Raw genomic sequence first — 63,518 nt, 5'->3', positions numbered from 1 at the left:
CATCAGTCCTTGACTACCTAATGGACAAAAAAATCTGATTATAGGGATTTTGATTCTTTATGGACAGAAAAGCCTGATTACGTGACATTTTGAACAACAGAATCGGAGACCAATGCCTGATCTGCTACGTAATGAAAAATATGGGAAAACAAATCATCAATTCACGTCCTTTGCCCACACTACGCAAAACACAATCTTAAAGCTACCATAGCCTTCCGAAAAGCCTGCACCACAGGGCGTCCAGGACGAGCACTGTAAAATGCGGGTTTGCTGCGTGACTCCTGAGGAGCTAGTTAGTCCAGTCCCCGCAAACCCTGCTGCTCCCTCCCCTAAGGTCACGTTCCTCCAGTGACGTGCTACACTGTTTGCAAGCCAGCACAGGTTCACCAAAAGACAGCTTTTATACTGGTCATGGGGTAGAAACTACACTCCCCAAAACATGAGACGAATATTTCTGCAGCGCTGAGAGCTCAAAATACAGGCAGTCACCCTCCAACATCATTAAGCGTGGAACTCTGACTTCAAACACACAGGGAAAAGAACCAAAGGGCAAATTAAAGGGGAAACCCTTACCATATGAAAATCCCTTTCTCTTCGTATTTTAAATGCTTAAACCAAAGTAATGAGGTTGAAGAAGCGAGGTCCCAAAGTTGAGCTGGCGCTTTTGCTCGAGGCGGTGCAGTCGCAGACCTTCCAGCTACGCCCAGGACAGGATCTCCATCGCTTCCAGACTTTGTCTGCCGCCAGTTTTTGCCCTTCCAGTTGTACCGCGGCAGCACGGGATACGCAGCAGGGAGCAACGCCGGGTCAAGGACTCCTTTCAGGGAAAAACTTTCATTTTCTTCCAAGCTCACCGCTTGCTGGCACGACACCACAGAGTCTGAGATTATACTGACAGATAACACTGATTAACTTCAAAACAAACATAAGAATACCTGCCCTGAGCACGCTCTATAGCGATTTTAAATCCACTTCTCACACTCTACGACAAACTCTCACATGCATTAAAGTCTAATAATGACAATAACCAATGGATAGTCCAATTCAAGGATTAAAAAAAAACCCATATTTATAATGTTAGATGTATAGAAAAATAGATCTTTTTTTTTAAAAGTTACCAGCAGAAATAATTTGGAAAAATATTACTGTTCCTGGCTTCTCATTTTCTTCAAACAGCTTACTACCAACAGAAACCAGAGGAACTTTTGTAAGGTCCTGGGCTACAACGATCTAATATAACACTTTAAAAATTATTTTAAATAACCTTTAGCAACGACTTGCTCTCACTTCAGATTGCCCAAGCAATCCTCATTCTCCATCCTAGGCAACTTTTCACGACGCACAAATTAATTAAGAGGTTAACAGCGTTAAGAGATTAACAACCCAAAAGGTCGAATTCACTGAGAGGAAATCTACTGCACCCTGCTGAAACCATGTCAAAACGTGAAGCCATTTACCTGTTTTGTATTGAAAAAAAAAAAGCAACATGCGGTGACAGGAAGGTGTTTTGCGTTTGTAGCTGAGGTTTTTCCCCCGCACGCAGCTTCCAGGGCTCACTCTTCCCCCCCCAGCCGCACCCGTTCCCCGGCCAGCCGTACCCCCCTTCCCCCGGCCAGCCGTACCCCCCTTCCCCCGGCCAGCCTACCCCCTTCCCCCGGCCAGCCTACCCCCCTTCCCCCGGCCAGCCTACCCCCCTTCCCCCGGCCAGCCGTACCCCCCTTCCCCCGGCCAGCCGCACCCCCCTTCCCCCGGCCAGCCGTACCCCCCTTCCCCCGGCCAGCCTACCCCCTTCCCCCGGCCAGCCTACCCCCTTCCCCGGCCAGCCTACCCCCCTTCCCCCGGCCAGCCTACCCCCCTTCCCCGGCCAGCCGTACCCCCCTTCCCCCGGCCAGCCTACCCCCTTCCCCCGGCCAGCCTACCCCCCTTCCCCCGGCCAGCCTACCCCCTTCCCCCGGCCAGCCTACCCCCTTCCCCCGGCCAGCCTACCCCCTTCCCCGGCCAGCCTACCCCCTTCCCCGGCCAGCCGCACCCCCCTTCCCCCGGCCAGCCTACCCCCCTTCCCCCGGCCAGCCTACCCCCCTTCCCCCGGCCAGCCGTACCCCCCTTCCCCCGGCCAGCCGCACCCCCCTTCCCCCGGCCAGCCGTACCCCCCTTCCCCCGGCCAGCCTACCCCCTTCCCCCGGCCAGCCTACCCCCTTCCCCGGCCAGCCGTACCCCCCTTCCCCCGGCCAGCCGTACCCCCCTTCCCCCGGCCAGCCGCACCCCCCTTCCCCCGGCCGCTCCCGACACGGCCGCCGCCCGCCAGCCCGTGTGAAGCCCGCGGGCAGCCGCCACCCGCCCGGCCCAGCCTTAAAATGGCGGCGGCGGCACCGCCCCGGAGCCCGCCCGGCCGCCCCCTCAGGCCCCGGGGGAGCCGGGCTCTCCTCCCCGCCGCCCCCGGCACTCACCATGCGGCCGGGCGGAGCCGGGCATCGCACCTCCCTCCTTCGGCGCGTACCGGCCGCGTCTCCTCGGAGCAGCGGCCGCGGGGCTCGCTCGGAAAGGCCGGCGGCGCTCCGGGGAAGCGGGGGGCGTCGGGCCCCGCGGAATGGCCGCCGCCTCGCAGGGGCCGCGGAGCCGGGGGCGGCAGGGCCGGGGAGCCGCGGAGCCGGGGGCGGGAGGGTCGGGGAGCCGAGGGCCGCGGAGCCGGGGGCGGGAGCGGGAGGGCCCGCGGGGCGGGGGGAATGGCGGGCCCGGCCCGGAGCGCGGCCTGGCGGCGGGTTTGCCCCTGGCAGCCCTCGTTAGGGCTCCAGCCGGTTCCTCCTTTTAAAAACCACAGCGTAGTTAGGTGCGAGATTAAAGATTCCGGATTCCCGGGTTTTCAAACCTTGCTTCACCCACCAGACTTGGCTGCGGTGAGGGTTCACCCCCAAGCCTCCCTAAATGGCTGCATTAATTGCATTTTGTAACCTTGCGAAAGCATGCAGCTGCTGCGGCGTATCCTGCTCGGCCGACTTGGGAACCCACGTAGTTTATGTAAAACTACCTCATTTACGAAAGGTTTATTGTGCAAAGTTTGAGTTCAGATTAACTGATGGTAAATCAGCTGTCCCAGTTCTATTACTCCGGGTGTTTTAAACTGAACGTATAGGCAAACCCTACACAAGCAAGACAGCCTCACCCCGGCAAAGCAAATACACCTTTGGACAAACCAAAGGCAGATTTCTCCTTGTTTGCAACGCTCGCATTTCGGTGCAAATGTAGATGGGGACCCTGCAAGCGGAACTGTATCTTGTGCAGGTGACCACGGCTCTGTTTTGCTCTCATGCTGGTGTGTAAGCTCCAAAGTAACACAGGAAATCTTTAGTGGAAGCTCTGCCTCATAAAACCTTGCTCTGAACCAAACTCATGTTCAACTCGGGTACAGTTAAAGACAGCAAAAGCACGGAGTCTTCGGAAGCTAGCTGTTGTGTCCTGGAAATCCATGTAATTAGCTTGTAAAAAGACAGACATTGCTTAATCGCTTCTTTAAAGTGATAGTCTGGTGTAATAAAGTAACAGTTGAGACCATAAATAGCGAACGCAGTTGGAGCAAACATAGAGCAGAGAACTGTGAGAAATCTGTAAATGCCAGCGCTGCCCAGGGACACGGAGCATCCAGCCATGCTGTCACTGCTCCCACAGACGGGAGGTTTTGCCCTTCATCAGTATAACCCCATTTCAAGGACATGGCATGCTATTTTGCAGGGAATTATGATTCATTTGATTGTGTTAACAATGCGTTTTGCATAGTCTCCTGTCTCCCCATCTTTCGACGCGTTCATATACATTATTTACAAAGAAATGCAAACGCTTTCTTCCCTGGTTCAATACATCGTGACCTGCTCCTGAAAAAAATCCTCCACGTAATCTATACAGGTTATTAAATACGAAAAATGTACAACAGTGAGTATGTCACTGTCATCTGCTGTTGCCCCCAGTTAGTTCTGGTATGACCCTTTTAGCTTCGAGAGAAACCAGATTATAACTCGTCTGTCAAGCCTGAGGTTTATTTTACGCAACGCGTGTAATATCTGAGCCACCAACACTGTAATTATCAAAATGATCACCCGACCAGTCAGCAGCTCACTTGGCCAGAAGACCCTTATGTCTTTTTGCTGATTATGTACTTTCTGAAGCAAAGAGAAATGGTACTCACTAATAGTAGTGCATCTGGGTGTAAGGGCAAATAAGTATTGCAACACTCGGTATGCGCTGGAGCAGCCCACCGTAGGTCTACTGTCAAAAAAAAGGGAGATGTGATATGAATTAAATAATATTAGACTTAATTTTCTATCTCTTTTTTTTTTTTCATTCTGCTCGCTACAATGCTGGCAAAAAAAATGATTTTTTGAGCGGGCCTCAGTTATTTCACCCCTTCTTGTTCCTTTCTTGAAGGAAATCTTGGTCGTAGATCAGTGGGCCACAACAGAATAGAGCACAATGAAGCTAACAGAAATTTTTCATTTCAGGCAGCTGAATCTCAGCAATGACCAGATCATACGATCTGTATTTAGTCTCCACCACGCAGAGTGCAGTTAAACTTGTTCATACAAACATAACTCGCCGAGTTTCCAACTCGGACAGCGTAATCAAAGCAGAAAACTTCATGCCTGAGTGGGCAGGAGGAGCACCTGACAGAGCCGCAGGCAGAGCGGAGCACATTTTGAAGTGGAGTTCTCCTATGGTTTGATGTTCCCACGTGGACTCACATTAGAAACCTCCTGAGATTAATTTGTTGCTGGGAGATGAGACGCACCGATAAATGGGGTACCTTGTCATTTTGTGGATTGGTAAGCGTGGACAAACCTTCAGATGTCCCCTCCTCGCTGGCTGTGTTTATATTTAGTTTCTTTTCCAAAACGGATGCGGATGCAGTAATAAAGGGATTTATCTCTGGGCGCACAATGAAACAGGGCAGACAGCTAGCGGTTCCCCGGACCGCGGGATTAGGCAGTATAACCGGGCTGCTGCTAGTTCGGCACGCACAATTTTACAATGTAAAGAGTTCTTAAATGGTCGTGTAAGTGTGGTTCGTTGTTCAAACATGTTTGCAGACTGTAACCTTTGCGCTTGTGACCAATTGGTACGTTACTCATGCTCGTTCCACCCACAGGCTTGGCACTGAACGTTACACCTCCATAAATACTGTTCACGTATTATCAAGCTGGTAGAAGCCAGCATGTGTTTGTACGGAGCTGTTACTTACTCTTCATAGCGCAAAGTTGCTCCTTCCCCTTCCTATTCCTTACTCGTCGTGCTTCATCTCCCGGAGGAAGAAGGACACCTTACTGACAGAAATTGCCTTCGCGGAAGACGGTGAATTCCAGCTTGAAAGGCTTACTAGAGCACGCCACGGCACAAATGGGCCTCCAGAACACCAAACACTCCAAAGTCAAGCAAGCTAATATACTGATGTTAGGACTTGATTCTGCGGGAAAATCTACACTGTTGTACAAGTTCAAGTATAACGATGTTTTTCTAACAATTCCAACCATTGGCTTTAATGTTGATATGATAGAAACCGAGAAAGATTTTACATTGACGTTTTGGGATGTTGGAGGACAACAGAAAATGAGACAAGTTTGGTGCAATTTCCTGGAAAACACAGACGGGCTGCTGTACGTTGTGGACAGCTCTGATAAGCACTCTCTGGAAGAATCAAAGAAAGAATTTGAACTCGTTTTAAAGAATGAATTTATGAAAAGCGTACCAGTCGTCGTGCTAGCGAACAAGCAGGATTTGCCTGGAGCTTTGAACGCGGAGGAAATAACCAGGAGATTCAACATGAAGAAATACTGCAGCGACAGAAATTGGTACGTACAACCCTGTTGTGCTATCACAGGAGAAGGTTTGTCAGAAGTTCTCCAAAGACTAACGACATTTGCAAAACACTACAGCAAATCAAAGGAGACTTATACAATCTTTAAGGAAATCAAAACACTTTAAGAATTTCTATCGTCAAATTCTGGTGAACTTTAATCAACATATGCTGTTGGACGGGCTACATCTGAAAATACTGGGGATTCTGGAGAACTCTTACAAGTAAATATTTATAAAGAACTTTGACAATATTAAATTCTACTGTTACACCTGCAGATACTTCCAAGATACTACTCTGCAGCATTTTATTAGTGATCGTATACTCGGGGTTATTCAGCTCAGAAGTGTGGCTGCCGAATGATGAAAAAGGTGCAGATGAGCTTCTGAATTTTAGCAAGTAGAAACAAAATAGGTGAGCAGTGCTTAAAATGCTTAAATAAAGTCATTTTGTTAAGACGTAAAATAGCCAAGCTGTTTGTTCAGCAAGAAAAGCAAGAGATAAAATGTTGTTTCGTAACAAATGCTCCGTGGATGTATTTCTCATGTAAAAATATAGCCGGTTTCGAGCTTAAACTCTTAGTTGTGTACAAGGGAACCTATGAATCTGAAATACGTGTTGGATATTATTGCATTCTGGCACCAATTACTCCGAACAGGTTTTAACAAACAGGATCTGCTCCTCATCAAGCCACAGACAAAGCTGAGATCCAGCGCTGTGGGTGAGGTGTAGGTCTGATGTCCCGTTGTTGCAGATTTCCATGTACCGATTTCTTTGTTTCCGCGCTGTTGGATTGCTGTCCTTAGCCAAGAGCAGAGCGATGGAAGCCAGCATGGGATCAGTCCGGCAAAGCACTGATCCCCACGGATTTTGGGGTGGGGGATAAAGGGGGTGAGGAATAGGGGGATTGGCTCCTTGGTCGGTTTTTTATAGATCTTGATGGATCCTGTCCTGCCTGTACTGAAGCCACCTGAAATTTTGTTCCTGATAAGTTTAGCTTTGATTAAGTTTGGCACAAGTGGCACAAAATTGTTAATCCTATTCCTACAGTTTGTAGGAAAAAAATTCCAAGTGAAATTTCTGTTCAGATTTCCTGACTGATGGAGGAGTGAATTAGTATTCTGAATGCCATTAAAGCAACAAAGGATTGATAACGAGAAGACTAATTGAACTGTATCAACCATGAAAACAGTTTAAACACTAAGGCTGAAAAGTTAATAGGGCCTGCTCTTTTAAAAGCAAAAAAGAGACCATCAAATTATTGGCTGTACAGTCCCAGAAAATCCAGCCCGATTATTTCTGCCTTCTTGAGCAATGTCTGCAGAGGTAGGATGCTGCAGTGGTCAGGATGCTTGCTTAGATAGCTGGATTTATTTTTCCCTGCGTCGACCACAATCTTTGACCACGGGCAAGTCACTTAATCACTCTGCGCCTCAACAGTCCCTTGGCAAAATGAACTTCCCAGTTACGCGCTCTGAAAAAGTCGTGGCAAAGGTCAGCTTGTGAGCCTTTCTCCTGCGACAAAATGATTATGCCAAGTAATTCGTGTAAGAAATTTACATTTAGTTCTTACTAATAAACAGGCAGGAATTTCAAGTTGCAGAAAGGTGAAGCAGCAAGAAAAGCACCCAGACGTGCCCTGTTGTCTCATGCATATATTATTCAAAGGCAAAAAATCATCAGGTGAATTTGCTGAAATAGTAAACAAAGAAAGGTTTCTCAAAGGAAGCTGTTATTAATACTGACAGTAATTACCATGGGCTAAATTCTGAGTCATGCTGAGACTACATTTCTAAAAGGAGAGCAAGTACTTAGACTTGTCATTGCCTGGTCTGATGATTTAGGCTCAATATAAAACATCATCTTCTGTCCCAGAAAAGATTTTTAAAAATCTACAAGAATGGGAACATTATTTTTCTAAACCCCACAATTCAATGTTAAAAAATGTAGTATTTCAGATCAATACATTCATAAACATTTGCATGTGTGTGTTACATATTGAATTCTCCCACTAGTTTAATCTAATCATGTGCCTATTATAAATCTGAATCTAGTTCACTGGCCTCAGGACTTCCTCAGGGAATAATACTCCTTGAGAGGGGTAATGAGAGTGCACCAGGGTCTCTAATTAGACAAGAAGCAAGTTCTGAAGGGAGAAATAAAGTAGTGTAATAGAGCAGCTCATCTAGTTAAAAAAGAATAAGCGTTCAGGCACACAGTCCCTTCTCCAGGTTATCAAATTAGATGAAATCATACTTACATTGACTTGAAGAAAATCTTTTAAATTATGCTTCAAAGGAAATAAATAAACTCTATTCCGTTCACTTTACAGAATATCAGGTATTTAAAAATTGATTTTGCTAAGAGCTTGGTTTCCTAAAGAAGTGAAACCGTGCCCGTTTTATCTGCCCATGGAGACCCCTACCTTTTTGAGTAATTTTTAAGCTTTAAAACAAGTATCAGTCAGGTTGGACAGAGAAGGAAGTTCTCAAAGGAATTATATGACTGAAAGTTTAATTAAAAAAACCCAGTGAGATAGAGAAAGGTGACCATACTGGTGCCCCCAGTGAAGGCAAGGCTGATAAGGTACAAAAGACTAATCCCTGAGGAGACAGATGTTCCATTTTAGCCGCAAGAGAGCCTACAAGAGGACATAAATCCCAGAGCCCAGACTTAATTAGTTCCTCTGCTCCTGGAGCTGGTTGGTCTTTTTCTATACTGCATGGGTAAATAGTGTAATTGGGGCTTCTTTAGGATGAGGGGATAGAGGATATGGAATCCACTGCTTAAAATTTCCTTTTTACGCCCGGAGTAAAGAATCTCCCTGACTCCTCACCCCGTTTTGGGAAGGATCGCTGGAAAGGTGTGTTACACGGGCAGGGAGGTGCAGAGAAGTGGAGTGTCTGGCTCAGTTCTGCAAGACCGTGGGGAGCAGAGCGCTGTGCTGCCCGCCCTGCAGCCCCCGCGGCCCATTTGGGCAGCCTGCAGGGGGGCTGGGACCCTGCTGAGGGAGGCGGGGGGAGCAAGGCCCCCACGCCGCTCACCGCAGCATCTCTGCCTGCCGCCTTCACCCACGTACTCGCCCCCGGCACTGTCCGCTCCCGCTCAGAAGCCTGGAAATTGGTTGATACTGTCCTGGTTTGGGCTGGGCTAGAGTTAATTTTCTCCCCAGTAGCAGGCACAGCGCTGTGGTTTGGGTTTAGGATGAGAAGAATGCTGATCACACGCTGATGGTTTAGGTGTTGCTCAGCGCTGCTTATGCCAGTCAAGGACTTTGCAGCTTCCCCTGCTCTGCCAGGGGCACAAGAAGCTGGGAGGGGGCACAGCCGGAAGAGTTGATCCCAACTGGCCCAAGGGCTATTCCATCCCATACGGCGTCATGGGCAGTATAGAAACTGGGGGGGTTGGCCAGGGAGCAGCGATCGCTGCTCGGGGACTGGCTGGGCATCGGTCGGCGGGTGGTGAGCAACTGCATTGGGCATCACTTGCTTTGGATATTGTTATTATCATTATTATATGGTTATTGTTATCATTACTATTTTACTTTATTTCAATTATTAAACTGTTCTTATCTCAGCCCAGGAGTGTTTCTCACTCTCACTCCTCCGATTCTCTCCCCCATCCCATCGGGGCAGGGGCAGTGAGCGATGGCTGCATGGTGCTGAGCTGCTGCCTGGGGCTGAACCCCGACAGATACCCCATACCATCTGGTGTTACGTGGTGAAATCAGTAGCAAGGAAGTTACAAAGGTGTTTTACAGCTTCATCCTGCTATGGAGAGCTTTAGATCTTTTGATTGCTTGGCTGAACAATATAATGAGCGGAATTGTCTTTATGTTGCAGAGCACAACAAAGTGGAATTCTGCTTGTGCTAAAAATACAATCTGTAGTATCGTAAGTATAATGTATTCCTGGACAAGTTTTGGTTTATTTTATTATTTAGAATTTATGTAGGTAGCTCACTAAAAACAATTTTAGGATTTTTGAAGGGTTCAGGGTGCTTTGAGAAGGTAAAAAGTCAGAATACGAAGCGTGCAGCCCCCCTTGGCAGTGGAACCAAAGTCTACGAGTTGAAAAGTTTGCATGGGACGAAAGGCTTTAAAGGGCTTGCACGCCCTCTCAGCTGTTTATATTGCTTCAGGTGTTGGAACTTTTTTCATTAGCTTTCCTAATAAATCACACCCTGATCACCCTGCTGTTTCTTGCATTTTTTTATCAATGCATACTGGCAGTCTTGTGCAAATCCAATCAAGAATTACAATGCAATGAAGCCTTATAACTATATTGTGGCTAAAGTGTACAAGTCCTGCAGCGTCTGCTAATACTTCTTACACAAAGAAGTGCTGTACCTGTTTGTTTCTGCTGACAGAACAGTCATGCATGAAGAAATAAATGGTACATATCTGAGATTGTGAAACACAAAGGGGAGGACCTGGGAAACCTGAGGCATGCTGTATCCTGTGCCCTCTCAAGATTATCCGCTGGGACATGTTTGGATGCGACAAGTTAAAAGCTGACAAATCCAGAGCATGGGGAACTGTCCTTTTGACCATTCTTTGATAAGATTACTGTGGTATTAAATCATAGTGAGCTTTCTGAGCTTTGAAATAGCTGTAATGGAGCTCATTGAACATAGTTCCAGTGGGATGAAATGCTATTTTAAGGGAAGGTGCAGAGCGGCATAGAAAAACATTGCAAATTTGGATAGTAACACTCCCTCCTGCTTTGCCTGGGAGACAGCTCTCCCAATAATTAAATACTCTGCAGAATCAAAGGGAAGTGTAGTGTATAAGGAATGCAGAACAAGGCTTTTTCAGTATCAGGTAATATAGAGCTGGGCGAGTTACTCAAAATGTCTCTGATGCCATCTCCTCCTCAGTTCTGACAACTTCACTGAAACAACCAAAGGAAAGACTTTCACGTATCAAAGAAGTTCTAAGCCTACTGCATAGGAAGACAACACTTTGAAGCACTGTATGCATATTAAACTGCACAAAGCAGGTTTTCTTGCTAGAGTAAATGACCCATGCTGAATTCTGTGCTGCTACAAGTAGACTTCTTCCACTCGTAATTAGCTCAAGTACTCCTATTCAGCACAGGCATAAGGATTCTGGACATATATCTCATCAGATCACAGAGGCTAGATCATACAGGTCTCTAATTTGAGATGTAAACTCTTGAGAGTGGAGGCCCTACTTATAAAGCACACACCATACTGCAGGTAAAATTTGCAAATATAAATTCATAAACCAGTGACGAGTCCAAACACATCTTATTTTGAACGCATGCAATCTTAACAAACCACGCGCGTCACCTTCTGTTTCAGTTTCTACAATATTCTGTTCTTCAGCTATGGTAAATGTTCTCGCAGCACTCCCGCTCTTCCACGACGTGTTTGCCGTGCAACTGTACCACACCTAGCGCTAAGTTGGGCTGCCATCAAGAGACAGGTCCCCTCACCCTCTGTCACCTCTGCGTCCCCCTCCCCAGCTGCATATTTACACTTGCAGGTCTCCGCCCAGCAAAGCCTTCTCACTTTCCTTGTCCTTCACCAGTTATCAAAACGGTGATGCCAGTTTTCGTGTCCTTTTTACTAGACTTTCATTGAATGGTTTTGTGTTTGCTTTCATGCCACTCCTCAGACTTGGAATTACCCAAACACACATACAAAATAATTTCATTGTTTTGTTTCAGATCCTTCCTTAAAGCACTCCTTTCCCATGATGTATGCAAAAATCCTGACAACAGCTGTTAGGGTTTTACGATGAGGCCCCAGCCTGTATCTTTTGATGAGTATTCTTTTATTATTTCCTTGTTCTCCCCATATTTATTCATCTGTTCCCTTTTAGCCTTAGAATGTGCTTTCTTTCGTGCAAAGATCATCTTTTTGTTCTGTGTTTCATATACTGCCTGACCAATGAGAAGAATTTCTAGACCTTATACTACTGTTCTAAGTAGCCCCAAATCTCGTGGAGTATCTGCTAAAATAAGTACTTTTGTGAGTTTAAATAAATCATCTAGCTCTGAAACCTGAGCCATGTGTACTCTTTTTTTTTTTAACAAATATAATTGGGAACTGCAGCAACAAGTTCATTGATCCAAACAAAGGCTAATCTCCCTTACAATTGCACTTGCCTGTTAAAGGATAACTGTGCCTTAATCAATAGTTTTCAGTTACTTTATCTAAAGCATACGCATTAATCACCGAAGAATGCTAGCCTTAACCTTTTCTTAACTGAGTCATAATTCTGGAAAGTTCTGGTTTAGTTTAGGACCGTCACAGATTCATGTGAAAATCCCTCGTATCATTTGGATGCAAAACAAAATGCAGAGGCATTCTGTAAACAGCTTAACTCCTGTAGGATAAACGAAGGGCAGCCTCCTCATCGGTTGGGTCTCACGCCCAGACCTCCACTGCTGGCTGCTATCACTTCATGTACTCACCACTCAATGCAATGGCTTTCGACTGAATTCACGTGGGTTTTTTTTTCCTTTGTTGAGGATTTACAATGTAATGTTCAAAATACCTAAAATGTATAGAGCTCTTCACAATATGAATGCTTAGGTACTAATCAGCTATTTACACATGCTGCAGACCAACAAATCCAGCTTGAATTACTCTTATCTAAAAAGGTAAAACAAAGTAAGAAGTAGTATGCTACAGAAAAGATATATAAGGAGCTAAGCAGGAGGGGAAGTGAGAGAAGATAAGCTGAAGAAATACAATGGAAAAGGATAGAGAAAAGCAAAGCAGGTGAGAAGAGTTCTCAGGGCAAACATAGTACTAAGTGTATGCAGATACACAAAGCAATAGAAAAAAACAAAAACATGTTCCAGACATCAACTCTTGAGTGGTTTTTGCATTCCCCTCTTGTGATAATAGTGTGTTAAGAAGCCTTCTCTTATTTTAAAATAAACATTTAATGCAGGCAAGCATTCCTACTTGTGCTCACATATGTAACTTCACCTGTATTCTCTCTGAACATATATTACACACTAAAGGCAACTATTTTGTAGATTTTAGTGACATTAGGGCCCAAAGATAATGTAACCTTAGAGAAAATATTATGCAAACAACCGGCTCCTTATAGTAACTCTAAACAATATTAGTCCTGAATATGAATAATTAAAAATATGTAACATCTTATTAAAATCAAATGTTGTGGAAATTAAATAGAGTAGTTTCAAACAGCCCTTCCATTTAACCTACACAGGACGACATTCATATTTCTTAGCTATCACCTGCTTACTAAGGGCTATACATTGAGCCTTTCCTTTTTGAACATCAAGATTTTCCAATGAGTCATTTGGTTCATTGACCATTTAAAATAATTCTTGCCTACACTAACGGGCAAATTTGCATACACTTTTCTTTCTCGTGTGCTACGAAAAAGCCCCTGGCGAGTCTTAAGAAAAACCCAAGCCAAATACTAGAAAATCTTTACCTAAATTGAGTAATGTTACAGAAACACTTGTACAAAGTTTAGCATTTCCGCACTGAGACATCTTGTGGCGTGTATGCCATACTGCAGTTAATAAAAATGAAACTATCCGGTGGTAAATTCAAATGGTGACAACACGAGCTTGAGAACTCTCTGAGAGGTTTAAACCAGACAGCTAGAAATCTTGTACATCACTTTTTCAAACAAAACCCATCCAATTACAACATTGATGGGACTTATTTTCAGACTTCAAGTATTTACAAACCTGATAGTAACAATCTGTGAAATTAAAATTTCTGTACTTCAGGTAAAATCCACATTTGTTTTCATTCCACGTTAAGATGAATGTTTCAAAAGTACAGCATTTTGTGGAACAGAAATTTTGTAACAATGATTGATGTCCAAACTGCTGTTGCTTCAAAGAAGTGTGTCAAAACAAAGAAATGCATTTACTTTAATATTGTATTTATCTGATAAAAAAAAATGCTAGTTTGAGGCACTTAAAAGTAAATACTGCAATTCCACTTGAACCTCTATGGAATTAAATATTTTTTTAAAAATATCAGAAGTTTTTTCTAAAGACAAATTATTTTGAAAAAATCATTTGACAGATTTCTCTTTCATTAAGATGAAAGTTTAATTGCTATTACTCTGTTCATTTGTACTTCAGTCTTTGCTTTAAAAAAAAAGACAAAAATTTTCCAGATGACCCATAGTTGCAAGAGTACTTGTAGCTGCTCTGCCAAAATTGTTCAGCTAATAAACACAAATAGCATCACACACTGAAGGAGTACCTCACTGTGAAGAAGGTACCGCAGCAGTCCAGCCTCTGCCCTTAACTTTTTCTTTTTTGGATCATCTCATCCTTTCGCAGCATTTCCAACCCACTGGGTTGACTGTACCACCAGAGAGGAGAAGGGAACAGCAGCACCCAGCTGCCAGAACTGCCTCTGAAGCAGGGAGCCCCTCCGTTATTTACATCAGTACCACAGGACCTCCCCCTCGATGCTTTTTCTTCTGTGTTGGAGGTCTTGGTATTACCAGCCTCACTAACTGTAATTAAAAGCCTATTAAATATGTTAGCAATGTAATTCAAATATACAACAAATTGTATGAAGTTTTTCATACTTCCTTCACAGGGTTCTGATTTATTTACAGCATGTAAATGCAGAGAGGATTAAAAACTGCGTTTATATCTCATGGGAATCCCTCCTGCAATCTGTTCTATAGAAGGAGTAGTCATTTTCGTATCACGGGTAGCTTAAGGTGAATAATGAGCCACGGTTAACAACACAACAAGCCTGACATTTACTTGAAACATCTTCTGAATAATGCGAATTGAACAGAACTCTGGAAAAAACTTGGTATAACATTCAACTGTTAAGTCAGTGGTCCGTGGTACTATTGCACGTTAGTAACTTCAAGACTAATTCTGTAACGGCACTCATCCTGACCCTCTGACAGCAGCCAAATTTACCTCGCCAGCGAGAGAATCCTTGTGCCGTCACGCTCGCGGCCGTGCACCTTCAAGTCCCAAACGGCTGCTGTGGTGGGTTCTCAAGGGAAGCAGCTGCCACCAGCATGGGAATCACCCGTTCTTTCCTTCCTTTTCCTATCTCTTGGTTGTCGCCTTTGGTTTATGCTAGGGGGAAAAAAAAAAAAAAACAAGCAGACAACAGTCATTTCAACATTCAATAAGCATAACCCAGTAATATAGATGTCTGAAGCTTAAAAACCCGTTAGTGTGCAACGCATGCTCCTGATTAAAGCGTGCTCCAGTCAGCGCTAACGGCACCGTAAGCAGGAACAATTGCCAGTTGATTGGATCCAAATGAAAACTTGCTCACGACTATGGGGAAGGTGCTATGGGGGAACGCGTGCTGCACTGGAGAGCAGCCCGGGGGAGGCAGCTTGTCTGGGGACCCCCTCGCTTCCCTTCCTGGCTGGCCACTGGGAGAGTTTTCCCTTTCCTTCTCCTTCCTTCTCTCTGCCCTCTTGCTTTTTATTTTTACTGAAAAGCAATTTTTACCATTAGAGTGAAATGTCCACTATCAGCTATGGCTCAAGAGCCAACCTTTAGGCAGGCAAGCCTGCCTCAGCATCTTCTGCGCAACAGATGGGAGCGCAAGCCAGCTTCACATCACTTTTCTACTTCCTAGGTTGCAGGTGAGTGTTATTCATAGTTTACTCAAATGTATTCTACTGCAAAAACCACTCTGTCGCTCATTACAGCATCCAGGATAGCCAGACTGCCCTTCTCCCAGTCTGACCACTCCTCAGCAGTTTCGCCCCCGCCGCACTCCCTTCTCCGTGCCAGCAGCGTTATTCTCCTGCAGGAACACGACAAAATTCCAGCATATCTGTCTCACAGGCTCAGACTGTCACGATGGAGAAAGGACAGAAGTTAATCCATAGTTTATTAGATTATAATTATGTGTTCCTAAACTGGAATTGCCAATAACATTCAGGGTTTGTTTTTTTTCTCATTAAATTGGTAGCGATTTATAAGAGCCCCGAATACCAGTTCATAACTAAAAGGAGATTTTAATATAAAAAGAAGTGATGAACATTAAAAGAAAGGGTTGATGTAGACGCTTGACAGAGGCGTAGAGTTCCTGAAGCTACTAAAACGCCATATATTCCAGGAAAATGATATGGCCGTTATCCCCCCCCGCCCCCCAAAAGGAAGAGCTGAAACAGAAATATTGCCCTTTATCAGACATCAGAGAATCAAGGAGAGCTCAGTCAGAAATCCTTATGAGAATGGGCCTCGTTAGTGCTGCTGCTCAGAAGTGCTCATTTTCTTCCTTACAGAGTAACAAAGAGAGATGCATACTGTATTTTATTTAAATGTATTTTCACTTCTCTACTCAGAATCAATCCTTCGGCCTTTCGAAATCCCTTATTCAGTTCTGTATTCGAGTTTCCTTGCAAAATTAGCCTGAAACACAGCATTGACAATAGCAATCTGCATCTGGACATTTACATTTTCGTCGCATAAAAGATGCATCTTGGATTTGATGCCATTTTATATACTAAATTCTGCTCGCTGGCAGCGTTAACAGCCAGAAATAAGACAGCTTAAATTTTAGATGCTCCCGTAAACGCCTCTAGCTTTGTGATCCGATTAGTGTTTCTACATACAATGTGAAACACATATTACCTAACACTTCATACGAGCATTTAATTATCTAAGCACATTGTATATATTAATTTTTAAAATACAGGTCTGAGGATCATCCTTCCATTTGAAAACCTGAGGATCTAAGGATCTGAGGGCAAGTGACTTTCCCTTCTGCAGAGTCAAGTGGAACAGAATCCAGAACACCGGAGTTCCCAGGTCTGCCAGCAGATCCTACATTTTCCTTTCCTCCTAGAAACATTACGGAACTCACCCAAAACAAGCAGCTGTGACAGAAGAGTTTTCTGTCACCGTCTTACCATCAGCGGTGCTACCAGAGGATGACTTTGTTCTAGGGGTTTCTTCAGAAGGAATTTTTTTAGCATGGAAACAATATATCCCTGAATCTTACAGGGAAGACTGAAATGGCTCAGTTCGCTAACCATTTCCTCACTTTTTATCTCAAATGAAACTTTCTTCCCTTGCCTTTATTAGGAAATTGTTTCTGTTTGAAAGGTAGAGCAGCTAGGACAAAGGCAGGAAAGCGCAGCCCCACAATCTGCTGATTCCTGACTGATTCCTGTTGTCCTTGGGCTATTTGCAGCTGATGGATTTTGTGATCAACAGTACCAAGCTCCAGCACAGCTCCAGTACCAAGAAACGTTTTTGGCAACGGTCATTTCGCAATCTGCAAATTTGTCTTCAGATGGTCTGATCTAATGCATTAAAAACCCGAAGGCATATAGGCTGAACTGTAGAAAACTCCGCCAACGTAAATGAAAAGCAATCCCAAAATCAAAGGATGTATTAAATAAAAAGTTCTATTAAATCAGAATAACTGAGATCAGAAGTAGGCTCGTGCACTATTTCAGAGCTCGCTTTGAAACTGATCATAAATTTTAACAGGACTGCCTCCTGCTTAGTGTTTGCAGTCATGTGGGAGCCCTAAGTTTATTTTCTAATCGCAGGAGCAGATGTTCAGCTGATGTGAATCAGCAAACAGCCACCAAAGCCAGAGGAACTACCTTTAATTTGCACCATCTGGGGATCTGTTTTGCAGTCTCTCCTTTTGAAGAAACAGAATATTGTGCATTATCTTATAACTAATCACACGGTAGCTTCTAAAAAAAAAAAAAAAAAAGAAAAATATCTGGAGCTCTTGAACTAGAAAAAAATGCTCATTATGTGGTGTTTCAAATTCAAACAGGCCTTGTGGGAGGAGATCCTTAAGGCATCTATAATACTCAGGCTGTAAGTAAGCGCAGGAAAGCAAGGCTGGCCGGGGACAGCGTTAAATGAGTGAGAGCGCTAAAACTAAATTGGCCTAGTGACATCAACAGGCCTTCGGCTTCGTTAACATCTGATATGGGCCGGCACTGAAACCAAGATCAAGAACATCTCTCAGCCATTTTAGTGTCTTGTACAACATGATTAAAGTGTTATAAATGGAAAGGCATTGAATCCTACTATGTTTTGGATATTTTAGGCTGATTTTCTTTTTTAATTCCTTGAGGTTCATTACTCTGGGAAGCTGTGTTGCTATAAAGTGAGTTTTTAAGTACCACTCCAGCTAAAGAGTATTTTTTTTTTCTAAGTACAAATACATAAAGTTTTTTCTCAATACAAAAAAGCTGGAATACAGTTTAACCAACGGTTCTAAATGGACACAGAAAAATAAAGGGGACACATGCACAGGAACTCTACAGCTTTTGAATCCAACAGAAGTGTCCCACTGCACAAGAGAATGACCCCTGCGTGAGAGTGAATGTAGCCAAAAGAAAGGAGAGCTGTTTGAGAGTTTGTGGTCCAAATCTTTTTTTCCTACTGTCGTCCAAAGGACTTCAGCCAACTTGCATCAAAAAGCAATGTTAAACCAGCAGGTTAGGGTAACAATTTGAAAATCAAGTTGAAAAATTAGCTGAAATGATTGCACGTTAATTTTTTTCCCTCAACTGAGCAGGGAAGCAGAGCAGAAGGCTGGATGTAATGTAAGAGTTAATAATTTATCCAAGAAGATAGCAGTATTAATATGTCTTTCTAGCTCAACAGGAATGCCGTGCATCCACGCCAGATGTATCGTCGATGCACGGTCCATCACACTGCTGTTTTCGCATGCCTCTAGACAAGAGAAAGAGTAAAGCAAATGTCAGCAGGGATAGCAGGATTTGTTGTAGATGCTGCAGATACTGGTGTACAGCCTTTTATTACAAAATGGCGTACAACTGGGGCAAAGCGTATTTGAGCAACTAATTAAGAATCGGCTAACAAAGCCATTGCTCGGGAAGGAATTTCAGCTTCGTGTGAACATTTTCTGAGAGAGAAAAAAACTACTGTTTGGCTCAAGCAGTTCAAATGGGTAAAAGAAGAAACCAGCAGGAGAGAATATAGAGGCTCAGGCAAAGTCAAGCACTGAACTAAAAGGCGACATCCCAGAGCTAGTAGCTGCTTAATGGCACATCCGAAAAAATTCTGACAGAAGACTAAATGCAAAAATAGCGTTCAGAGCGTAGAAATCAATTTTTCTCCTGGACTTAACCTTAAAAACGTGCTGTCTTTTGCCAAAATGCGTCTTGGAGTTACCTCCCCTGAAAGCAGCCTGTGGTGGCTGGCTGCAGCAGGGGAAGTCTGCAACGTGAGCGCGGCATTTGCAGCTCACGACCTGTTGCCGCGTGGTGTGGGCTTTGCACGGGCTCACGCTAAGGGTTCTGTGCTGACTTGCCTCTGGGATGGTTACGCCTCCACCTGCCCGCTCCTTCAGCAGAAAAACTCTGTCAGCACCTCTAGCTCTTTCTAGAAAAGGCTACCTTAGCTTGCTGCTAAGGAGCTACAGCAGAGCGCTTCGGGGAAAAGCGAAAACAAGTGCAAAAAAACCTTGAGTTGCTTCACGGAGCCCAAGAAAAGCACAGTGCTTTACTTGGATTGGTCCTGTTCGATCTTACGTAGGTTGCTTTTTGTAATAATGTCCCTTTTAAAATAAAGTCCCTGTTCCGTGAGGCTCAATTTTGTATATTTACTATTGGCGTGTGACAGTTTTTTATGTCTTTTTCACCTGGTGCAATATTCACAGCTGACTCCAGTTTAAGTTTAGGTATTATTTGATATGGCTGTTCCAATGTCCAGCAAGTGCAGTTGCATTCCAGACTTGGAGACGCTCTGTGTAAAATGAAAACAAATAGCTGTGTTTGCATACCAGATGAAAGCTTATCATAAAATATCCTACCAGCAGTCCAGTGCTCTACTTTTTTGTTAATACTAGCTATTCCATTTTGATAAACCGCAGGATTAATGAGAATATTTCTATGTGCAACACAAATCTTCTCAGCTTTACATAATATTTTATTTCTTACAGTAGGGAGATAGGTTTACTGGCTATGAAAAGCCATTTGCAGGAACTCATTTTACTTAAATGTATGTTTAGGGCAAAATGTGTTAGTGAAATATTTCAGATCAATCTACATTATTCCTTGAAAAAGATTTTCAAGATAAGTTGATAATTACATATTTTCTAATTGCATAATCAAGTGCAAAGTCCACAAATTATAAACATGTTACCTGTTTGTAGATGTAAACTATTTGTAGCACAAATCTCTTTAGCTGTGTATTCATATATGGAAGGGACAACAGTGGCTAAGAACCATTTCATACACACATACTCTGCCTTTTTTCTTTTTTTTTTTCTTTTTTTTCTTTTTCCTTTTTTTTTTTCTTTTTCAGAGATCCAAATGATCTCTGAAATAAGAACGGCCTCTCTATGATGTAGCTGCTTAGCAAGCCAGAATTTTCGTATGACTGAGGACAATGCCCATGCAGCATATGCTCTGTGTCAGAAACTTTCAAAAGTAACAAAACTGGCTCCTTACATCAACTGGAAACTTTTATTGTGGAGAAAAATTCCTCCTTGCCAAATGGTACCTCCTTTCTAGCACCTATACATCACCAGACAGCTCAAATCCTACACAAATTATAACCACCTCAAGCTACTCTAACTTTATGTTCAGGTGCCAGGAGCAAATAATTTAGAACCACTCCTTAATGAGAGGTTAAGGCAGCTCTCAGTATCTTTCCTGTTATTGCTTGAAGGATCGGAAGGTGAGCAGAACCTAATGCACATCTTTATATTTGCATTACTATTATTTTCCAATCTGAAAAATATGCAAAAATATAAAAAGATACACAGCTTTGTACTGTAATATCATGTGAGGTTTGAACATTATCATACCAACTCAATTTGCATTATATGTATAATTTATTACATTGTAGGCATCTACATTCAGTGAAAACATATCCTTCTAGGAGAAACTAATTTAGAATCAAAATATTGGGTTGGTTGTTCTTTTTTTTTTCTTTTTAAAGACAGTCCAAGGCCACAAGATCAAGAATTCAGAAAGGAATAAATAGGTCTATTCTTCAAAATTGGTCTTCTGAGTGTTGGGAGATTTGCACTGCAGACCTGAGGTAAAATCAAACCAATACAAAAATAACATGGTAATTGCTCCTCGGAGAGCTAAACAGATTAATTAGACTACAGTTAAACAAAATGCACTTGATTAATCTCTGATTGTGTCTTCACTGAAGTCACACTATAAATTATTCTTCAGATGATACCAGATCAAAGACCACTGAAGGATAGTCTTTCTCTGAACGTACATAATTTAGTAAGAGCGAAGCATGTGCTTGTATTTCATAGGAAGGTACGCAGTAGGAAACCTATGCATGCCAGAATGGTACATTAGAGCTGATGATGCAGCAATGTGATTTTTAAGACAGGTCTGGATTTGAAGGAAGATTCTCCAAGAACACTACCTCGGTGATTCTCAGTTATTTTCAAGCGGTTACTCATCAAATGACATGATTATTGCTCAGTCCCTTGTCTCTGTCAATCTTTTTCCAAGAACACAGAGGGAAGGTCAACAGAGAGATGACTTCATTAAAAGGTCATTAGTACTAGTTAGGGCATTGAGTCAGTTCTGGTCGCTAGAGAATGTGCTGGCTTTCCGATTCCATCTTTCCCAAACCACGTGCTACGTAATCAGTCGGTGCTAAGTGTGGCGACAGCGGGAGGTGGTGGAGGTGGGACAAGCATGTATACGTTTGGGTTAGCAAAGACACGGAAAAGGTAGCTATGAAAAGAGCAGTGATGGAGCCAAATGGTTTCTCTTTACTTTCATAAACTTCTGGGTTGGGTCTTAGACACCACATATTTTTTACCTTCATAGCCTGACTAGTTATAATCTCAAGACGTGGTCAGGAATGTAACACGCTAGTACCAATGTACGAGTCCAATTTCATTATTAATAACCATGTTCTGCCAAGACAGAGCCTCAGTCTTCCTTTAAGAGACTGATTGACAAAGCAGCCTTTTTGGGGCCACAAAATTTTAAAACTTCTTCTGCAGAAATGTTTCTCAGGGACACTAAAATTGTTCCTCAAAGAAAGTGACGCTACAGCTGACCAGCAAATTATTGATAGATCTGTAAAATACCTTTTCATTTTGAGACCAGTAACTTCATGCCCTTATGTAACTTTTCAATAGGTTTATTCCTATTTTTAGATAAAATTGCAAAGCAATTTTACTTGTTAAAATTCTCATTTTTCCAATCGGTGCATAATTTCCTCAGAAGGAGAGGAACTTTAAATGTACAACTAGACGAGCTAGACAGAATAACAGACTCGTAGTGCTGCATCCTGAATTTTCACATCTCTTGTAACAGTTATTAGTTAAAGCTTTGTTATTTTTAGGTATCTCTTTCTGGGTTTCATACCCTTATTATGTAAAAAGCTGTGGTTCAGCAAAAAGTATTAGAGCATGGTTGCCAGCGTAATACTGTGTCCATCGCATCAACTGTGTGATTACAAGAGATATGTTCAGCTGGGCAATTTCGAAGATGATAGAGAATAAAAAATATGAAGGATTTTGCATGTCCCTCTGAAACATATACCACAATCTTTAATCACAAAAGGAAGCAGCGTTAAAATATGCCTGAAACTTAAATCAAAAGTAGGGAAGATTTACTTCACTTAATTCAAACCATTCAGATGTAAATACAGGGTTATAAAATAAACTCAACATAACAAAAGCCATAGCAAACATAAGAGATTTCCAATTTGGTAAGGCAAAATATTTTACCTGCCGATCATTTCCTTAAACAGTAAGTGCAGAAGCTAAAAGCAATGAGAAACTACTTGTCAATTCTATTCAACCGATTTAAAATTGAACATGCTGATAGAATTTGTTTCCCAGACTTCACACATTTCTACTTTTTACACATTTTAATATTTTTCTTGTTTCTTTACTAAAGAGTTCCTTCTGAAATGACAGCATCAATTTGAGATGCATTAATTTTGAAACACTGAGGTATGATATTGGCATGGCTGTACATTTATAATACCCTGTTTTCTTAAGGCAGCTGTGCTGCAATACCAACCAAAATGAGTTAAGAGCACTAGCTAAAGAGATGCTCGTTTTTCTTTTTCTCGATGTAGTCTTCGGAAACATCGCCAAATGGACAAACTGCATTACTTTTTTAAATGTAAACAGCCGTGTAAAGACGACGTCTTTTTTCTGTATCCAGACTGCAGTGAGAAGGGGTTGCTGTCCCGACACCAGCTTTGGACAAAACAGTTTACGTATCAGTAGACAAGTAGCTATGCCTGTATGGAATACCATCAGGACTAATTAACCCTGACTAATTTACCCTACCCGTATTGCTGTGACTACATCGCTACTACATTTATGCAACAGATGTGGCTGTGGTGACTCGGACTTCTGCCGCTTTTAGTCTTGATGAGAACTCCTTCTACCTGGAACGGAGCCTCATCCTCTGAGAAATCTCCCACAGATAAAACACGCGGTAGCCCATAGTCCGAAAGATCATCATCTTCCATGTTTTCACAAAGAATTAAATCAAGTTCTCTTTTCCGATATTCATAAATCTGAGTGACTTAGTTTACACACTTGGGAGACTGCATCTCCCATCACGGCTGTGACTTTTCTCAAGAACAGGGAAAATAGGGAAAATCGTAAGGCCGCTGATGAAACAAGAGCTCTGTCAACACCGAGGACTTAACAGAGAGGAATCCCCACAAACCCTGACTTAATTTTCCAATCATTAAGAGTACAAACTACATGCAGGATCAGGAAAATATACATTCCAGTGAGTGCTAGTTATGCACAGAGGTACTATTTTCTGGATCGAGTTATAGAAGTAGGAAAAAAATTACCATCCCCTCTGCTCTGCAAATGTTATCTATCTCTTTCTTTCAATACTCTCTACCTCATTTCAATCAAAATGAACCAGGTTAGCTTAAACAGTCTCGCTAGCAGCTTTTTTTCCTAATATTCTAGAAGACTGGAAGGAACAGGTACTACTCCGAACATATTTTCCTCACAAGTTGAAGTTGAGTCCCAAATGTCACAGGCATTACCAAGTGAGCTTTGAGAAGAAAAAAAACACTGGATATTTTGTAAATAAACTTTTTTTTCCTGGCAATTGTTGATATCTCTACCTTTCCAGAAATGTTCTGTAGGCTAATCACCTGCATCACAGAAATGCTACAGAACTGGGAGATCGCTTGTGTATTTCTGAAGAGTCACTGTCAAGAGGCAATAGCTTATCAGATGTGAGTTCCCGATAAATAATCTTTTATAGTTAGAACTTACCTGAATAAAGACAGGGACATATTCTGATAGCCACAGCATTTGGTGTAAACAAAATGTCTCGGGCTATGTTCAAACGAAGCACACCCACGGAATTTTCATGGCATCATTCCCTTTGCTTGTATGTTCCATGCAAATTCAGGAATGACTTTTTGCAGCTCACCGCAGTTTGTGTAATACGTAGGTAATGCTGCTTGTTATAAAGCACCCTGGAAGGAAGCTTAAGTCCCAGAAGAGAGTTTAAAAACGTATGTAACATTGATGACTATACTCAAACACGAGAAGCCTATCTGATGAAAGCTCGTAATTAGTTTGGAAACAGTGTCCACCTACATCACCTGACAATGAGTTACCAGAGTTACCGCTGGCCAAAATCCACCGCCACTAAACCTCACTGTCATCATCCAACTGGTAAGACATCGGCCTGTAAAAAATTCTGAGATAGCAGAGTCCAAAAGATGACTGCAACCTATTTTGGACCCAAATAAGCCAATTTGGCCTCTTTTCATCATGCTAAGAAACTAGAAAGATCCACGAAATCTGATCTGAGAAATAATTTTGCTCCCAACGCGGATCATCCCTATCAGAAATAGTCCCACTAAGTCTTGCTTGTGAACCTGGTCCATCGTTGCTGTGCAGCACAAATGAGCATACTGCCCAATACAGCGGAATTCTGCAAACACATCTGCGTGCAGATGATGCTCATTTGTGAGGAGAGCTTACCCATGTCTCCACAGAGGCTGCCAAAATACCCGCTGCTGTACCCTGTGCCCTACTTCCTTCTCTTTCCAAAATCAGTTGCGTGTAGGGCCAAAGCCTAGTGAAGTGGTTTGGATTAAAAGCTGGACTGTGCCAAACGTGACAGCTGCCGTGGCTCGTTTTGCTCAGCCTTATACCAAGCACTTTTGTGAAACTCCACAGCGCTGAGCGGTGCCGGGCCGCCGCCCCTCTCCCCCCGCTCAGGTGGCTCAGGGACCGGGCTCGTCCTCCCCCGCCGCCCCGCACCAGCCCGGCCACCCCCCCCCCCCCGCCGTCCCGCGGCCGCAAGCGGAACAGTTTCATTAGAACAAAAACTTATTTTAAGTTGGTATTAAAGCGGCGCGGGGAGAGGCGATGCCCGCTGTCCCCCGAGGGGAACGAAGGCAAAGGCGAGCGGGGGGAAGGATAAGCCGCTGTCGCCTTTCGCCTGAGGAAACGGCGGGCGCAGCCGCCGCGGAGGGCGGGGAGGGCAGGGCACGGCCGCCGCCGCCGCCGCTCCTCCCCTCCCGGCCCGGCAACCACCGCCACCCAAAATGGCGGCGGCGCTGAGGGACCGGTCGCGGCACCTCCAAGAGCCCACTCCCCCCCCCCCCTCCACGCTGCGTCACGGTGCACGTCACGTCCCCGCGCAGCTCCCTCCCTCTGCCTCCCCTCTCCTATTGGCCGCCGGGCTCGGGCTTCGCAGCCAATCGGCGGGCGCGGCCGGCCGGCCCAGAGCGAGGCTGCCCCTCTTTCCCCTCCCCTCCCCCGCTCGCGCCGTTCCTCGCTACCGGCACGTTCGGCCGCCGGCAGCGGCGGGCAGCGGCGGCGCCGCCCCGAGCAGCCCGGCAGCGCCAGCGCCGCCGCCTCCTCCTCTCCCTTTCCCTCCTCCTCTCGGCTCGGCCGACGCGGGCCGCAGCCCGGCGGGCGCTGAGGCGTGAGCGGGCTCGGCGGCGGCGCCGGGAAGGGGGATCCCGGCGGGCTCCGGCAGGGGCACGGGCCCGGGAGGAGGCGGAGGAGCCGCGCTCCCTCCCACCTTCCCCGCCACCCGCCCCGCCATGGCCGACAGCGAGAAACTGGACAACCAGCGGCTGAAGAACTTCAAGAACAAAGGCCGCGACCTGGAGGTAACGCGGCGGCGCCTGGCGGGAGGGGCCGGCCGGCCATGGCGGCGGGAGGGGGCCGCCGCCGCCGTGTGGCGTCTTTCCTAATCCGCCGGCGAGGGGCCCGCGGCGGGGCCGCGGCCTTGCGCTGCCCGCCCCGCCGAGAGGCGGGAGCGCCGCTCGCCGCCGCCCGGGGAGGGGAGAAGGGGAAGGGAGGGAGGGAGAAGCCGGCGAGGCCGCGCTGCGGGGCCGGGCGCGGCCGGGCCGGGCCGTTGGGCGCCGCGCGGAGGCGGCAGCGCCGCGGCTCAGGGGGCAACGGCGGCCGCCGCCCCCCGGCCCCGCAGCGGGGCCCCCGGGGCTCCCCGCGCCCGCTCCGCCGGCGGGCAGGGGCAGGGGCAGGGGCGGTGGCGGCTCCCCCGCGGGGCAGGCCGGCGCCGGCCGCGGGCTCCGGGCGTTCCCCGGCCCGGTGCGGGGGCTGCCCCGGTGTTTCGCCGTCTGCGACAGCCGTCGTGTTTTCGTGCGGCTCTGCCGTCCTTTCTGGCTGGCGCTTGGTAGGCACTCTCGGCGCTGAGCAGCCCCTAAAAGCCTGAGTCAGGGCCCAGCTGGGTGTTCTGTGTGTCTCTGTAAGTCGCTGAAGTGAATAAATGAATTAATTATTGCCTACGCTTTAGAGTAAAGATTATTATTAAAAAAAAAAAACCCAAACCCACTTTTTTTTTTCCCTTTAAGCAGGGCGAATGTTACTATTTTACTCCGCAGTTAGCTCAGCGTGGAAGCAGTTGGGGCTTGTAATATCGAGCCTCTAAACTTTTTGGTGGCTGGATTGCTGCGTACGGTATTTGAGCCGTGGAGGTGCTTCGTCAACGCAGCAGAAGAGATAATTAACTTAGGGTTTCTGTATAAATACTCAGATTTTAACGTTAGGTATCAATCCTCACCCGTAAATGCTTGGCCAGGAGTGCCGATCGGGGAAATCTGTGCACCGTAATATTGTGAGTATAGGGTTCTGATCAAGAAATGGGCTTTGGCGTTCTCATTTCTGGTTTTCGTTAGCCTCGATACGTGTCCCTATGATTAGCATAATATTCTAATCTTTCATATGAAGGCAACTGTACAGTATTTCTTTTTCAAAAGTAAACGATGCATTCGTGTTGCTGTCAGTCATTAAAACATCTGCCAAGTTTCCCATTTGGGTAATTCAGAAGTCCATAACGCCTCGATTTTTAACTTGTCCAAGTTAAATTGATAAAACAATTTGTTACTCGCTTATGTACAAAGTTTGGTGATGCCAGCAGTGTTGGAAGTGGGAATAATTACTGCAGTGATGGCTCTGTTTACTAATAGGGTTGTGAGCTTTGTTAGTAACTACTTGCCTTAGATGTTAACTTGGTTTTGTATAAATTGTTTTCTTACCATCGAATAGACAGCTGTACCAGAGAGACGTGTTTAGGGCGGTGCACAGTAAAGCATATGCTGTTGTGGTAAAAAATGAAAGTAATGGGAAAATGCAGGTTGGAATTCATCTGCGTTTTCCCTCCTTCGGTGCCTACATACTGAGTTTTAAGGTAAGTCAGCTAAAGTAGGGAAGGTTCAAGATGAACACGTGCAAGTTGCAAGAACACGTGTGTGTGTATCAGGAAGCAGGTTATCTCTTCAGTATTTGAATTTGCTGATGCACTTAAATAGCCTTCTACACAGTGAAAACACCACTGCTAGGCCATATTAAATGTTAGATACTGACATCTATCCAGCAGATCCTGGCACATATGCTTGGTGCCTCATAACTACCGTGGATGGCTATTTTTCATACAATAGCTCGAGCTTATGGCTATCATTCTTGCTTCCTAACTGCTTGCACATCACATTATTCATTAGTGTGAGAGGTGTTGGTAATGTCCGCTGTAGGACAAGTATCCTGTGGTAGCAACAGTTGCTAATGAATGTTTTGTTCCTAACACCTGTGTGGCTGTGCCCCTTTTAGCAGAAAGTTGTCTATTTACTTCACATAGGAAGCCAACATTTGATCTTTATCTCTTTCCCTCCTCCCGCCTCCTTCGCTCCTCCCCCTTTTTATCTCTGCTGAAATGGTGTGTTTAGTCATTGGTTTCTGTTACTCAAAACCGTGATCTTTTTTCTTTTCCATGACAGTTTACCTCCATTTGCTATCATCAAATAATCAATCAGTCTAGTTTTGGCGAGTCCCAAATTAGTAGATACTTCTAGAGGCTGTGAAGGGTTGCTGTGTTGCGAATTGCAAACTTTAAAAATGGAACATACGTGATTCCATGTTGCTCAAAACTCTCCATGGACAGTTATGTTGCTAGGAGTTGCTGTCGGGTTGTGCTTACCTTCTAGGTCTTACCTCTTCACAGAAGGTTATCGTATATCTTACAAAAGTTAGGGAATTTCCTGCATTTTGTCTCCTAAAGTGCTAAGCGTGGGTTTAGCTTTTTGGATACTTGATGAGTTGAAGTCAGACTTTTATTTTCTAGTCCGTATCAATGTGCTTCTAAAAATACAAATTCTGGCCTTGAAAAAGATAAAAAAGAAAAACCAAAACATGCACCTGTTTTACATAAGATGTTTAGCAAAATTCCTTCATATGCTTAAGTATTGGATAAACATGCATGAATGGACATGTTATGTTGTAAACAATTGCTGCCGTGTTTTTTAAGATGACAGATTGGTGGCGACGCTGGGAATAGAGGGATTTGTTGTGACCAGAAATATAAAATACTTCCTTGTCCTTTTTTCTTATTTACAGTACTGCTCAAAGAAATACCGAGTATAATAAACTTTTTAATGCCAGGAGAGTTTGTGCTGTGAGAGCAGTCATTTGTAGCCAGCAGTAAGGCAGTATCTCTAGGTAGTGTTTGAGATTTCTAGTCTAGTACGAGCAGCGTTCTGTTAAGGTCTTCCAAGATTTAAGAGTTGCTAGAGCTGTGGGAAAAAAAAAATAGTATTGTTACAGCACAAAAAAGAGCTAGCCTTACAGAACTGCAGAAGTGGTCACACTCACTTTTTTTTTAACATCCAAACCCAAAATCTTATTCAAGTGCTTATGTGGACACTTAAACAAAATTATGCAAATGCTTATCTACTAGGAAAGCTAGTTAAGGTAACTTTTTTCCATCTTGTGTCTTCAATGAGGAACTTGGTGAGTTTTGGTTTTTTTCTTGAATAAGAAAGGATGAGCTGGTTTTTCTGTTTATTGTGGATATGGCTGTGATGATACCCCGTTTTCTTTCCAACATTGTAGTATTTAATTGCATATAGATCTTTACTATACAAAGACCAGGGTGAGTGCAAATTGTTCATTGTCTGCAATAGGCATGGTTCTAGGAACAGTTTGGTTTTGAGTAATTGCTGTTTAGTACTGCATGTTAGGGGTTTTGAATATACCCTTGCTCCTGGGAAGGTTTGAAAAGAAGATTTGGGGCTTGGGGTGGGATTTTTTTTGTTTGCTTTGTTTTGTTTTACCAGGTGATTCAACATTTAATTTTCTGTTGGCGATTGTTGCCTGCTGCAGCATTCAAATTTGACTGACATTTAGGTTTTTTGAAATGAAATTAAAAAATACTTTACACATATTATTCCTCTGGAAATACTGGAAGAAACCGATGAGGTTCTGCTGGCCTTTTCTTCCCTGACTTGCCTGTGTGGTTGGGTGAGAGATTATGAATTGCTTTAATAGTGCCAGCACAGAAGTGTCAAATAGATACTTCTGCTCCGTAACTGAAAAGACGCATGATGTGGAATGATGATAATATTGTAATGCAGGGTATTTCAAAACAAATGTTGGAGCAGGCATTGTATCTAGATGTTTTAAGATCAGCAGTGTCAAAATTTTAAGAGTTGCCAGGAGCGTTCATTGGACTTGTGATACTAACAATATATTTGAGAACGCCAGGGAAACTTCAGGGAAATGTTCTGAGATATACTGGGTATCACAGGTAGTTAGAAGCTTTTCAACCTTTTCTGTATCCCACACAAAAATAGTTTGCTTGGGATTCAAACATGGAGGAACTGAAGGAGAGACGGAATTTCACTCACTGAGTTAGTTAAAATTAGGTTCCTCTAAGCTGACTTGTAGTTCTGTGCTGAAGCTCATCCATTTTGTCACTTAAAAATCATACTGAGATACTTGTTTGTACAAGGCCTTTTCTTTGACATGCACAGCTTCTCTAGGAGAAACTAGAATGACAGCATGTGCAATGTCATATTGATTTTTATTTATTTGTTTGTAACTGAGAGTCCCATTATAATTCTGAAGGGGGAGCAGTTGCTGAGATGTGTTTTCTGGTGGTGTCTTGCAGAGATTGTGTTGGTTTCAAAATCCCATAGCACTTCTATCACTGATCTTGGGAGTAGACTTTACTGCTCCAGTCCACAAATGAGCCAGAATTAGTACAAGAGGGAAATAATAATGGCTAGAGGAGGGCCTAAAGCACTTGATTAAACTGAATGTGAAGAGTATGGATTTTTACCAAATCCAGATACGAACTCGCATGTACCTCGGAGGGGTTCTTTCCTTGGTTTGCAGTTCAGTGCCTTTTATACCTGTGAAGGACAAGACGAAGTTTCTTAGTCATTGCTGTGGTCACTGCACTGGATGTTCTGGGTTGTAGACTACTCCAACTGCGGGCTGCAGACTGGGTGCTTTGAGTAGCTCGTGTCGTGAGTAAGCAGTTTGTGCACAGGGCTGTAGTAAGTAGTGTTTAAAAAAAAAAAATATTAGTGCCATACAGTTCACCAAAGGTTTTGGAGGTAAATAGTAGACTGTTTCTGCACACACATCCCCCCCTCCACCCCCTTGCCTTTTTTTTGTTTGTATTTTGAATCATAGACCAGAGTAGTGCTAGTGTGGAGCAGCAACACTTTGGGGAGGAAGGATGGCTCAAGCAGCTCTGCTTTAAAGTAGCTGTTGCCTTTGCAGTTCCACAACAGAAGCGATACACCTTCGGAAACAATTTGCTAGAATGAGTGGAATAGGTAAAGCTCTACCCTTATTTGCATGCTGTCAGACCTTCCTGTTGTAGGTGCTACTTGAGCTACTTGAGTGAAATATTTTTATAATAGGGGGAGAAAAAACCCCACTCTGCAAAACAGTAAAGGCTGTGTGTGTGGTGGGGTCTGAGAAGCAGTGATTGAGAGAAGTGGAAGAGGGATCAGGATACATTAGCTGAGCATGGGCTCCAGGTATACGCTAGTGTACTTAGAAAGGCCTGATAGATCTGAGCTCTTCCTGAGTGTGGAGCGTAGCACATTTTTTCTGTATCTGGTGTTGTGAAAAACACTAGAACGTATCAGGATCCTGCAGGCATCAGCCAACACAAGATTTTAATGATAAGCTGAAGGGCTCAGTAATGACTAATGGTCAGAAAATAGCCCTTATGATAAAACTTAAGCTAAATATAATGGAAAAAAAGGAGGATGGAGTGGTAGCAATCATAGGCTGACAGAAATAGATTTGGTAATTTGATTTTCGATGTTGCAAACGAAGAACAGGATCCAGTGACTGAAAGAGCCATGTGAATTCATACGGAAGTGATGTGTGTTTTTAAATTGGAACACTTTCCAAGGACCATTCTGAATTACGTTTCTAGAAGCTTTGAGATTGGTTTCCTACTCACAGTTGTGTTAGTGCAAGCTGAGAACTGATGCAGAGAAGTCTAACAGTTAAAGTCAAATCTTCTACAGAACAGAAAGGAGAATCTAGCTTTACAATGCCATCTGCCAAGAAGCCATTATACCTAGGCTTCTGCCCTTTGACCTGTTTTCCAGAAGACAACACAAGTTGACCTTGAGTCTGTTTATCATTTTAGTTTCTCCAAACTATTCCATTTCTAGGCTGGGGTGATGATGCTGTGAAACTCCTTGACAGAGCTGACTTCAGTTCTTATTTGTTGTGTGTTTTCTTTTCCTAGGAGGAAGAGCAGTGACAGGTTGACCAGTAATAACTAGTTTGTCAACCAACTACTGTTTACACAGAAAATTATTTTAGTGGAGCCCTATTTTGGTAAATTGTTCTTAAGAGTGACCTCATCAGTTGCTTGTCTTTCATGTGGAGGCTTTTGTGAGTCCAAGGTATGCAGGTCCTCTTCAGAAGCAGGCAGGAATTAAAACCAAGGCCCTGTCAGCTTTTGTCTGGAGGGAGAACATTCTTCTTGTTCCAGCAGAGTTTTAATGGAGTTTCAGGATTTTTTTTGAGCCTCATCAGCTGCATATATGATTTTTCAAGCCAAGAAACTTTTAAATGACATGTATGAGGCTTTTTTTCTTGGAGTATTTGTTTTGGTCCCACTCATCTCTCACCATATCTCTGTCACGCACACATGCATATGTGCTTGTCCTGAAGGTATGTTACCAGCTGAGTTGGAATACATTTCCTTTTGGGATCACTGGTAGTTGTAACTGTTACTTTTTAATACCCTTTACAGCTTAATGTCCCTTTATAGTTGGTGTTCGAGCAATTTGGTCTTCTGCTCCTTGAAAATGTACATCGGGTCTTGCTCTCGGTTAGCGACAGCTTTTCTGTGACGGGTAATGTCATTACTGAAGTCTGGCAAGAAGAATCCTTCTAACAGTACAGCTTTTCTATGGTTATGTTTATTTTCTTGGGTTGCGGTAACAGTTGTGGATTGGGACGGCGTTAATTAACAGTGTTGTGAGATCATCAGGGGCTTGCCACAATTCTGCAATCTTATGATCAGATACTTTCCTCCTTTTATTTTCTTCTTGACTATGCCAGGTTAGTGGACTTTGGAGAAATTACACTGAACACTACATTGCAGGCTGAGAGCAAGAGCCTGTAGTAAATCTGTCGGTTGTAAAGCTGCAGCATCTTTCCGAAGCCCCTAAATGGTGGGTGGTATCCAGTAGTGTATCGGCTTCTCCAGGAAGGCAGCAGCACTTTGGGCACAGATGAATGACTCTTGAGTGCTTCTTGCCTTCAGCTCTGTTCTTCGGAGTTACCATTCATCATTCTGGTGGGATGCCTGTCTTCGCTGGTGAATCCTAGGCTACGCTTTTCTGGGCTCAAGTCACATAACGCTAACCTGCGGCTGTTAGCATCCTGCGATGCGTGCAGCTGCGGGCAGGGGCCTCGGCTCCCCAGCGTTGAAGTGATACGCGCTTCGGAGAGCCGAAGCGTGAACTGCCAGGTGACGATGCCAGTAGTCCATAATCGGATGTTTAAGAAATGCACGTCCAGGAAGACAACTGCTGGAGAAACTTTCCTCCTTTCAGCTTTTCTCCATTTTGCGTTGGTATAGGCACTTGAGTTGGAGCTACTAGAAAACATTAAAACTTCATTTATGTATTTATAAGACAGGTATTATATTAATTCAGAGAATGCCTGTTGGGCCAGAAAAGTGTTAATTAAAGTTTATTATTAGTTAAGCATATTTTTTTCCCCCCTCTCTTTAGAGATTATACCTTTGAGATTCTCACTGTCATTTGAAGAATTCTAAGAAATATTTGAAAAGCTTATCTAGCTGTGGGGAGTAAGTCCATAGCACTGGAATAAACTTTTTCTGCATACTAGTAGTGTTCAGCGTTAACGGTTGACCTCGTGTAGCAGATGCTACTTTTTGTAGGTTTAAAACTGAAAAAGCCACGAATCTAAGCTGCGTTAGACTCGGCTATTAATTCAAATTTTGACTGACCTATTGAATTAACATTCTTTAAAGACGCACATATTTCCTGGAAACTTGCTTTGGTGCTTTTTAGCGTGGGACAGTTTGTACTTGCTTATTGTGGCTCTTATCTGGTCGTTCCAGGTGCTGCAGCTGCGTTAGGTATGCCTGTATACTTTGCCTTCTCTATAATGGGAAGCTCTCACTGTGTGGGTGTGTTGGGTTTTTTCCCTCCTCTGCCTGTTTTTCTCATGATGAAGTGCATTTTGGTTCTCAAGCGATGGAAAGTTCTACCTCCAAAGCAGGGGGGAACCATCCCTTCTTTCCCCCTGGCATCCTTTCCTGCCCTTTTCTTTTTCTTCTCACTCCTTCCGTTGAGAAGGTAAGCTGTCTTGCTCAGAGTTGGAAATTTGATTCTGATGAAGTGCACATTCCTTTTGATAAAAATAATTATGCTCCTCAAAATCAAGCTTTTAATCCTTATCTTCAGAGCTGCTTCTTACTGCTTTTCAGAAGCTCTCTTAGCTGTTCGTTTTCCTTGAATTCTCTGTTAATGCAGTCCCTTATGCTTTGGAATTTCAAGCTTTCTCTGGGCTTGTGAACGTTTAAGTCGCAATAAAAATGCAATTGTTTTTAACCTTGCTATTCTCATTCACTGTAAAGTTCAAAGGATAGAATAAAATCACGATAGACTTGATTTCGTTGTTTTCTATTTTCACTTTGCATGGTAGTAACACAAGCAGTAGTAAACCAATTTATGCATATTTACAATTGCTTTTTTCTGAATATGCTCAATAGGAGCTGTAGAGAAAATGAGAAAAAAAAATTGCTCTTGCAGGTCCAAGGGTTTTATGTTGTTTTCATTTCTAAATAATATTTTTGTAACTCAGTTTTGCTTACTAGGTCTCTTAGCTTTATAAACAAGTTCAAGTTATTCCAGCAGGCACAAAGCTAGTACTGTTTCGTACAGTAATAGAAACGTGTGCATATCAGAAACGTGTGAAATCTGTAAATTTACGTAGGTATCTGGGAGAAACAAGCGGTGGTGTGGAGGTTTGGGTGAGCGAGCGCTCCTGTAGAACTTTCTCCCCTTTTGTGTCTGGAAGGGTACGCTCACGGTGCCATGCTTGTACGAGAAGCCTGGTAGGCATCATTCAGAAAAGGGCCTGGTGTTGTCCAGATCTGTTTCTTCTGAAGAATTACATTATTGAATCATAGAATCACAGAATTGTTTAGGTTGGAGAAGACCTTTAAGATCATCCAGTCCAACCATTAACCTACACTACCAAGTCTACTCTAAGCCAATCAAGGGTAGACTGGACTAAACCATGTCCCGAAGTGCCACCTCTGCCCGTTTTTTGAACACTTCCAGGGATGGGGACTCCCCCACCTCTCTGGGCAGCCTGTTCCAATGCTTGACCACCCTTCCCGTAAAGAAATTTTTCCTAGTTTCCAACCTAAACCTCCCCTGGCGCAGCTTGAGCCCATTTCCTCTCGTCCTGTCACTAACTACATGGGAGAAGAGACCAACACCCCCCTCCCTGCCCCCTCCTTTCAGGGAGTTGTAGAGAGCGATCAGGTCTCCCCTCAGCCTCCTCTTCTCCAGGCTGAACACCCCCAGCTCCCTCAGCCGCTCCCCACCAGCCCTGTGCTCCAGACCCTGCCCCAGCTCCGCTGCCCTTCTCTGGACACACTCCAGCACCCCAATGTCCTTCTTGTGCTGAGGGGCCCAAAACTGGACACAGCATTCCAGGTGCAGCCTCCCCAGCGCCGAGTACAGGGGCACAATCACCTCCCTGCTCCTGCTGGCCACACTATTCCTGACACAAGCCAGGATGCTGTTGGCCTTCTTGGCCACCTGGGCACACAGCTGGCTCATGTTCAGCCGGCTGTCTACCAGCACCCCCAGGTCCTTTTCAGCCACACAGCTTTCCAGCCACAATTGAAATTCTCTTTGCTTTAGCAGTTGTACTTTGTTTAGGTGAAGGATCACCTGCACCGTCTGAACTTCAGCCTCTGTTTTTTGGCGTAGCTGCACGGCGACAGTTACCTGTTAGTAATGGATCGTGCTCCCGGCCGGTTTTCGGCTGATCAGCCGGTCCGGTAGCGTAGCCCAGGCAGCCGAGCGTCTCTGCCTGGGGAATCGCCCGATTCCCCCGCTACTCTGAGGAAGTAAGAGATGCCAGTTCTTCATTAGGCTGTTGTGCTTCACTTTGAATTCACAGTTTTCAAGTTTACCAATATGCCTTTTTATAAAAGTGGCAGTTTTGCCTGTCTCTGGGTTTTTGGCTCATGCTCTCTCTATGTGTGTATGTTAAAAAAGCCTTGAATCAAGAAAAGGTTCTAAATGTTTGGCAAACTTAGCATGCTTTCTGTTAGTTTGCCATGGTGTTTATGATGCTTTTGGTGCTGTTTTATGCAGAACTCCTTTCAACGTTGCCTTTTGTTAAAAGGCACTTGTTTATTCCCTGATTCCGTATACTCTTTTTTTTTTCCTTCAACATGAAGATCTAGGAGACTCTGTTTTACTATGAAATAAGTTATCTACATTTCCTGTTGGATTTCTACTTTTATAATAAAAATTAAATCCTGCATGTACAAGTACTGTTTAAAATGCATGAATTTAAAATAGTTGTGCAAGAACCGTTTAAATTACCTGGTCTAGATTCAGAACATAATGTACTTTGATCTTGATTCTTTTCAGACTATGAGAAGACAAAGAAATGAAGTTGTTGTGGAGTTGAGAAAGGTGAGATGACCTAGCATTATTCTTACCAAATGGGATTTGGCTATGTTGGTATTTTAGTAAAATTTAAGTGGTTTTGTTAAAGGCTTAAAAAAAAAAAAAAAGACCCTGTTGTGTGTTCTTTTTTGTAGTCCACCAAGAACACCATTGTTAAAATATCTTTTTGTCTTTACTAATTCTGTGAAGGTACTTTGGTTTAGAAGGAAGTTCTAAAGTTAACCATACCTGGTACTAGAAGTTCCATAATTTTTGTCCTGAAAAAACGAGTTTCACTTGTAATTTATTGAAGAAAATAATCCTTACTTTTCCAGCTAGGTTTTTAATTTTAAAAATTTATAAAAAGTTCACATTTTCTTTTGAAAATCAGATGTTCCTGCTAACGTGTAAACAGAAAGCTATTGTCTTTCCCAAAAGAGTAGTTCAACGCACAAGTAAGAGTGGAAGAGTATATGTGTGAAGATAACGCTGTTTAGAATTGTTGGAAAACCAGCTCTTGAGAAAAGTAATCATAACTTGAATTATTTTACTTCTGGGATGAACAGAAAACTACCCTCTGGGAATTGCCTTGTCTTGTTATAAGTAATGACAAATAGGTTGTAATGTCAGTGTTGATGGATGTGTTCACATGCAAATTCCAGCAAAAGTAGTTACTGCTGTAGATGAAGTTGAATGGAGGATTTTTCTAGGAAGAAGTGATTTCCAAAATGTGCTTCTCTGTGCAGCCCTTTCTGACTTCTTGAATGTTGGAAAGTCTAACAGTATCAATGAAAGCGTGTTTATGATGCTTGTTTAAAACAGAAGCTTCTATTCCTTTCTTAACACCCCGTAAATCAAAGTTTTAAAGGTATTGCATAATTTTTCTCTTTAAGAACAAAAGAGATGAGCATCTTCTAAAGAGGAGAAATGTTCCCCATGAAGATATCTGTGAAGATTCTGATATAGATGGTGACTTTAGAGTGGTAAGAATTAACTTAACTCTCAAGCATGTCTTCTTTTTTTTAATGTACTTAAAAGACATTTCTAATTTCTAACTGCTTTTGTCTCTTTTCTAGCAAAATACTTCTTTGGAGGCAATAGTACAGGTAAAAAAAAAATTAATTGTTTGAACATTCTTCAAGTCATGGTGATAAATATGTGAAAAGTCTAAATTCTCTTTTTATTTTAGAATGCTTCAAGTGACAACCAGGGTATACAGTTAAGTGCTGTGCAGGCTGCAAGGTAAACACCCTTTTCTCAAATATACTATTTTTATTCTTATTTTATCATGCTCTTAAGTTCAGGAAATGTGTTCTAGCTTAACTAGAAAAAGTGTATCATTTGCTGTTTTTTTTAGAAAAGAAAACTTGATAAATAGAACTTTACAAAAAAGATCAAAATACCTAGGTCTTTGAAGTAGTCAGGATTTTCATTATGTATAAATAAATACTAGGATTTATCTTAGTGCAATACTTGATGCCTCTCACAAGTAGAGTAAAATACATAGTTAGCAGGACTATGAAGTCTTTAGCTTTAAATACAGAAAGAAGTGGCATAATCCCTTTTCTAATTTTGTTATGGATTAGGCCACTAAAACCACTTCTCGCTTTAAGAGGAATTCTGTGTAGTTGTATGTATTCAAGAAGTGATCCTAAAATACTCTTATGAACTTTGCTTGCATAAATTGAGTATTTAACTGCTATTTCATGAACTACTGGGTTTTTTTTGTTGTAGCAGAAAGCTACAACTTTGTATTTGTTTACTCTCTCTGGTTGAGGGGGTTGATTGAAGTGCAAGGCAAGACTTCCAGGTCAAAGGGAAGTCGGGTGAATTGGAAGTCACTTTGACTTTTGGGAGTTAATGGATTTGAAACCGACAGGGGAAAGAACAGTTTCTGTGCCCATTTCCACTGAGCAACTTGTCTTCATTAAAAAGTTTCAGCAACTCCAGGTAGCATCATGTAGAACAATGTTATTTACTATAGCTGATCTAAACCAGGTTGGACTAAAGTACACTGAATTAAGCCTGATTTGAAATGGGAATGTCCATGTGAATAGGCTGGTACATGGAGAGATGCCTATGTATAATCTCTCTTCCCACTGCTAGTAAAAGTTTGGTGTGGCAGCCCAAGTTGTCCCCTCCAAGAATCTTCCTTCATTCTCCTTAATTCCTTTGCTGCAGAAAGGTGAAGCTGAAGGGATTAAAAATTGAAACAAACTTGTACGCTTTGTTCTTTGCTGTAGTACTTTGTGAATCCTTGCTCTCTGACATTATATCCTTAGTAAAGAAGAAACAAGGTTCTGCATTTCCCATCAAAGCAGCCTGGTGCTATTTATCACCCTTGTTGGGTGGAGGAGGAAGAAGCTGCAGGAGGGTGTAACTGAGTAACTCCAGTGATATTTGTTTTACTGTCTGGTAGTAAACTTCAAAAGTAGTCAGAGAAAACATGGCAACTGAAATGGGCAACAGATGTAATGGCTTCAGTTTTTCAATACTTCAGTAACTCCAATTTTGGAGACTAGTTATTCTCACTTAAAGCGGAGAAAACAAATCCTGCTTCGTCTTTGAGCGTATGAGACAGACACTGGGGAAAAAACTCCCGGCCTAGAAGTTAGTGCAGCACTGGAACAGTTTGTCCAGGGAGCTTGTTGGATCTCTGTGCTTGGAGGTTTCTGAAACTCAACTACAGGAAGCCATTACTGACCTGATGTAGCGTCAGCAGTAATCCCACTTTGAGCGGAAGGTTGGGCTAAACAACCTCCAGAGATCCTTTCCAGTCCGTGACTTCTCCTTCTGTGACTTGTCTGTTAACTCTTGTGTTTTCTCCTTTTCCTAAACAGAAAGCTGCTTTCCAGTGATCGCAATCCACCAATTGACGATCTAATAAAATCAGGAATATTACCTATTTTAGTGCACTGTCTTGAAAGAGATGACAAGTGAGTATTTCTAAACCTCAAAATGTTTAATTGTTGCAAAAATTCTTGGTATTTAGCTAATGTGCCTATAGTATCTGATTTGAAAACTCATGTTACAATCTTGGTTTTTTTTTTCTTTCTTTGCAGTCCTTCTTTACAGTTTGAAGCTGCATGGGCTTTGACAAACATTGCCTCTGGAACCTCTGAACAAACACAGGCTGTAGTTCAATCTAGTAAGTCCACCAGTAGTATTTGGTCACTGATAAAACATGCGCTGTAGCTTCCACAAAAATAAGATGATGTGAATGATACCGTAAAGAGCATCCACACTCCTCTTTCTCTCAGCATGTTCACCAATCCACATCTTAGGGTTGGTCCTTTCATGCGATAGCCAGGATGGTTGAAATTGAGTTATCAATCACAGGCACGTCGCTGAAGGACCTGCCCATGAAGTCTCCTGCCAGATGTTCTACCTCTTCTCTGGCAAGCAGCATCAATTGAAGCGCACATCTGCTTTTGTTCTTCATTTTCTCAGGTTTTAAATTCAGTTGGGTTTCCTCATGGTGAGTAATCTCTTCTGGAAACTCACACTATTTTAGCAGAGTTGATACCTGCTGGTTTCCAGCTTTCAAACTCAAAAAAAAAAAAAAAAAAAAAAAACCCACAAACCCAAAACTGACCAAACAACAAAAATGAAACAAAACCAAACAAAAAAAAACCCATAAAAAAACTCCCATGGAGGGGATTTCTATCTTACTGTGAAGAGGGAGGAAAATATCTGGACCGAGTCCAGAGAGTGCCTGACATTGAACTCTTCCAAAATCAAGTTGAAGAAAAAACCGCTGTCCTTCATATTCTGAGGAATCTGAAGCATGGAAAGGAATTGTTGTTGGACTTGGAATCTGAGTTGCCAAGCAAAGCAGACTTTCTTCTGTACTCTAACCATGCCCTAAGCTGAAGTAGTACTGTTGGTAAACCAGAACTAAGTAGAAGTGTCCACAGGCTTTTTGAATTGAGTGAATAACACAGCACAGCTTCTTGAGACCCGTGGAAGAATCAAACATACAGTAAAACAGGTTTTTTGCCTAAAATTTAAGGAAAAAAATCCACAAAACTTCCATTATGTGACATAACCAGTAGCTTTAATGGTTGGAATCAGTGTTGTATTGCAGTGCGTGCTGCTGATACCATTAAACATGCTGTGCTTCCAACAATGAAAAGACACAGAATTATGCTTGATCTTTTTTGTGTGTTTTCCCCCACCACAACCATCATATATTGACTTCTTTTGGAACATATTCGGTATAGTAAGTACAGTTTCTAAGATGTGTGATGGTGTTTAAGTGTTGAAATGTCAATGTTTGTTACGTATCTTTCATAGCTGACTGTTTCACTTCAGTACTCAAAGTAGATTGTTTCTTTTTTGTTGTTAGTGCTAAGCAGTTACAGGCTTCTCACAAACTGTATATTATTTGCTTTATATTTACGAGGAAAAAAATGTATTCATAAGAAAGTTCTTAGCACCATCTTCTCTGCTAAATGGTTGGGTGTGTTTCAAAAATCTTTAACTGGAAAAATAAGTTAATTCTCCACAGCAGATGTGAAGGAATTTAAAGCAGGTGACTTGAGCTTAAAGGATTTTTTTTTTTTAATTGAATGTATGTTTTGATTGCATTGATTGCAAGATCAGTTGCCCTTTGCTTTTACAAACTCTGTGTTAAGGGCTTGTTAACTTTGATGTAGCTTGGATTTGACCATTATAGTATGTATTTCTGCTAATACTATTAACTTCCCTTTTTCCCATCCTCCTCGTCTTCTTCTCCCAGTTGCATCCTGAGTTTTCTTTTGGAAATCTAATTAGCGTATCATCTGTCCCACAACTCTGATATGGAACACTTCTTTTTATTTAAACCTAGCTTATTGATGGATTGAAGATGAGTGCCAGACACAGTAATTATTTCTTTCAGTGATGATCTCTGATTTAGCTAGGTCTGCGCATATGCACTATATTAGCGAATTTAATAGCTATAACATATGAAAGTATGGCTTATTTCTTGTAATGATTTATGTCAATGAAAAAGATGGTCTGTTGTAATCTGTCCAAAAGTACTTATTAATATGCTTGCTGGGGATGTTTTTTCTCCTTGAATACAGGCATTGTAAAATATCTTTATTTAGTAGGAAGTAAGAAATTCGTGGTGATTTGTTATTTCTCTAGCAAAAAGTTTTACATTGAGAAAGAGTCTAAAAATATCAGCCTTTCTTGAAATATGTGATCTAAAGTAAATGAGTGTTTCTTACAAGCTAAACTGTCATTAGCAAATCATGTAAGCAAGCACCTTAGTGCTGGGGATAAAAAAAAAAGGATCATTTATCTAGATGCGGTGCACGTAGAATGTGTTTGAAATGTTGGTTTAGCTTTAGTTCTAAATATTGGGAGCATTCTCCTGTCTAACACCAATGTAGGGTAGAAAAGTAGCTGCCTTGATAACAGTTGTGGAGCTTTGTGTTGCCTTTTGAATTCCTCTCTTACTTCTCAGTACGGTGGCTTTTTTTTTTTTTTTTTTTGGCACATAGTAGTAGCATTTGAAACAGTCCCTTCTGCAGTGATCAGTTAGGTTATTCTGGTTAGATAATGGGTCTCGGATGGAGTAGAATCAAAACTTAATGATACAAAAGGAGACTTCACATTGAGGAATGCATCTGTATTAGCTTTCGGGAGACCCAAGATGACTGGATTCGTGGAAACAGCTGCTGTTGCTGTACAGGTGCCTTCATAATGGTTATCAAAAGATACTGAACGCAGAGTTGGAAATGCTAGGGAAAAGTACGGGGTGACTTAGCGCTTAGTAGCACATCTGTACCGCCCGCAGGGGTTCTCGAGGTGCAGTTTACCTTGCGTGTCTGCTTGCGTATGCTCGATCAGCCGGGTTTCATCTTGGTAGAGCCAGAGGTGAAATTGTGCACTAAGGCGTTGCCTGGAGCGCCGCACTGGCGGTGTATGCAGAAGATTCCTCGGTAGTTAGCTTTCTGCACGTGCTAGGACCGGCAGCGGGCACATACTTGCTACCAGTAAAGATGTGATGGGGCATACAGGGTACTGTAGATTGGCAAGATTGAAACAAATTAAACCAGTGTACTTCCCTCTTACTACGTTACCAGTCAGTAACGTCGGTGTGTGCCTACTGACTCTTAAGTTGGCCAATTTGAATGGGTGAGGTTGGTCTTTAACAGTTACTGCTCTGCAGTTGGTTCTGATAGATAACTTAGCCTGGAATTTCTAAATTCACTGAATATAACTAAATTTGGAGTCCTGACAAGCTGCAGTAAACTTGTGAGACTTACAAACAGATTAAATGTCAGGTTATTTTAAGAGTTGCTTTCATAATATTCTCAAGTGCAGTCTCTGTAAGAAAGTGCAACAAAGGAAGAATTGTTACAGTGTGTTTTGTTTCAGCATCACCTGGGAAGTTAGTAAAGTTTTGACCAGTACTTAACCTGGGGAAAATTTTTTTTTGTGCGGTACTGAAATCTTATTTAACAGCTAATGATGTGAACTGTTTTGTCTTTTGAGAGATGTATTTCTTAACAATTGCATGGGATTTTGTATCTTTCAGATGCTGTGCCACTTTTTCTGAGACTGCTGCATTCACCTCATCAAAATGTTTGTGAGCAAGCTGTGTGGGCTTTAGGAAATATCATAGGTTTGTGTTACTGCTGCCACTATTCTAAGTTCCTTTTGGTATTGAATGAATAAACTAGGTAGGATTTTGTGTGTTAGAACTTGGAGATGTTCAACTGTGAGACAAAAGGCAGCTGCCAGACTGGCAATTATGCTGTTTTTAATTTATTCCTGGTTTCTCTATTGTGTATCGGTGGTGTGCACCCAAACCACGTGCCTACACGCTTTCTTTCTGGGTACAGAAAAAGGAATTACTGGCAGACAGACATGCAGATTGTTAAAATAAAAACTGTTTTGCCTTGAGTTCTGAAATTTTGCCTGAGCTCACATACCTTGTGTTAAATTCTAGATAAGTTGTGATCATTTGATCTTTCATTTGATTTTTCCTCTTCTTGTGCAAGCATTAGCTTTGTGGTTTAGAGCCCTGACTATGCTTGTAGCACTTGAGGACTAATATCAGTTCTGACATACTGAGATTTCTACAATCTGATATTGTAGAAATGCCTACTCCTTCTTAAGAAGCAAACCAACAAAATCCACGGTATTGTAGCTGCCTGAAGCTGGTAGTGATCTGTGTGCAGGACAAGTCAGATGCTGCTTTCAAGGCAACTGTAGTGATACCTGGGCAGTGACAGAAGTGTGTTAATTTTTCAGATAGGAAGATGTTTTCAGGCACTTTTCACCTACTCTTGGGATGTTTTAGCGTTGGTTATGAACTTTGTGAAGGGATCTTCAGGAATACATTGGTTTATCAACTATTCTCAGTTGTTTGGCATTGTCTGCCACCCCTTTTCCCTTGCCCACCACCACCCCAGCCTGTACAGCTGCTATAAATTATGGAACATTATTCTGTTAAGAATGTAGCTGTGTTTAATGAGAAGTTCAAAATGAATCAATTAGGCAGGCAGCAACAGGTCCTACTAAAGCTTTCTGTAAGTGTCTTTGGTAGATGTATCTATATAGATATGTATATCTATGCATCTTTCCAAGGCCCATATTCTTTACCTTTGTACGCATTTTAAATAACTGAAGTTTTAAGTGTGCAGAAACTGGACTTTTTGTGAATGGCATGGGATGATCTTTGTAATTCTTCGATGTCTTGAACAGGTGATGGACCCCAGTGTAGAGATTACGTTATTAGTCTTGGAGTAGTGAAACCACTGCTGTCCTTCATCAGCCCATCTATTCCCATAACTTTCTTAAGAAATGTTACTTGGGTCATGGTCAACTTGTGCCGTCACAAAGATCCTCCTCCGCCGATGGAAACCATTCAGGAGGTGACTGAATTACTCACTGTTTGGTGTAACTAAAGCTGAAGTTGAGTATCTGTCTGCCTTAAAAATAACTGTCGGGTGCTTCTTTTCCTCCTTAGATCCTTCCAGCGCTCTGTGTTTTAATTCACCACACAGATGTAAATGTAAGTAACACCACTTAGAGCCAGTTTTGCGTTCTGGTACGGTTTTTCAGCTGAAGTATAAAGCTTGTCATAATTAACTTTTTTCTTTAGTTAAAAAAAAAAAAACCCACAAACCTGTGATGTTCTCTTTCATTATGGCAAACTTATTTTGATACCTTTTTAACTGCTTATTTTTAAGTATCAGTTATGATTTTTGCCTGGTATTTCTCTATCTTTGCAAGTGCTTATTTGCATGTACTTTCCCTATGCTTAAAAATAAAATGCCGTTTCTGTGAACATTCATTTACAGTTAAATACAGGATTTTTTTTGACTAGCACTTAAGTTTGAGGTTGTAATGGAAGTCAGTGTAAATTAAAAGAAAAATTAGTGGATGTAACCTCTGAGGGCTTAAATACAAACATTAGGTTATTTTAATAGTGAATTAAATGAGAGACTTTACTGAAATTATGAAATAGCTCAGCTTTTTGCCTAAACATAAGTCAGAATTATTTAAGATGAGTTCTCTGCTTCCTAGTGAAGTTGTAGCTCGATTTTTCTAAGTTAATGGCAACAGTGCTTTACCAAAATGTTTAAATACATTAACTAAAGTTTGCATAGTAATTATACTATTAATGTCTTGTATATAAGTAGGTGAAATTAAGCTTATTTAAATCTCTTGAAATGGCTGTATTTGTGAATCAGTCAAGAGTTGTCAGCTGAAACAATGCTCAGTTTTTTTGTAAGCTGTCACTTGAAGTGTTCAGATTTACTGCTATTTAAATCGGCTTTTCTGTGTGTGGATACACACAAGTATGCACACTCACAGAGGGAATTCAGTCTTAAGTGCTGCTGCACCAGATGTTAAAAAAAATGTTGAAGCTTTTCTTGAATTTTGTGGTGGAATGCCAAGAAAAAAATACCATGATGCCATATGATGTACAGCTCACTGGTTTAAGAGTGCCAAATGCCCGTAGTTCGGTATTTGCTAGGGCTTTGTCTTCCTTCCAGGGGCAAGTCCTTCATATCTCACATTGACTACCAGTACTTCATGAAAAGAGCAGATATAATTGAACTGCTTTTATTATATCCTTCAGAATTTAAGCTGTAGTTAGCAGTTTAGCTGTTGTTTAGCTGTTTTTTTTGTCTCTGTGTATTCTTTGGAGCTAGAAGAGGTTGAACAGCACTTGTATTTCAGACTTCTGTAGAGTGGAATGTATGAAGTTTGTAAAACAAACGTGTTTTGCTGTATTGCATCAATTCTGGCTTCACGATGAGAATAGTTTTACATTTTAATGTATATTACTTTTTGTAAGACTTGTGATATTTCTGTAATATTTACAAATAAATGTTTTCACTGTTAGATATTGGTAGATACAGTCTGGGCGCTCTCATATCTAACGGATGCTGGCAATGAACAGATCCAGATGGTGATAGACTCCGGAATAGTCCCTCATTTGGTTCCTCTTCTCAGTCATCAAGAAGTTAAAGTGCAAGTAAGTTTGGAAACTTCAAGGAAGTGTTGCTCAAAATGTAACGCTAGAGAAAGCAGCTGGTTTCTTTTTACAGTTCATGTTGAAGTTTAAAGAGTACTTTTTCCTATGTGGTACAGCATTTGGATAAAACCTTTTGCTGTTCTAACTGTTACTGTTTGAAAGTATGTGCTCAACTAGAAAAACCTTTGATAAAAAGAACTCTTCAAAGAAAGTGTTTTGTTTCAGACTGCTGCACTGAGAGCTGTAGGAAACATTGTCACTGGTACCGATGAACAGACACAGGTAGTTCTGAATTGTGAAGCTCTTTCGCATTTTCCAGCACTTCTGACACATCCCAAAGAAAAAATAAATAAGGTAAGTAACTGCAGAGACTGCACCCAATTGATAACTTTTTTGTATTTGGCTTAGCTGTTTTCGGTTGCACAGAACATAGTGTGGTAGAGATTGGAGTACTTGGCTACTTAGGCCAGTTTATGGCAAGAGCAGGCAGGGTGCTGAAGTTTTTCTTGAAGTTAATATCCGTAGAAAAATCTCTTAAGGAGCTGCAAACTTGTACTTGACAAGAATGTTGTTTCCTGATTCTTCTAATTGAATTTTTACAGAATTAAAGCTTTATCTTCTAGTTCTGGCTGTTGACTTAAAAGTTGGAGTTCTTGATATGTGAAATGGCGCTTTAATTAAACTGACTCTCTTGGAAGTGATGAAATAGAGATAATTGGATGTCTCTCTGAATGGAGTGTGTGTGATAAATGGAATTTAGTCAGACTGGGGGTGGGGTGTGGGGAGCGTGTGTGCGTGCATGTATAGAAAAGGCTTTAAATGGGGGCACTGATGGTGCGGTGCTGATTCCGGAGTGCATCTGAGGCATGTTGTTCAGTTCTGGGGTGCCACTTCACAACATTGCCAATGATTAAAGCCCAAAACAAGCCCACCAAGACGAGCCTAGGCATCCTGAATCTCTAACAGGTTCATTAATGAAAGTGATCCTGTGATCTGATCTGAGAGACTCAGTTGAATGAAATGTGAGAATTTCTGAATCTCGTGTTGAGAGAAATATTTGTCTAAAAAGCTGCCATGCCAGATGAGAGGAGAAGGGAATTGAGGAGTGATGGGGAGGGTTTCTAGGAAGGGAGAAATTTCTCAACTATAAGATTAAAAAGAAAAAAAGTTGATACTCTGAATGTACTTAAAATTTTATGTGAAACTGTGTTCACTATTTCTTGACTTAAAGTATAGATTCCCACTTAAAAAGGGGAGTGGAGGGCTCTTGGTCCTTGTTGAACATAAGAATCCAGATACAGTCTTTGGCTTAGTTCAAAATTTCAGCTGTTCAGGACTGGGGGGGCCTACTGGGGAAAAGATCCCTTCTCACACACTTTCCTAGGCACCCTCTGTTGCTTATTGCTGGAAGGAGAATGCCCTGGGCTTATGGACAGAATGATCATAAAGGGTCATATAATGCTATGGTATTCTTGAAAAGCAAGCATTGCAGTAGTAGGTGTTGCATTTTCTTGATGATTGATGCTGAGAAACGTTATGAAGCAGGTAACTCTCTCTGCTAACATACTCTGCTCTGGTGAGACCTCACCCAGAGCCCTGCGCCCAGCTCTGGGCCCTCAGCACAGGACACGGAGCTGCTGGAGCGGGGCCAGAGGAGGCCACAGAAATGCCCCGAGGGCCGGAGCCCCTCTGCTGCGGGGCCAGGCTGGGGGGGCTGGGGGTGCTCAGCCTGGAGAGGAGGGGGCTGCGGGGAGGCCTGAGTGCGGCCTGGCAGTGCTGAGAGGGGCTGCAGGAAGGGGGGGGGCAAGCTTTTTAGCAAGGCCTGCTGTGACAGGACAAGGAGCGATGGATTTAAACTAAAGGTGGACAGATTCAGACTGGATATAAGGAAGAAATGTTTTACAGTGAGGGTGGTGAGGCGCTGGCACAGGTTGCCCAGAGAGGCGGTGGAGGCCCCATCCCTGGGAACATCCCAGGCCAGGCTGGACGGGGCTGTGAGCACCCTGGGCTGGGTAAAGCTGTCCCTGGCACTGCAGGGGCTGGGCTGGGTGGGCTCTAAAGGGCCCTTCCCACCCAAACCATTCCATGGTTCTATGATTCATACTGTCTTCTACCACTTTGATGTCCGGAAAACATGATGCATTTTGGAGCTCATCTGACCAGCAGGTGGAAACTGCTGTAGCATTCATTCTCAGTAACGGAATCAATGATGAGTGCCCATTTGTAGCCTTGTGACTTCTTTTGTCTCCAAATAATTTTCCTTGTAATCTGTGGATTTGGAGTATTTGGTTGTAACTTGGTAACAGTGAAAGACTGAAGAGGCTGGTGGAGTCTGCTAAGGCGAGACTGTCCGCGTTGTTACCTGTACGTCTAGCCTATGTACTAGGAATTCAGCTATGTACAAACTGATACAGTACTTGATTGTATTTAAGATTGACTAGTGTATGAATTGTGGCTCTAAAAATGTGAATGTATACAATCTTGCTGGAGTGGAAATAAAATATGACACAGAAGACTGAAGTAATAATTTCTCATGTCCTTTTCTTTTGCAGGAAGCAGTGTGGTTCCTATCTAACATCACTGCAGGAAATCAGCAGCAAGTTCAGGCAGTAATAGATGCAAACCTTGTTCCAATGATAATACATCTTCTAGATAAGGTTGGATAACAAGGGGGATTTAACAGTTTGTTTCCTTAATTGGGGAAGGCGACAGTGAATTCTGTGCTTCATGTTTTAAATCATACTGTAAACGTGGGGGGTAGGGGTAAACTTTACTTTAGAGCATTGTTTTGTATGTTGTGAGGTAAAATACACTACTCTTGGTATTCTTTTGTGAAGTGCTATGAGATGGAGTGCCAAATGTACTGGGCAAAGGAAGCAGATCGGGGAAGCTCTTTCTCGGGTCCTTCTAAATCTCATTTAAATTATTTTTCTCACTGTGTAAACAGTGGGGCTAGAATTCTTCGTATGTAGCATGAAGAGGCCTGGATGGGAACAGCACTGAGTTAGTTCCCAGCATTTTGCCAAGGCTTAAGGACTTCATCCTTTTTTTTTTCCCCTCGCGTTATCTGGAAACATAAGGAAATGCTCAACAGTGGCATTTATTAACCTATTTGTATTACTGCATTTATTTTGTCTGAGAGTAACCCAAGCAATGATCCTCTGACAGTGGATTGTGGACTGGGGTTGTCCTGTTTGCTGCTTTTTTTTTCTAACAAGTAAAATTGCATCAACAAAAAATAGGCAGCCATCGACAATAATTGTAGCTTTTGTGTGTTCAGAGTTTTTCCCATGGAAAAGCAACACGCTCTGTGCTTCTGTGGATGCATGCTTCTTTTCAGTAAGAGATGAAACTTGAGATGAATGCTTTTATTACCTTTTTTTATTAAATGGTGAAGTCAAGTAGTTGCTCGCAAACACTTCTGAATGCTTTTCTCATGCTTTTTCCCAAAGTATCCCGTTGCTTGCTGAGAGGTTGAATGCTAATGGGTCATCTTTTGGGACTTCAAATACCTGTATTCCTTTTCAGTTGTTGGGCGTTAGTGTCTTTTAAAACATCAGTTTCCAAACCACGTTCTGCTCCCAAGGATCTGCCTTGTGTGAAAGAAGGATAGTTAAAAGCGTGTTTTTAAACAGGAACAGTACAACATTTCTGTCTTGGAAACACTTCCTGCTTTATTCATTACTTGATTTTTCTTTCCTGAAGTGTGGAAGGAACCCATAAATACCAACCTTACGATGCGTTCAGCCATGACAAAGATGCAATGTCTTGCTTCAGTGTAGAGGCTGGGGTTGAGACTGAAGGAATACTTTTCCCCTAAGTAACGTATGTTCACAAATAGTTCTGTTAACTGCCAATTTATTGATGGCTGAGAAAAAGAGTTGGAGACCTTTAAATTTAGTAAGCAGACGTGAGTTGACTAACTTCAGAGGCAGATGCAGTTATAGTGTGTACAGTGCTTTATCAAAATTGACACTTCCTGCTTATTTCTCACTGTAACATATGACAGCTCTTGATAAGGAATGCGAGAGAGGGGAGTACTACAGTTTTTATTTACTCTGATGCAAACAAATTCCCCTTCCTCTGGAAGATCGATTTAAACACATGGTTGCAGGGAAGGGATGAACACTCTGTGGGTAGACTCACACATCTGCAGGCTTTGTCAGTTACTCGCCCTACTTACTGAAAACTGCTGTGGTGGTACCATGTAGACTGTGACAAATACAAGCTTTTATTAGGATACTACATAACGTAAAAACTGAAATGATTATTTCTGTTTGCGGTTGTATTTTTAGGGTGACTTTGGTACTCAGAAAGAAGCTGCTTGGGCAATAAGCAACTTAACGATCAGTGGAAGAAAAGACCAAGTGAGTCAAACCTTAAGAAAAGGTCCATTATCTTTCTCGGGGGCATTTGAGAGGGTACCTCAGCTGATTGGTTTAGACTTCTTCTGTGCCAGGATTACGAATGTCTGGATTCCTCTCCTGTTCCGTAACTCTTCCCTTTTCCACAAGGGATTTAAGAGTGAGCTTCAGTTGTCGTTTCTGGAATGACCTGAGATGAAGAGCGTCAATGGCGATTTGAATGGAAGCTCTTCGTTAGGGTGGCCTAGTAGCTATGAATGACTGCATTCAGGCTCTGATGAGATTCTTGGTCATTCAGCGTCTCTTTCTACTTTTTTTTACCCCTTATGGATAAGAGTGTGATAATTATAATGATAGTAGCCATTGAGTAGAAATACACTAGTTTCTTGTAAGCCCAAAATATTAAATTTGTGGCAGGGTTGGGGGGGTGGTGGTGTCACCCCTCAAAGGTGAGGTTGAAACTCCTTGTCTAATACTGAAAAATTCACAGTATCTGCTACTTGTGTGTTCTAGACTCAAAATATATTTGTAAGGTAATTCATAAATGTTACCTTTTTGTGCTCTAAACCAAGAACTTCTGAAAGTGACTGCTACGGAATACCCTTACCTTGTTGGGTAACTTTTGAGTATTTTGACTTCACTAAACTTTTTTGCACGTGTGCTTGTGGTGCATTGCTTGCTTCCGTCACACTCCTGATGTAACTATTTGCTTTTTTCCCCTTAGGTGGCCTACTTAATTCAACAAAATGTAATTCCTCCCTTTTGCAATTTGCTGACAGTAAAAGATGCGCAAGTTGTGCAAGTGGTTCTGGATGGACTAAGTAATATATTAAAAATGGCTGAAGATGAAGCGGAAACCATAGCCAATCTTATAGAAGAGTGTGGAGGTACGATGCTTCACATTTTGATACCCTTTTTTCAGAAATTGATGGTTTGGCTTCCTACCACGTGTACGTGCTGTTGGCTTTCCTGTGTGTTGGCACAGACGTTTTTAAAGCAAACCTTTTTTGAAAGTGACCTTTTCATGCCTATCAGGTGCATATACTGATTAAGTTCATGATCAAGTAAAATGTGGAGGAGCTGGATAATGGCAGTGAAGTTTATTAGGTGCCAATTTTCTAACAGTCTCCTGTACTTGACAAATTAGTTTCTGTTAATGTAGGGATGCTATGCTTGCCTTAATCATGTACAAGTCATGTCCAGGTGGATTTGGGGCGGGGAGGGGGGTTGAATCTATATACAACAGTTGCAGAAGTATGATAGCTTTAATTTACTAATGGCTTTCAGACTTTCTCTGTATTGGTTGCTATTTAAGTTGACTGAAACTCTTCAATGATGAAAGAACAGTGGTATTAAATTTGGGCACAGGTGAAAAACCGTGTGGGATTTTGTTAATGTGGAGTTGAATCGTCTTTAAAATACAAAAACTTGAGGGAGGGAGGAAGCTTATTTGATAGGTAATAGTGGGGGAGGGAGAAAAGCGGTGTTCATGCCTAAAGCTCTGCTTGTCAGAACTTAAAAAATATTTATTATGTATGCTCTACTCATGTCTGCCAGTAACTTAAACTGTACTGGAGCTACCTGCTGTATAATCAAACTACAGGTCAGTAATTGATAGCGTGTGTGCCACCAGTCTGTGGATTTGGAATGTCACAGCTTGGGACAGCCACACCAGGTGCTGAAAAGATGTTTTTGTGAAAAGGGAGAATGTCCTAGTGCTTGGCCCTCCCCATATTTCCACAGATCAGCTTAACCACTCCTAGCAAGAAGAGGAGTACTATCATTGCTGGAATTGACCTTTTATACAATTTTTTTGGGTTTGTCATGGAATGTATTCCTCAATCTCTAATATATTTCCTCAAATCTCTAAGAAGCTTTTATGCTTTAAGAATGTCAGATGAGCTTAACAGCATCTTATTCATACTCACTCTATTCCTAGATTTGTTTTTAAGGACTCTGTATGATGAGGCCTTAAGGGGAGAGGAAGGTTATTTTGCCTGAACTTAGTATTTTAACTCTGTTACATTTCTTGTGTGTTTATTGTAGGCCTGGAGAAAATTGAACAGCTACAAAATCATGAAAATGAAGACATCTACAAACTGGCTTATGAGATCATTGATCAGTTCTTCTCTTCAGATGATGTAAGTGTGTAACAGCTCTGCAGTCTGCTTCTGTAATTGTTGGTTTATATTTATAAATACGGTTCGGGATAAAGGCAACAGCTCTAAAGCCTGCTCTGTGATGTTTGTTTGGTTTTTCGGTGAAGAATGAGCCCTTACTTGAACCTGTTGCATATCTAGCCATTCTTTGTGATGAAGTATCTGAAGATCTGATGCCTAACTTAAGCCTACTCTTTCGGGCTTAAAATACTGGGCTCTGAATAGTTCTCTTACCCGTCAGCTTCTGACTAAGCTTGACATCTCACATTTGATAAGGGCCCTGCTGACTTGAGTACCGATTCTGAGGTTCTGCTTCTTAAGCAGCCAACTATTTTGAGTATTCTAGTGATTTCAGAGGTAGGCTGTGCTGATCAAGAACGTTGGTTTCAGTTTAAATGTGTAACGTAAATCAAAGAAAGGTTTTAGATGTGTATGCACTTTAAATCATAAAAGTTAATTGCATATAAAGGAAGTGCAGTCATGTCAGTCTGTGTCATGAAGCGAAAGGGTTTTCTGCTTGCTCGAAGAACTTTCAGGAGCAGATTACTGCAAAAATGGTAGAGCTCAGTTGCATTCATGCCCTGCTGTCCGCACTGAAGTTTATTTTGTGCTAAATAACACATACTTATTTATGTGTTTCACTTTTATATGAACAATAAGACGTAAGTCTTGTTAAGCAACTGAAATCTTGCACATACGGCAGGACTTGGAATTTAATCTGGTGTCAATCTGGTTACCTGTATACTACCTATTTAAATCGAAACTGCAGTTTGGGCTTAATCCTTACTTGATTTAATGGTATTGGTCTTCTCTTAAGAACTGTGACAGTTGGCAATAAGGATGACGTGTGACTTGCAGAATGCTTTCCAGGAGTGACAGCTGCATAAACGAGAGGCTGCTGGGTGCCATGCAGCCTGCCTACTAAATCCACACTAAACCATTTTGGCCTAAATTACTTTGTCATTGTAGTGCTCTTACTAAACTGGGGGAGAAGAATGGCAAGGAAGTAGATGAGGTGGAGAGAGCAATGCTCTTCAGGATTGTCTGGCTCCTTTTTAGTGAGGCTTTTGTCTTTGCGTTCCTGCTCATGATGTTCTCGTTCTGTTGCAGATTGATGAAGATCCTAGCCTTGTTCCAGAAGCAATCCAAGGCGGAACATTTGGTTTCAATTCATCTGCCAATGTACCAGCAGAAGGGTTCCAGTTTTAGAGTGGTATTTTGGAAGTTAGGTACAATGCAGCACTGAATAAAAAAAAGGTTTGATCCATCAATCTTGGCTCATGGGATCCGCTGCTGCATTAAATCGGGAAAGAAAATGTGAAGATTTCATTTGGAATCACAGAAAAGCCCAAATGAAGTCAAGATGGCGAGTGGGTGCGAGTGAGAATGAGTGGCAAAATGTAACGAAAAACTTCACACTGAATGCTTATTTAGATTGTTCAAAGAAAAAGGGCTACAGGTCAAAGATCTTCAGTGCCTGAGAAGGAACAATGACTTACTAGAGCAATTGGGGGGAAATGCAGTACTATCATCATCAAGCCTTGTAAGCATAAGAGAATAGGATGCCCACATAAGTCCAAGGAGAATGAGCCCAGGCCTTGCTATGAAGCACCGTGTGAATGGACAACATTGAGTGAATGTCTGGACTCGATGCTGTGGAGCCAGGCTCGTGTCCCAAATACGGGGCTCTTCAGTCCTGAAGCAGGCTCCTAGTCCTGGCGTGGCGTGTGTACGAGAGTATGGTTGTGATGCTGTATGTGAACGCATGCAAGCTTGATTCGCCTTCAGGGGGCTGATAACAAACCTAGTAAATCATCAAAATGAGTTCATAAGTGTTAACTTACACTGGACACAAAAACAAAGACCGGTTTAGCAGCAGACTCTGGTTTACTCCTGCAGCCTGTGTTTCTTTTTTGTTTGTGGTTTTTTTTTTCCCCCCCTCTTATTTTTCTTTTAGTTCTTTTCAATTTCTTTCCTCTATGGCTTATTAGTTGTTTGTAAAGTCAGAATTTCAGGAAGGCTTCCCTGTGCATTTGCACCAGATGAATGTTTGATGTTATGAAAAGCTTTCCATATCATCAAAACTAATTTGTAGATTTTTGCATGAAGAAAATCATACATTTCCCTTCAAATAGACTGTGTTGCAGTACACAAGTTGCCATAATAGTAGAAAGCAGTAAAATGTGGTAATAAAATCTCATCCTTTTCATTTTCAAAGATAACATGAAGACCTTTGCATGTGGTAATCTACAGCATAGTTCATTTTTAGATTTCGTTGAGTCCTGTAACCAAATGTTTCCGTTGTGGTAGAATACCGTGCTGTGTTTCAATGTTACTTGTTTTCAAACTTTGTTTTCTATGAAAATGATATGGAAACTTCCAAAAATGAAATTTGGTGCATATGTACTGCCGAATAAAGACCGAAAAAGAGGTGTGAATAGATGTACAAATCAAGTCATGGTTTGAACACCTTTAATATGCCTAATCCGATTGTTTTAGACTCTTTTTATCTTAGATGTAGGCAGCCATGAACAATCTATTTTGAGCCACTTTAGAGAGAAAACTTTGTATTTTTAAAACTTGCACAAAAAGGATGCAAGTGTTTTTATAATTGGAGTAATACCTCAGTTTTGAGGTTCTGCACACTAAATTAAAGGTGACATTACAAATTTGTAGAAAATGAACTCTTTATAAGGTGGCTCATTGTAGGAAATGCTGTGCCTTCCCCTTTGAGCACAAGTGTTGCATGAACAACAGTTTGCTATAATAAAACATACCAGATTAGCCACCATTAGCATCTATATCTACCTTGTGTTTTAAAATCAACTGGTAATTCTGAAACACTGTAGAATGGATAAAGATTATTTTGTGATCATAACTCTCTTTGTTGGACTAGAGTATTTTTGCAGCATTCCTTGTCATCAGAAACATGGTTAAAGTTTAAAACTAGAAGCAGCGGAAACTAGCTTGTGAAATTTATCCAAGTAGAGTGCAGGCTAGGCTGTCTTGGGGAAATAAACATTAAAACTTGCAACAGCGTTGTATGCGGTGTGTCTTTGTGTATACGCTCCAGTTTTCATCGAGATGGGAAGATCATCGTTTGAAGAAGGTTACAGTGAGATTTCTGAATCTTGTCTTTTTTTACCTGCCAAATGTCAGTGTGTGGTGTGGTATGTTTTGTAGGCATGAGGTAAATAACTGTTTTGGTATAAATATTTAGAAATATCCAGTTTACCTAATTACGTAGTATGTGTTCACTAAATAAATTAGGGCTGTTTTTCTGTAGAATGTAGGGAACCCTTAGAGGAGGTAAAATGCTTAAACTGCTGTTTTTAAAGGAAGCTGCAATGCCATAAGTAAAATTACACTTCACACTAAGGTATCTTTGTGAAGGATGTACTGTAGAAAAGTGCTTTATTGTTAGAATCCATTCTTATTAGGCATAAGAGGAGAACAGATGTTTGTAGCAACTTTCACGTTTTCAAAACAAGCAAAAAACCCCAAAACCAAAGCACTATGGCAAGGTCTGCATTTACTGGCAGTAAATGCCTCTGGCACTCCCCTGATGGGGTGTACTTACGGAGCATTACCTTAACCCGGGGCTGTTCTAGCTGCAGCCTCTGCTCTCTTATGCTGTCAGTGGTGGTGGTCTGTTGGTTTTGGTGGGTTTTTTTAAAGTGGAAAACTCTCTTCACTTGCTTCACAGCGGATCCTGTCACTATTCTGTTAGTTTGCCAAAATCTGGAAAGCTTAAACTTTTCAGCAGCCACGGGGTGGCAGCATTCGGAGCTCTTGAGGAGCAAAACTGAAGCCAGTTTATTCAATGCCTTTTTTTTTTTTTTTTCCCCAAAAAAGTTGCAGTTTGAGGTAATGTAATGAATTATGTTGTTGGGGAAAAGGGAGTTGTTCGGGAGGCTTGGGATACAAACAAGAAATAACTTGGACTTACTTTAGGACTACTAATCAGATGATTAAAATGTCAAGAAGGCAGAGTTACTTACAGGTACAGCCTTGCATTGCTGTAATGGAAGTCACAGACCAATTTTCTGCCTCTGTGTGAAGATGAATAAATTTTAGCCTTTGACTTTATTGAGCAATGGAATTAGGTCATCAACAGAAGCAACTCAGATGCTTCCCTTTTAACACGGAAGCTGTGACATGGAGTGTACTTCCCAAGCTGGTAGCAGAACACTGCTCTGTGATATTTAGGTTGCCTGTAACCATGCAGATGGGAACTCTGGTCACTGTTCTTCAATTCTAACAAAAACCAAAGATGCGGGGGTGAGGTTGTACGTTAATCTACTCTTTCAGGCTTTTGAAGTAGATAATTGGCTTTTGAGCTGAACTTAGTGTAGCAGATACCTAGAAAAAAACCTTTAAAATATTAAAAGGGCAAAAGCTGATCCATGGTATAAGCTATCCCAGGTAGGATTTTTATTCCAAGGAGCAGCCTTGTTGGATCAAACTGGAATTTTAGGATCTCAGTGTTGGACTAGCTGATTTAGCTAGCAGGAGTAGTTCTGTGGAGGGAAGAAGAATACGCTGAATCGGAAGGGGTAGCTTGAGAGAAGCTGACCCTGTTTCTTTCTCTCCCACTACTGGAAGTAGAAAAGGCCCCGATGGTGTGAGGGCTTTCAGCACAGCAGAGCCATTTGCTGGAGGCATGGAGCCTTGAACAGAGGCGTACCTTTCGTCTGTCTGCACAGAACGGTGTCTTCCGGTGGACCGCAAGCATTCCCAGTAAGTTGTCTGCTTCTGCTGGTTTGGTGGTGGAACGGGCTAGTCTGTTAAAAAATAATAATTTCTGGATAGTGTGTTCAGATACCAAGCAACTTAAAAGGCTTTCAAGTAAAATAGTAAGTAGTTTCAAGTAAAGTAAGTAAGGCAACTTAATCAGCCCCGAGCAAGGGAACCTGATGACTTCTGCGTAACCAGGGCTCTGCTCTTACACAATTTCAAAAGCCTAAGGAAAACAGTGGAAGTGCCGGGAAGAAAGCGGGGTGACTTTCTGCTTGAAACTGAAGAAATCTGTGTGTATTTGTTAACAGCTCCTCCTACCATACAGTGCGTTGCATAAATTACCAAGTTACTTTTGCTGCTTTATAATTAAGAATGTCTTCATATTAATGCTTGTAGACTCTTTGCCACTTTTAACTATAAATGTTTCCTCAACTCTGCGTGTCACCAAATTACCAGCAGGAATGCTGGTCACAAGGCTGGAAACAATTACAGAAGTCCTGCATCTGGATCAAATAGACTTTATGAAAGGAAACTTAGTAGCAGAAAACGTGTAAAGTTTACAAACTCTTCCTAATAGTAAGTTTTAGCTACTGCCAGATTAAAACTCAGAAGGCACACAAAATTAATGGAAAGAGTTAGTTACTTCAATACCTGCGGAAAAGTGACTGGAAACTTAATTTCCATGAAGAAATTCCCATTTTTTGCTTGTAAATCCCTTGAGGTGGGGGTCCTGTGTTTCTTCTGCTGGTTTGGTGTGCTCCAAAGCTGAGAAGACTTTTCTTCAAGCTGTCATTAAAACTGTCATCCATAAAGGTATATTAAAGCTATTTAAATTTCTATAAAACACCACCGAAAGCTACTATTACTGGAAAACAACAAATGTGGGAAACTTTAAATGCCAGCTGTTGGTAAATGCGTTACAGAAGTTCTGTAATTTGATGGAAAGGCAGATGGGCAGTAGTCAGACCGTATCAGCAACACCAGATGATGGTATGAAGCAAGCTCGTCATTCCTAGAACGGCACTTTTTCAGATGAAATATTAATTCATCTTGAATTCTTGATTCTTTTTAAGTACATAAAAATAAACTGGGTATAAACCAGTATACAGTCTTACTCTGAACATCAGTTATTTATGTTGTAAATGATTGTCAAAAGCTCCCTTGTTCAGTCTTCTGCTTCTGTAGCTTTTTCTTTAAGACTTTCCTGGTGTGTTGAGGGGGGTAGTAGAGGGGAAAGGATTATAACAATTTTTTTTTAATTATTATTATTCTGTATTATGTAGTGCATGTACCCCAAAACCAAAACTACTCCCAGGCTGAGAGTCTATGCCATTTGGACTCTTTTGGGCACTGTGGTTTACTAGGAGGTCTTCTGTGTTGTTGCAGTGTACTTAGTATAGATCCCGGAGTAAAGCATCAATACGTTTCCCATCCGCCACTGCAAAAATTAGAGTATCGATGAGCTGGAGAAGTATCTTTAGAGAAACGTGAAACAGATTTAGACCTTTATGAGCTTGGGGTACGGGAGGGAGGGGAGTAGTTCGATACCATGGACAGCTACAGGCTCCTTGTGGTCTGAAAAATACAGTTCTCTCAAATATATTAAAATGAGAAGAAGAACTGATAACTATAGTAATTGGTTCGGCATCAAAATTAAAGCAAAAATCTGAGTGCTTGGTCAGCCTCGGAGTCTTTTCTTAAGCGGCTGTCCGTGCAACCGGTGAAGTGTCGTGCATGGCTATGATGGGTAAAACCCTTGCCTGAGCAATACTGTGACAGCAAACTCTTACTCTGTCCTACTGTGTTACTTCCTTTCTTACAAGCTTTCAATTTTTTTTCCCCCTTAACTGTATGCCCAGTTTACCTCTTTCTCATTTGAGCTGTTTGGAATCTGTCACAGATTCGGACTCCCCTACTCGCACTACACAGTTCATACTCATTTTTCTACTACCTTTGACAAGGTATTTATAATGAACCAGGAGTGTGCAGCCAGCAATTAGACTTTTGTGGTGGAACCAAAGCCTTAGTGTGCAGGTTGGTTGTATTGTGGACCTGAAGAAGGCTTTCCTCACCTAAAAAGTTGTATTTTCTCTAACTGTATCTTGTGTTCTAATAATATGTTCAGTTACAAACCTTGACCTGCTTACACATTTATTTTGGCTATGTGGTATTTTCATTTTTTAGTTGCTGCGAGTTTCTGTGTGTTTTGCCACACAATAGCTTTCTAAGCTTTCCAGAATTGTATAAATACAGAAATGCAGACTTTTTTTAATGGGATGAACCTCTGAAGTGTGTTCCAGATTACTTGATTTGTGCCGAGACACAAATGATGTCTATGTTGCTACATCTGGACTTGTGGGATACCTATTTTGCACTAGCTAAGCATCCTCAAAACATAGTTCTTGTTACTGTTGTCATATTTCACCTGACTTAAATTGCAGAAATATCTTTTAGCAGGCTCTTCCTGCACCATACCTACAAATGCAGTTAGAAGGGGGCTGTCTCTTAAGCTAACGTTTTCAGAACGGCTCTGGCGTTAGCGCGTTGCGGATTGTCCGTCTGCAGATGCAGAATTCTGCTAGAAGATACTTACTCCCAAAACTTCATTTGCAAAGATTTGCCACTGTGATGCAGTTAATGTAACGCTAACAAGGGAACATCCACGTGGTTGCAGCCTCTTCTACAAATTGGGCACAAGGGCAGAATAAGCTGGATGTGAAGATTTGTATATCTGGCTTAATACTACTTTTTCTTGTTCAAATAGTAAATAAAATTTGACATCTCTGTAATAGAAAGTGGATTACTGACCTGTCAGTGAATGCACTTTTTATGAAACGTGCTCTCATCGTCGTGACGTACCCCCAGCAGTGGCTTAGTAACGACCCCTCTGGTATAATGACGTGTTACGTGGCGTAATCCTCCAGCCAGTGGATCCGTTCTCTGAAAAACAAGTTATTTTCTGGGTTAGTTTTCAGCTCGTTCTTTGAGCCCGTGTGGCTGCTTGAGCACAGGGGATGGATGAGGCCACCTCTGTGATAGCTGCAGACTGGCCCGAGCTGGGTTAGAAGTGGAGGCGGGGGATGAGGAAGGCCATTCGCAAACCAAACACTCTGCAGAAACCAGGGTGTGCAAGGCTCTGGGCTCTGGTACCGTCAGCAGGCAGGGGGAGCGCAATCGGCAGGGGTCTGCCCACCTGTAATTAAGGGTAAGGTCATGATTTAGAGGATGGTTTTTGACAGAGCAAGCAACTTTTGAAAACCTGGTGACTTAACTAAGACAGTCTCCTGGCTTGAAAGGATTAAACTGTAAGGTGGTAGAAAGTAAAGGGGGAATTTCCCCGGGTTACCCCAAACTCCTATAAAACTAAGAGTGTAAGACGTACTGATTATTTACTTAGCAAAATAGGAAAATAACAACTAGCACTACCTTGGGATTGCTCATATTTTATCTCATTCCAAGCATAACAAGAAAAAAAATACACCTTGCACCTGCAGTCTTGTACTGTCCTCTTTGATCTATTCCTGGGAATAGTCTGGGCATGTGAATAAACCAGACGAGTGCTGTGAGCAAAACTTCTGCTGTGGGATGTACGGAATAGTCAAATTGAGTATATAATGAAGGAATGCAGCTTGAGAAAGAAATACTCTAATGTTTGGACTATGTATTTGCAAAACAAATATGTAAAATACTCTCTCCTCCCATTGTAACGTTACCGATATGCAGAATTGCCCCAGCATGGAAGTAAAGCCAGAGTAAGAAGTCCGTGCTGTTTTAATCTTTATGAACTGGTTTAGATTCCACAAATCTAAGACAAACCTAAACTGAAACTGATTATTTAAAGAACCATATCTATTATTTTGGAATTAATTGTAGAATTAAATTATCTCTGAATTTAGAGTGAAGCAAGTATTTGGACTTCTGCTTTTTTTTCCTCACTTTGCTACTGCATCCCTTCTGAAAGGACATTCCCTTCTTTTAGAAGAACACTTTTAAGACATCTAAGTCCTGTTCTCAAGTCATGCAGGACCTAATGTTTCTCCAAACCACGCTTTTTAGGGAAAGATTTTTTTTTTTCAACATCTTAAGTCCCTTTTTATGGCAAAATAAGAATTGTACTGAAACTTTCCAATTCATAAGGTTTTCTGGGTAAGTCTCTTCCTGTGCGGTGTCTGGATGGTTGCCTGAGCAGACCTCGCGGGGCAGACAATGTAGTCGGTATCTCTGGGAAGAGCTCTGCCCTGTGTCTGTTAGCCTTTTCCTTTATTCATGAGAAACTTCTTTTCCATCTTGTCTTTCCTGTTTTGAAGGAATGTGCCTCTTCCATTTCGGAGTCAGCCGTCTTCTGTATGATAAGGAGACTCGGTGACATTTTGAGCTTGTATCTGCTTGCTTGGGACAAAGACCTTCCTCGGTTTGGAGGCCGGTTTCCTTGCGGATGAAGTCGACCCCTCCCTCTGCTTGGGGTTCAGCTGCTTCTCGCTTGAAGGGCAGATGTTCCTCTCTCCGGGGTTCAGTTCCCTGCCAGAGGAAGGCGGCACTGGGTAGTCCAGCCTCTCCTTGCGGCGAGGAAGAAAAGCCGTGCGCGTTGCTAGCGCTGTCACGTTCATCTGTGGGGCAGAGGTTTGTCTCTTGCTGCTTGATCCCGGCAAGGCAAAAAGCACAGCAGGTTCGAGCTGTGCCAAGGCAGCGCAGCTCCAGCTGGCCGCAATGGCTGCAAGGCTGCAGAAGCAGCAGCTTGAGCCAGAGGCCGAGGAGAGGCCCAAGGGCTGAAGCTGGTGCGCAGCGCAGAGGTTGTGCCTTGTCACGGTTTGGAGAAACATTAGGTCCTGCAGGAGTTGAGAACAGGACGTGGATGTCTTCAAAGTGTTCCAAAACTGGCGCTTGTGGCCGCTGAACTGTGCCAGGGGGAGGGCGGCTGTTCCGCCCTGCTTCGGCCCCGGGAAGTGGAGCAGCAAGGCCCTGCGGCTGCTGAGGATGGAGCAGGGAGTGTTGAGCTCACGAGGGTGAGTCCCGCAGGGCCCAGGAGCGGGCAGTGGGAAGGGGAGTCTCTGGGTTTAAGGACCCAGGCGGTCCCCAGCGTGAAGCTGGTCAATGCAGCTCTGTCCTGGTTTCGGCTGGGATAGAGTTAATTTTCTTCCTCGTAGCAAGCACAGTGCTGTGTTTTGGATTTAGTAGAAGAATGCTGATCACACGCTGATGTTTTAGTTGTTGCTGAGTACTGCTCATGCCAGTCAAGGACTTTTCAGCTTCCCATGCTCTGCCAGGGGCACAAGGAGCTGGGAGGGGGCTAAACCACAACAAGCTCGCACCGCGACCCAGCTAGCGTAGGCTGCAGCCGCTTGCCTGTCACGGCCGTAAGGCAGCGCGGACGCTCGGGGCCTGTCGTGGAGCTCGTGGCTGCTTCCACGGAGCCGTGCTGGAGTCGGGGCAGCTCCCGGCCCCCCACGCAGGCTCCTGTCTCCCAAGGCTGTGGGCAGCCTCGCCTCAGCCGGGCAGGGCGGCGGGGCAGGCAGGCCTGGCTGGGCTCGCACGTCCGCAAGTGCCGTGTTCGGAAAGGGAGCGAAGCTGTTAGCCCTGCTGAGGGCACGTGCCGCGCCCCGAGGCAAACACATAACCACACATCTGGGAATTCCTGCCGTCCCCGGCCCTGCCATCGGGCCTGTGCAGGAACAAACGCTCTCCCAAGTTCTAGAGCTATCAGTTACTAGGTCAAACCCTACACGACTTTGTTATGAAAAATCATGCAAATAGGCGTCAATGAAATATTTTTCAATGTTCCCTGCCTCCCATCATCAAGAGGAAAAAAAAATGGGGTATGTTTTTAATCCCTCCTCCTTCCCTGTCCATTTTGGTAGCAAAAATAAGAATGATTTTATCAACCTACCCTCCACGGGGACTATGCTGAAAGCCAGTGTACACAGAGGCACAATCGTAAGGAACACATACAGGAAACTGTAATTAGATTGAGGTAGCAAAAATAATCAACAGCCAACAGATTTTTTTGGTAACAAAAGTTAGGAAAAAATGAGAGCTGAAAAATGTAAGTTTTGGGGTTGTTTTTTTTGAAAACTTGTTCATTTTGAGCAAGTAGCACTTATTGCAGCATCTGTACTGCCACAAAACTAGCGCGATAGAAAGCGCTATTTCAACTTGTTAAGGTTGAAAAGTTGAAAAACTTCAACTTGATAGCATATAAAAAGTTTCAGTTAAAACTGTTAAATATTCAAAATATTCAAGTGGTGTAACCGACATCACAAGAGAAGAATTTAAGGGTGGTATTATCATAACAACTTCTCATTAAAAAGACCGTAGTAGTGTAAAGTCTGTGCCTGTCAGCTAAATTGTGATGGTGAATTTGTTAGAGCATGAGGGTTTTTTTTTTATTATTATTATTCCAGACATAATTCCAGGTGTTTCCCAGATATTTGTATCAGGTCTTCTGAGTGCCAGTTTTAAGACAGATATTTAGGTAACTTTAGAATGATGATGTATGATGATTTACATTACACC

General features: G+C 42.4%; 2 protein-coding genes and 1 non-coding gene across 3 annotated transcripts; all 3 read left to right on the top strand.

Annotated features, from left to right (window-relative positions):
- Window positions 1-5,382: 5,382 nt before the first annotated feature.
- On the top strand, window positions 5,383-5,967 carry ARL14 (ARF like GTPase 14). The gene has a single exon (XM_009492935.1). The coding sequence runs from the start codon at window positions 5,383-5,385 to the stop codon at window positions 5,965-5,967; it is 585 nt and encodes a 194-aa protein (XP_009491210.1).
- A 19,835-nt stretch (window positions 5,968-25,802) lies between these two features.
- KPNA4 (karyopherin subunit alpha 4) lies at window positions 25,803-55,312 on the top strand. The gene is made up of 17 exons (XM_075717024.1): window positions 25,803-25,923; window positions 36,241-36,285; window positions 37,152-37,241; window positions 37,335-37,364; window positions 37,448-37,500; window positions 39,099-39,194; window positions 39,321-39,406; window positions 42,791-42,877; window positions 43,963-44,132; window positions 44,228-44,272; window positions 45,614-45,745; window positions 45,971-46,099; window positions 48,298-48,402; window positions 50,041-50,112; window positions 50,834-50,996; window positions 52,156-52,250; window positions 53,379-55,312. Exons 1-17 carry the CDS (start codon window positions 25,855-25,857, stop codon window positions 53,475-53,477), a joined length of 1,566 nt encoding a protein of 521 aa, XP_075573139.1. The 5' UTR covers window positions 25,803-25,854; the 3' UTR covers window positions 53,478-55,312.
- On the top strand, window positions 46,438-46,747 carry LOC142594390 (small Cajal body-specific RNA 7). The gene has a single exon (XR_012831384.1).
- Window positions 55,313-63,518: the final 8,206 nt, after the last annotated feature.

Source organism: Pelecanus crispus, chromosome 9, assembly GCF_030463565.1.
Source record: "Pelecanus crispus isolate bPelCri1 chromosome 9, bPelCri1.pri, whole genome shotgun sequence".
NCBI classification, from domain to species: Eukaryota; Metazoa; Chordata; class Aves; order Pelecaniformes; family Pelecanidae; genus Pelecanus; species Pelecanus crispus.
The sequence above is the reverse complement of the archived record's forward strand: the minus strand, read 5'-3'. Positions and strand labels throughout refer to the sequence as shown.

Bases quoted from the DNA above. Each gene is read 5' to 3' on its own strand.
- KPNA4 (XM_075717024.1), top strand. From the start codon at position 25,855: ATGGCCGACAGCGAGAAACTGGACAACCAGCGGCTGAAGAACTTCAAG. The intron at 44,133-44,227 runs GTGACTGAATTA...TTTCCTCCTTAG, and splicing joins CGATGGAAACCATTCAGGAG to ATCCTTCCAGCGCTCTGTGT. The intron at 48,403-50,040 runs GTTGGATAACAA...TTGTATTTTTAG, and splicing joins TAATACATCTTCTAGATAAG to GGTGACTTTGGTACTCAGAA.
- ARL14 (XM_009492935.1), top strand. From the start codon at position 5,383: ATGGGCCTCCAGAACACCAAACACTCCAAAGTCAAGCAAGCTAATATA.